Raw genomic sequence first — 72089 nt, 5'->3', positions numbered from 1 at the left:
CATGGTGGACCGTGTTCTAACTTGTTCCAACTGTCACCAGCGGGGCCACTTGTCGGTCTCTTGTCCTGTTTGCCTGGCTTGCTCACGTTATGGTCATCGTCGTCGGGATTGCATTAATTGGGCCCAGGATAATGGTTATGTTTGGAGAGTTAAACACACGAAACAAAATCTAGAAAAATCTCCACTGTTGATTCCCATGCCCGCCACGAGTCAGCCTCCTACTCCATCGCCTAGGGACTCCTCGGGTATAGAGATGACCCACGCGCCGGTGCAGATGAGTCCCATCATGTCTTCACCCCTTCCCGTGCACCACCAACCTACTCCACCTCCACCAGAGCAAGACATGGCAAACTTTCCCCTGGATCCTCTTGAGTTCCTTCCATCGGGGTTCGAGTTCATCGATGGAGGGCCAACCTACATGCCTCGGACTTTCTACTCTCCAGCCATTGCGCTGGACCATCGCCATGAGCAGTTTGCCATTGGCTTTGTTGAGCCTCCACCGCCACCTGGACAGATTCATCACTTCCGGCAACTGGTTAGTGATTTTGTGATGACTCAGCTTCACCGTGACGTTCTTAGTGATCAGCAATGGATTGAGGGTGTTGGTTTGTTTGAGTTCCGATCTCCTGCATCTAGGCATGCCATTATAAATCATCCTCCTTATGATCTTGGCAATGGTCACTTTGTTCGGTTTGTTCCTCATGATCAAGGCATCAATCACAGAGCTATTCAGGGTTTTCGTAGGGGCTGGATTATGATGTTAGGTGTTCCTTTGGATTACCGCACAACACAGCATATTTCTGAGGCAGTTAGCACCTTTGGTCGTTTTCATATCTGGCATCAGGATGATCCGTGGCTAGTCAGGACTCTTGTTTATGTTTCTTTCCCAAGCCCTCAGCAAGTACCTAGGGATGTTGTCTATCGTGAGTATGCAGACTTTGAAGCTACGCGTCTTTCTTGGACAGCACCTATCTATGTGCTCTCTGCAGAATTTGCTGACATTATGCCAGCTGATGAAGATCCGATGCCTTTCAATGGAAACCCTCATCCGCTGCCCGGGAACATACCTTTTGATGATGTTAACTTTGTCATGCCTGAGTTTCCAGAGCTGGGCTGGAATGAGGCCCCTCATGCTCACAATGATGATCCGCAGCCTCATAACCAGCATGACAATGTCATTATTGAGGAGATTCATGAGGATGAATCACTACCTGCTTCTCAAGAGTCAGTGGTTTTAGAGAACTCGGGGCCTGTTGATTCTGCTGAGGGATCTGTCAATAATCAGCAAGGTGTTGTGGCAGCCTATGTGCCTCCTCTGATCCAGCCTCATGTTGTTATTGGTCAAGTTCTGACAGTTTTCAGACCAGAGCTTCCTCCGGTAATGAAATGGACAAGATCTTTTCAGCGTATGATGCTAGTCTTTGATACAATGCACATTCCTCGAGGGTTACAGTTCTACAGTCCTTTTAAACCAGTTCTACTGTCTAAGCGCTCTTGGGAGGTATCTTTCTCTTACTCTGCTATGAAGAACAAGCGGGTTTTTCATCCTTCACCTGTTCGTCGGATGGTGAATATTCCAAGGAAGCCTCCTGTTGCTCGTGCACTTTGTTTTGACAATGTTGTTGAGGATTGTGCCATGGTTGATCCAGCTTTGTCTGCTATTGAGATGTATGCCTTCAATTTCTCTACAGCCCCAAGTCAGCGTCCAGCTCCTGCTCGTAAACCTAAGTCTGTGATTGTTGAGTCTGAGGTTAGGCGCAGTGCCAGGCTCTCAGCCCTATGTGATGGCTTCAGGCATTCTACTCCAGCCAAGTTTCCTATGAAGAAACCTGCAGCAAAGCTCAGAAGAAGCGCAAGGTTACTATGGATGGCGAACTACCACGGGCTCCTCCTCATGATGCAGATCAACCTACTATGCCGCCACCCACGCCAATCAATGTGTTGCAGCAGGTTGGCCTTTGCCTCGGCATTGGGCCGGAGAAGCTCACTAAGGAGAATCTTGAGGCTTCTTCTTGCAAGTCTTCTGCTCCTCCTAGTTCCAATGATAGCTGACCGTTTCATTTGGTGGGGTTTATGGTTAACCCTTGTGAAAACCATTTATCTGCACTTATCTTTTAGGCTTTGTCTGAACTTTTATGCTATCCCTTGGCTGAACTGGTACTGTCATTATGTGACAGTCTTTTGCTGTTACTTTATTATGGTATGTAATGAATCAGAATGATGTTAGAGATTGGAAAGTTCTTTGTTGGAATGTGCGAGGTCTGAATTCAGATGACAGAAAGCGTGCAGTTCATCAGAAAATCGATGAAAGTGCTTGTTCCATTGCTTGCCTCCAAGAAACAAAATGTGAGGTCATTGATCAGCGTTTCATCCGTAAGTGTTGTCCACGACGTTTTGATCAGTTTATCCATGTGCCTTCGTCTGGAGCTTCGGGTGGGTTGTTAGTCGTATGGAATACTGTTTTGTTTGCTGGAAATCTAATTGAGTCCAATAGTTTTGGTATTATGGTGGAGTTCAAGTCTATTCATAACTCCCAAACCTGGACTCTAGTTTCAGTCTATGGACCCTGTCAAAACCCAGCTAGAGATAATTTTATTAATTGGTTGCATGATATAATTATCCCTGATGATGCTAACTGGCTGTTACTGGGTGATTTCAATTTCATGCGATCAATGGAAAATAGGAATAAACCAGGTGGTGATATTAATGACATGTTCATCTTTAATGAGGTTATTGGGCATCTGGGCTTAATTGAATTACCTATCAATGGCAGGAAGTACACTTGGACAAATATGCAAACTGCTCCTTTGCTTGAACAGATTGATTGGTTTTTTACAACCCCTTCATGGACATGTTCTTATCCTAACACTATGGTCCTACCTCTGGCTAGAACCACTTCAGATCATGTGCCATGTGTGGTGCAAATCAAAACCACTATTCCCAAGGCCAAAGTGTTTAGATTTGAAAATTACTGGACTAATTTGCCTGGTTTTCTTGATTGTGTCAGTGAATCTTGGAGTAGGCCAGTTCATAAGAGATCTTCTGCTGCTATAATATCTGCAAAGTTCAAAGCTCTCAGGCAGGCACTCAAACATTGGCACATTAGCCTTTCTACCGTCAAGGCTCTAATTTCCAACTGCAATAAAGTAATTCTTTGTCTGGATGGTCTTGAGGAGTTAAGGCCTTTGTCTGGGCCTGAGGAAAATTTCAGGAAAATTGTAAAGTTGCATTTGGAGGAAACTCTAAGGTTGCAATTTATCTACTGGAAGCAGAGATGTACCATTAGAAACATTAAAGTGGGAGAGGAAAACACCAAATTTTTCCATGCCATGGCCACAGAGAGATACAGGAATAACTCTATTTCTAGTATAACTTCTGATGATGGTCAAGTGACCTCTGATCGTGCGTCAATTGCTGGACTATTTTTGCAGGAGTTCAAGCAGAGGATGGGATGCACAAATAATACACAAATGGGTTTTGATATGCCAAATATTATCAAGAAGGTTCAGGGACTAGATGACTTGACCAAGCCCTTTTCTGAGCAGGAAATTGATTGTGTTATTAAGGAAATGCCTCCTGACAGAGCACCTGGGCCAGATGGTTTCACTGGCCTTTTTCTTAAGAAGTGTTGGCACATAATTAAAGATGACTTTCATCAACTAGTCAAAGAGTTGTCTGAGGGGCACCTTGATTTGGAGTGTATCAACAGTTCTCTCATAACCTTGATTCCAAAAAAGCTTTCACCTGAGGGTTTGAATGATTACAGGCCAATATCTTTGACAAATACCTGTTTGAAATTCCTCACTAAACTTTTGGCAAACAGGTTCCAGAAGGTCATCCTTTCCTGTATTCATAAAAACCAATATGGGTTTATTAAATCTAGGTCTATTCAGGATTGTCTAGCTTGGTGCTTTGAGTATATCCACCAGTGTAATGCTTCAAAGAGACCAATAGTGCTGCTGAAATTGGATTTTACTAAAGCCTTTGACACTATTGAGCATGATGCCATTCTTAGAATCTTAAGATACAAGGGTTTTAATGACAAATGGATTTCCTGGATGCAAACTATTTTGTCTTCTGGTTCTTCTTCTGTGCTTCTTAATGGTGTTCCTGGTAACCATTTTAAATGTAAGAGAGGAGTCAGGCAAGGAGACCCAATGTCACCTCTTCTTTTTGTCCTTGCTGCTGACCTGCTTCAGTCTGTTGTCAATGACATGTGCAGTAAAGGAATTCTGACTTTGCCAATCCCTTCCAACAGCCAGGATTACCCCATTGTTCAGTATGCTGATGATACACTAATTGTGTTGCCTGCTATTGATCACCAACTGCTTGCTCTTAAAGACATGCTTGATGTCTTTGCTGCCACAATAGGATTATCTGTGAATTTTACAAAATCCCTTATGGTGCCTATGAACATGTCATCTGATGAAGCTAACAGGTTGGCCTCAATTCTTGGATGTAGTATAGGAACCATGCCTTTTACTTACTTGGGTCTACCCATGGGGACTACAAGGCCCTCAATCCAAGACCTCATGCCCCTTGTGCATAGGATTGAAAGAAGATTGTCTGCCACTTCATGTTTTCTGAATCAAGGTAGCAGGTTGCAGTTGCTCCAGTCTATTTTAACATCAATGCCCATATACTTCCTATGCACACTAGTCATCCCAACTGGAATTTTGAAGCAAATTGAAAGGATTCAGAGACAATGTCTATGGAGAGGGAACTCTGATACTCCAAGACAATCTCTGGCTGCTTGGGACTTGGTATGCTTACCAAAAAACAAAGGGGGTCTTGGTGTGCTTAATCTCAGGGTGCAGAATGAGGCCTTGCTTATGAAGTTCTTGCACAAATTTTATAATCATCATGACATCCCCTGGGTTGGCCTTATTTGGAATGCCTACTATGCCAACTCTGTGCCTCATACTACCACACTTTGTGGATCTTTTTGGTGGCGTGATGTGTTTAAATTGGCTGACAAATATTGTCAGATGGCTACTGCAACGTTGGGTGATGGCAGGTCCATTCTCTTTTCGTCTGACAGATGGATGGTTGAGCTTAAGGGTTCCTGTCTCAGTGAAAAATTTCCCAGGCTCTTCTCCTTTGTTATTGATGAGCAGCTTTCAGTGTCTGATGTGCTTTCCCAGGAATTTTTGTCAAATTTGCATTTGCCCCTCTCTACACAAGCCTTTGCTGAGCTTGAATGTCTTCAACAGCTGACTCATGCTTATTCTTGCTCTGCAACTCATGACGCATGGATTTGGCCTTTTCATAAGGGTTATTTCAGACCCAAATCCTTCTATGTGTATGAGCATCAGCACATTGTTGTTGATCCAATCTTCTAATGGATTTGGAAATCTTCATGTACATTGAAAATCAAAATGTTTGGTTGGTTACTGCTGAGAGATCGTTTAAACACCAGAGACATGCTACTCAGAAGGCATTGGCATGTGGAAGATCATACTTGTGTCCTATGTCCATATCTGATCCATGAAGATCGTGCACATCTGTTCTTCTCTTGTAATTTTAGCATTAGAGTCTGGAATTACTTGCAGATTATCTGGGACCCACAGCCTGGGATGACAACATACAACATGGCAGTAAATGCTAGGAAGGATTTTGGGCATTCTTTCTTCACTGAAGTGGTCTTTACAGCAGCTTGGAACATTTGGATCTTAAGGAATGGCAAGGTTTTCAGGAATGAGACACCTTCTTTCAGCGCATGGAGGCATAACTTCATCCATGACATAACCCTTCTTTCTCATAGGATAAAATGTAAATACAAGGATAGCCTTCTAACTTGGATCTCTAACCTTCCTTAGGTAGTGTTTTTCTTTGCCCTGCTTGGGTTGTAAGTTTGTAAGTATTTCTGTCTTCCTCTTTTCTTTACTTGTATGGACTTGTAATAGGACTTTGTTCTTTGTTGTTTTCAATAAAGAGCTGTGAGGCTGTTGCCTTGCAGTACATATTCAAAAAAAACTAGTTGGGCACTTGTCTGATAAAGCACTAATGACCCCTACGCCTGGTCTCCACGCATACCATGGTTCTTATATAACCGCTATGGTATTCGGACACACTCCGGACCATCAGGTCCCGAGGTTGAAGCGAAAAGGTTGGCAACGACAAACGATCTACAATCCGGCTAGAAGGCATTACACATGTCAATTCAAAACTACATAGTCATTCTGACTGATTGTATTCCTCTTCTATACCATCTAACAGGCTGTCTAATTTACAGTCCTGCTGGGAATACTTTGCGGCCAACTCTACTTGGCCGTATACTAAGCTCACAGGGATCTCCTTCCCGTCAGGCCCCACTGAGCCGACCTCGGCCATGTGGTTTGGGTCAGACTTCGTAAAACGGGTCTTCACCATGGACCAGGCTTCCCTAGCGCCTTGTCGGCAGGCCGATATCTTCCACAACCGGAAGCGCCGCCGAGCTCCCTTTAGCTTCTCCGCAAGCTCTCCAAGGCCCTCGGGCATGGAGTGGGCAGGCAATCAGGCTTGGGCAACACCTCGCATCGCCTGCCGAATTCGCTCGTGCAGTTGCATGAGTTCAGGAAGAAGGTCACCCGTAGAACCGGGCATCTCCTCTGCAGGACGACCTGTGAGCATACCTACAGACATTACTCTGTTAGTCGACTTCCTCGCTGAACTCTTTTTTCAAAGTTCATTCAAGCACTTACTAAATATGCCGCATCGAAGCCGCTGATTCTCCTTCGTGGAGTCCGACAGCTGGCCACGAACATCTTTAAGTTCGACGTCCAGCCTGGTGTTGGCATCCTGAAGATCATTCTTCTCTCGCCTCACCTTTGTCAACGTACTCTCACCGGCCTTTAGCCGGCGTAAGAGTTGTTGCTTTTTCCGGATCGAGTCTGGTGCCATCTGCAACATGATTTGCCAGATTTGCACCCACACCGCACAATACTAATCTTTCGAAGTGTATCTTACCTGAGGGGGTCTCTTTGGACTCCCCTGCTGCGGCTAGTGCAGCCTCTAATTAGGCCTTGCACTTTTCCATCTCCTGGGACAGTACAGTATTCTTCTCTGTAAGAACCTGAATATTAAATGATCCTTAAATCAGTTGCTCTAACTGTTTCAAGTCTCGGGGGCTATGGGCATATATATATTTGACCAAAATTTTCTTACCCGTATGTCTTTTACATACTGCTCTGTGGCTCTGGCTAAACCATTTTGAGCGGCACGGAGGTACGCATCTCCCGAATTAAAGGCATCTAAAGCCTCTTGGGAGAAACAAGCGTCGCGTAGAACTGTCCGGCAACGCTTGTGGTTCATGGCACTCTCCACTTCAGAATTTGTGGCAGACAACATGTCCGCATCCTCTGTCGGAGGAGCGTCCGATGCGCGCATTGTGCTCGCCTCCGCTTCCTGGCCAGACATTGGATCCTGACTGGTGGAGGCGCGATTGGCAACCTCTCCGGATATAGTCTGGCGAGGTCTCTTCATTCTGAAGATAGCACGAACGTTAATATGCCCGGACAGAATAACACTAGGGAAGCAGAGGGTGCGCTATACCTTTGTGCCGGCATCTCAGTCCGGACTACATTCCTTTTTGCCCCACGGGGCCCTGCGGCCCCTCATTGGCTAGCCGCCGTAGGTTCGGCCTCCTGCCTCGGAAAACTCCCTTGCAAAACACGGTTGTCGTCAGAAACACCGGAATACGTGAGAGTGGAATCTCTCTCAAGGGAATGAGACTCCGGTTTCTGTCACCTGGGAGGCCGGGATTAACCCTGGGTAATCAGCCGTGATGGCTACCAAGGTATTGTCCTTGCTTAGCTGATGGAACACCCCGTCGATAAGCTCCACCGATATGTCCGGATCCTCTTCGGAGTCCGGATCGAGGGACCGTTCTGGGTTGTGGAGGGCGGCTGTTTATATCCTTTACCACCTGTCGCAGTTCCTGCATTGAAGTAGTTAGACTACATATCTAACCGTGGGAGTACAAAACAAACGGGCAAGCGCAGTTGTTCACTTACCCAACTTGGAGGATCGTACATAGTAAATCCGGCCTGCGGGTTGACGTGGAGGAATTCCTCCTTTTCTCCCTTGTACAAAGAGGATAAGATCTTTACTAGAGCGGCAACTGAAGCCGGCCCCTTACGACCGTAACGGGTGGCGTCATCCTCCCCGTTGAAATCCCACATGGGGTGGCCTCTATATTGAAGTGGCTGCACCCCCGCATAATGCATGTGGCCATGACTCCAATCATGGTTAGTCCGGAATGAGCCAATAGTCTTATCCGGCCCATCAGGTAAAGGACGTCTCTGTCGCTTTCTCTCTGAGAGCTCCGCGGACGCTAGCTCAAGTGTTTCTTCAATGGAGCACTATTGAACTCAGGGAGACCGACCCGAATAGGGTCCGGTAGTGGGACGTCATCTATATAAAACCATTCCGAAGGCCAGTCCTCGGACGCCTTCTTCGGGGTTCCGGATAGGTATCCGGTCCTGACGATGCGCCATACTTCGGCTCCGCCCACTTGGTATATAGACCCCTCTTTAGAACGGGGCACCGGGCAGAATAACCTCTTCCACGGTGCGAAATGAGCCTCAACGCCTAAAAATAGCTCGCAAAGGGCGACGAAACCCGCAATATGCAATACGGAGGCGGGCATGAGGTTGTGCAGCTGGAGGCCATAGAACTCTAGAAGCCCACGGAGAAATGGGTGAATTGGAAATCCCAGTCCCCTTATTAGATAGGGGACGAGGCACACCCGCTCTCCTTTAGAAGGATTGGGGGTGCTCTCCGCTTGTTTTCCGCCATTATAGGTGGCGAGACCGGCTCGTACCGGGACCATGTATGCCTGAGGGAGAAATCCCTTGGCCTGAAGTGACGCTAACTCGCTATGCGGGATGGTGCAACTCTCCCAGTCCCCGGGTTTGGGACCGGAGGGGCGAGGGGAGGAGCTGCGACGGCTGGTCATGTTGGAATGGACCTTTGCTGGAAGCGCTCTGATGATAACTTGCGGAAAGGAGAAGATGTGGTTTGGACCTAAATCCCCATCCCGTTAAATAGGCGGCTCGTTTATACAGCTAGGGGTGTGGATGTAAAAACACCCCGGCTTTTTGCATTCGTTTGAACACGTGGAAGACGGCCATTATTAGGCGTGGAAGCCGAGGAGCACTACATTACAAAATCGGACATTATTCCTACAGGTACACAAGATTTGGAGAGTAACCCGCCTTGCAATGCCGAACAATCTGCGCGCCGGACTTATCGTCATTGAAGCCTGGTTCGGGGGCTACTGAGGGAGTCCTGGATTAGGGGGTGTTTGGGTAGCCGGACTATACCTTCAGCCGGACTATGGAGATACAAGATTGAAGACTTCGTCCCGTGTCCGGATGGGACTTTCCTTGGCGTGGAAGGCAAGCTTGGTGATGCGGATATTCAAGATCTCCTACCATTGTAACCGACTCTATGTAACCCTAACCCTCTCCGGTGTCTATATAAACTGGAGGGTTGTAGTCCGTAGTCAATCAACTCCATACACAACAATCATACCATAGGCTAGCTTCTAGGGTTTAGCCTCCTTGATCTCGTGGTAGATCTACTCTTGTACTACCCATATCATCAATATTAATCAAGCAGGAGTAGGGTATTACCTCCATCGAGAGGGCCCGAACCTGGGTAAAAAACATCATGTCCCTTGTCTCCTATTACCATCCGGCCTTGACGCACAGTTTGGGACCCCCTACCCGAGATCCGCCGGTTTTGACACTGACAAGGGGTCTGGCGTACTGCAAAACGGAGGAAACGGACCTCCTACGGTCGAAACAGGGGTCCTGTTGATCGGGATGGGTGTGGCGTACCGCAAAACGGAGGAAACGGACTTGTGTTCGAGCGCTACGGTCGAAACGGGGGTCCTGTTCATCGGGAGGGGTGTGGCGTACTGCAAAACGGGACTCCATGGGATAATGTTCATCTCCACCGTCGATCCCCTCCAGCCTCCACGGGCTACTGTTCATCCACCGTCGACCTCCTCCAGCCTCCAACTGCGACTGTTCATCCATGGGCTCCTGTTCATCCAGCCTCCACCGCACGCTACTCCACCAGCTACTGTTCAACCAGCCCTCTCCACGGGCTCCTATTCAACCACCCCTCCACGGGCTACTGTTCATCCAGCCCTCCACCGTCTATTGTTCATCCTGCCCTCCACGGGGTGGTCCTGTTCATCCAGCCCTCCACGGGGTCCTGTTCATCCAGCCCCAACCGGCTCGATCGATCGGGGTCCTGTTCATCCAGAGGCAACACCACGGGGTCATGTTCATCCACCCCCACTGGGAACTGTTCATCCAAACCCCCCCGCCCCCAGCAATGCTCACTGTTCATCCAGAGGAAGCATCGATCAGCTTCAGTTAGCAGAAGTAGCGAAGGAATCGCTCGACCAGGTTCAGTTAACACCCATCAATCGATCACTCGGATTTAGTAATGCGTAGCCTGTAGTGCAATCGCTCAGGTTTAGTTAGAGCCCAACGCCTCGCTCGGGTTCAGTTAGAGGCCAACGCCTCGCACCCACGTGCGTGCGTGTATGAGAGAAACGCACATCGCTCGGCCCCGACCACCCACCGTAACCGGGAACACCCCGATATTTTCCTCGCCCTCGCTTCTACCACGGTTTTTTCCGTCATGGATGGCCCAAAGAATGTCATGCAGCTGCGTCTCCGGCCCGCCCGGGACAAAAAGCCCATTTTCTGTCATGATTTTTTGTCATAGAAGTAGAACCCCACCACATATATGATGATACTGTGTTTTGTCACAATTATTGTCTTAGAAGTGTCATAAGTATGATAGAAAAAAAATTCGTTCGGCCCAAAATGTCACAGATGTGTCTTTTTTTGTAGTGAAGATAAACTACTCATACAAATGCATCTTGATGTTCCGTGCAACGCATGGGCATCTTGCTAGTAGGGAGAAGGAGTTTGTGTGACACATATCTAGCTATATTAAGGGATAGGTAGATCGCATTTGTGCGAGGCATACTTAAAGCATCATGAAGATAAACAAAATTGTGTGTGCTACCTCTTGAGCACTTGCGTTGGTTTTCCCTTGAAGAGGAAAGGGTGATGCAGCAGAGTAGCGTAAGTATTTCCCTCAGTTTTTGAGAACCAAGGTGTCAATCCAGTAGGAGGCTCCACACGAGTCCCTCGTACCTACACAAAACAAATAAATCCTCGCAACCAACGCGATAAGGGGTTGTCAATCCCTACACGGCCACTTACGAGAGTGAGATCTGATAGATATGATAAGATAATATTTTTGGTATTTTATGATAAAGATGCAAAGTAAAATAAAAAGCAAAGTATTGGAAGATTAATATGATGAATATTGACCCAGGGGCCATAGGTTTCACTAGTGGCTTCTCTCGAGAGCATAGATATTTTATGGTGGGTGAACGAATCACTGTTGAGCAATTAACAGAGTTGAGCATAGTTATGAGAATATCTAGGTATGATCATGTATATAGGCATCACGTCCAAGACAAGTAGACTGACTCCTGCCTGCATCTACTACTATTACTCCACACATCGACCGCTATCCAGCATGCATCTAGAGTATTAAGTTCAAGAGAACATAGTAACGCCTTAAGCAAGATGACATAATGTAGAGGGATAAATTCATGCAATATGATTAAAAAAACCATCTTGTTATCCTCGATGGCAACAATACAATACGTGCCTTGCTGCCCCTACTGTCACTGGGAAAGGAAACCGCAAGATTGAACCCAAAGCTAAGCACTTCTCCCATTGCAAGAAAGATCAATCTAGTAGGCCAAACCAAACTGATAATTCGAAGAGACTTGCAAAGATAACCAATCATACATAAAGGAATTCAGAGAAGATTCAATTATTATTCATAGATAAACTTGATCATAAACCCACAATTCATCAGTCTCAACAAACACACCGCAAAAAGAAGATTACATCGAATAGATCTCCACAAGAGAGGGGAGAACTTTGTATTGAGATCCAAAAAGAGAGAAGAAGCCATCTAGCTAATAACTATGGACCCAAAGGTCTGAGGTAAACTACTCACACTTCATCGGAGAGGCTATGGTGTTGATGTAGAAGCCCTCCGTGATCGATGCCCCCTTCGGTGGAGCTCCGGAACAGGCCCCAAGATGGGATCTCATGGATACATAAAGTTGCGGCAGTGAAATTAGGGTTTTGGCTTTGTATCTGATCGTTTGGGGGTACGTAGGTATATATAGGAGGAAGAAGTACATTGGTGGAGCAACAGGGGAGCCCACGAGGGTGGAGGGCACGCTTGGGGGGGGGGGGTAGGCGCGCCCCCCTACCTTGTGGCTTCCCTGTTGGTTTCTTGACGTAGGGTCCAAGTATCCTGGATCATGTTCGGTGAGAAAATCACGTTCCCGAAGGTTTCATTCCGTTTGATATTCCTTTTCTTCGAAACCCTAAAATAGGCAAAAAAACAGCAATTCTGGGCTGGGCCTCCGGTTAATAGGTTAGTCTCAAAAATAATATAAAAGTGGATAATAAAGCCCAATAATGTCCAAAACAGTAGATAATATAGCATGGAGCAATCAAAAATTATAGATACGTTGGAGACGTATCAAGCATCCCTAAGCTTAATTCCTGCTCGTCCTCGAGTAGGTAAATGATAAAAACAGAATTTTTGATGTGGAATGCTACTAGGCATAATTTCAATGTAATTCTTATTAATTGTGGCATGAATATTCAGATCCGAAAGATTCAAGATAAAAGTTTAATATTGACATAGAAATAATAATACTTCAAGCATACTAACTAAGCAATTATGTCTTCTCAAAATAACATGGTCAAAGAAAGTTATCCCTACAAAATCATATAGTCTGGCTATGCTCCATCTTCACCACACAAAGTAATTAATTCATGCACAACCCCGATGACAAGACAAGCAATTGTTTCATACTTTTAATGTTCTGAAACTTTTTCAATCTTCACGCAATACATGAGCGTGAGCCATGGACATAGCACTATAGGTGGAATAGAATGGTGCTTCTGGAGAAGACAAAAAGGGATAAGATAGTCTCACATCAACTAGGTGTATCAATTGGCTATGGAGATGCCATCAATAGATATCAATGTGAGTGAGTAGGGATTGCCATGCAACGGATGCACTAGAGCTATAAGTGTATGAAAGCTCAAAAAGAAACTAAGTGGGTGTGCATCCAACTCGCTTGATCACGAAGACCTAGGGCATTTTGAGGAAGCCCATCATTGGAATATACAAGCCAAGTTCTATAATGAAAGACTCCCACTAGTATATGAAAGTGACAACATAGGAGACTCTCTATCATGAAGATCATGGTGCTACTTTGAAGCACAAGTGTGGTAAAAGGATAGTAGCATTGTCCCTTCTCTCTTTTTCTCTCATATTTTTTGGGCCTTTTCTCTTTATTTTTATGGCCTCTTTTTTTAGTCCGGGTCCCATCCCGACTTATGGGGGAATCATAGTCTCCATCATGCTTTCCTCACTAGGACAATGCTCTAATAATGATGATCATCACACTTTTATTTACTTACAACTCAACAATTAAAACTCGATTCTTAGAACAAAATATGACTCTATATGAATGCCTCTGGCGGTGTATCGGGATATGCAATGATTCATGAGTGACATGTATGAAAGAATTATGAACGGTGGCTTTGCCACAAATACCATGTCAACTACATGATCATGCAAAGCAATATGACAATGATGGAGTGTGTCATGATAAACGGAATGGTAGAAAGTTGCATGGCAATATATCTCGGAATGGCTATGGAAATGCCATGATAGGTAGGTATGGTGGCTGTTTTGAGGAAGGTATATGGTGGGTGTAGGATACCGGCGAAAGGTGCGCGGTATTAGAGAGGCTAGGAATGGTGGAAGGGTGAGAGTGTGTATGATCCATGGACTCAACATTAGTCATAAAGAACTCATATACTTATTGCAAAAATATACAAGTTATCAAAGAAAAGTATTACACGCATGCTCCTAGGGGGGTAGATTGGTAGGAAAAGACCATCGCTCGTCCCCGACCGCCACTCATAAGGAAGACAATCAATAAATACATCATGATCCAACTTCATAACATAACGGTTCACCATACGTGCATGCTACGAGAATCACAAACTTCAACACAAGAATTTCTAAAATTCACAACTACTCAACTAGCACAACTCTAATATCACCATCTCCATATCTCAAAACAATTATCAAGTTTCAAACTTCTCATAGTATTCAACACACTCATAAGAAACTTTTATTAATCTTGAATACCTACATATTAGGATTATTTAAGAAAATTACCATGCTATTTAAGACTCTCAAAATAATCTAAGTTAAGCATGAGAGATCAATAGTTTCCATAAAACAAATCCACGACCGTGCTCTTAAAAGATATAAGTGAAGTACTAGAGCAAAATTATACAACTCAAAAAGTATAAGTGAAGCACATAGAGTATTCTAATAATTTCCGAATTATGTGTGTCTCTCTCAAAAGGTGTGTACAGAAAATATGATTGTGGTAAACTAATAAATAAAGACTCAATTAATACAAGACGCTCCAAGCAAAACACATATCATGTGGTGAATAAAAATATAGCTCCAAGTAAAGTTACCGATAGAAGTAGACGAAAGAGGGGATGCCTTCCGGGGCATCCCCAAGCTTTGGCTTTTAGGTATCCTTAGATTATCTTGGGGGTGCCATGGGAATCCCCAAGCTTAGGCTCTTGCCACTCCTTGTTCCATAATCCATCAAATCTTTATCCAAAACTTGAAAACTTCACAACACAAAACTTAAAGAAGAAAATCTCGTGAGCTCCGTTAGCGAAAGAAAACAAAAGACCACTTCAAGGTACTGTAATGAACTCATTCTTTATTTATATTTGTGTTAAACCTACTGTATTCCAACTTCTCTATGGTTTATAAACTATTTTACTAGCCATAGATTCATCAAAATAAGCAAACAACACACGAAAAACAGAATCTGTCAAAAACAGAACAGTCTGTAGTAATATGTAGCTAGCGCAAGATCTGGAACCCCAAAAATTCTAAAATAAATTTCTGGAAGTGAGGGATTTATCTATTAATCATGTGAAAAAATAATTAACTAAATAGCACTTTCCAAATAAAAATTACAGCAGTTCTCGTGAGCGCTAAAGTTTCTATTTTTTACAACAAGATTAACAAGACTTTCCCCAAGTCTTCCCAACGGTTCTACTTGGCACAAACACTAATTAAACACAAAAAACATAACCAAAACAGAGGCTAGATAAATTATTTATTAAATAACAGTAAGGAAAAATATTGGCTTGACTCACAACAAGCGCTTTTCTTTAAAGCCTTATAGTTAGGCATACGATTTTAACGATGCTCACAAGAAAGACAAGAATTGAAGCACAAAGAGAGCATCATAAAACATGTGACAATCACATATAAGTCTAACATACTTCCTATGCATAGGCATCTTATAGGCAAACAAATTATCAAGCAAGCAAAAACTAGCATATGCAAGGAAGCGGAAAGAAACAATAGCAATCTCAACATAACGAGAGGTAATTTAGTAACATGAAAGTTTCTACAACCATATTTTCCTCTCTCATAATAATTACATGTGGGATCATAAGAAAATTAAACAAAATAGATATCACATAAAATATTTTCAACATGATCCACATGCATGCAAAGTTGACACTCTTCCAAAATAGTGGGGTTAACATTAACTAAAGTCATGACCTTTCCAAACGCACTTTTATCAAAAACTTCATAAGATTTAACATTCTCCAAATATGTGGGATCTAAAGTTGACATTCTTCCAAACCCACTTTCAATATTATTGCAAACATTATAATCAATCTCATATTCATCATGGGGCTTAAATAAATTTTCAAGATCATAAGAAGAATCACCCTAGTCATGATCATTGCAACAAGTAGAGGACATAGCAAAACTAGCATCCCCAAGCTTAGGGTTTTGCATATTATTAGCACAATTTACATTAATAGAATTTATACTATCATCATTGCAATCATGCTTTTTATTCAAAGATCTATCATGAATCACTTCCTAAAGTACTTCATCGCAATTTTCAAATTCACAAATTTCAAAAAAAAATCATAAAGATAATCTAGTGCACAAATCTCACTAGCAATTGGTTCCTCATAATTGGATCTCTTAAAAAGATTAGCAAGCGGATGAGGATCCATAGATCTTAGGTTCTCTGTTTAGTAATAAATAAACAACTATTCCAACCATACGAGAAAACAAGAAATGGGCAAATAAAATGGCAAATAGAGAAAGAGAGGGAGGATAGAGAGAGAGGGCGAATAAAACGGCAAGGGTGAAGTGGGGGAGAGGAAAACGAGAGGCAAATGGCAAATAATGTAATGCGGGAGGTAAGGGTATGTGATGGGTACTCGGTATGTTGACTTTTGCGTAGACCTCCCCGGCAACGGCGCCAGAAATAGCTCGTTGTCGGGAGTCAAATCTTGACTTGCGCGAACCTCCCCGGCAATAGCGCCAGAAATCCTTCTTGCTACCTCTTGAGCACTTGCGTTGGTTTTCCCTTGAAGAGGAAAGGGTGATGCAGCAGAGTAGCGTAAGTATTTCCCTTGGTTTTTGAGAACCAAGGTATCAATCCAGTAGGAGGCTACGTGCGAGTCCCTCGTACCTACACAAAACAAATAAATCCTCGCAACCAACACGATAAGGGGTTGTCAATCCCTACACGGCCACTTACGAGAGTGAGATCTGATAGATATGAAAAGATAATATTTTTGGTATTTTTATGATAAAGATGCAAAGTAAAATAAAAGCAAAGTAAAAAAGCAAAGTATTGGAAGATTAATATGATGAAGATTGACCCGGGGGCCATAGGTTTCACTAGTGGCTTCTCTCGAGAGCATAGATATTTTACGGTGGGTGAACGAATTACTGTTGAGCAGGTATGATCATGTACATAGGCATCACGTCCAAGACAAGTAGACCGACTCATGCCTGCATCTACTACTATTACTCCACACATCGACCGCTATCCAGCATGCATCTAGAGTATTAAGTTCAAGAGAACAGAGTAACGCCTTAAGCAAGATGACATGATGTAGAGGGATAAATTCATGCAATATGATAAAAAAAACATCTTGTTATCCTCGATGGCAACAATACAATACATGCCTTGCTGCCCCTACTGTCACTGGGAAAGGACACCGCAAGATTGAACCCAAAGCTAAGCACTTCTCCCATTGCAAGTGAGGGAGACCTGGATTAGGGGGTCTCTGGACAGCCGGACTATCTCCATTGGCCGGACTGTTAGACTATGAAGATACAAGATTGAAGACTTCGTCTCGTGTCCGGATGGGACTCTACTTGGCGTGGAAGGCAAGCTAGGCAATACGTATATGGATATCTCCTCTTTTGTAACTGACCTTGTGTAACCCTAACCCTCTCCGGTGTCTATATAAACCGGAGGGCTTTAGTCCGTAGGATAACAATCACAACATACAATCATAGCATAGGATAGCTTCTAGGGTTTAGCCTCTCTGATCTCGTGGTAGATCTACTCTTGTAACACCCATATCATCAATATCAATCAAGCAGGACGTAGGGTTTTACCTCCATCAAGAGGGCCCGAACCTGGGTAAAACTTCGTGTCCCTTGCCTCCTGTTACCATCCGGCCTAGACGCACAGTTCGGGACCCCCTACCCGAGATCCGCCGGTTTTGACACCGACATTGGTGCTTTCATTGAGAGTTCCTCTGTGTCGTCGCCGTTAGGCTTGATGGCTCCTACTATCATCGGTAGCGATGCGGTCCAGGGTGAGACTTTTCTCCCCGGACAGATCTTCGTATTTGGCGGCTTTGCACTGCGGGCTAATTCGCTTGGCCATCTGGAGCAGATTGAAAGCTACGCCCCTGGCCATCAGGTCAGATTTGGAAGTTTGAACTACACGGCGAACATCCGTGGAGACTTGATCTTCGACGGATTCGAGCCACAGCCGGGCGCGCCGCACTGTCTCGATGGGCATGACCTAGCTCTGCCACCGGACGGTACTCCAGAGGCCGCGCCCACACCAGCTCCGACCCTTAGCTCGGAGCCAACTGCGCCAATCGAGGACGGGTGGCTAGACACCGCCTCAGGGGCTGCAGTCTCGACGGCGATCGAGCCAAACACCAGCATAATCCTCTGCGCAACCCGTGACTCCAAGGTGCCGGACTCTCTTCCGGACCCCGAACCATCCGCGCCCCTGCCAATCGAATCCGAGTGGGCGCCGATCATGGAATTCACCGCCGCGGATATCTTTCAGCACTCGCCCTTCGGCGACATTCTGAATTCACTAAGGTCTCTCTCTTTGTCAGGAGAGCCCTGGCCGGATTATGGCCAACAGGACTGGGATGCGGACGACGAAGAAATTCGACGCCCACCCACCACCCACTTTGTAGCCACTGTCGATGATTTAACCGACATGCTCGACTTCGACTCCGAAGACATCGACGATATGGACGACGATGTAGGAGACGAACATGAACCAGCACCTATAGGGCACTGGAAAGCCACCTCGTCGTATGACATATACATGGTGGATACACCCAATGAAGGCAACGGCGACGAGATAGCGGAGGATGACCCCTCCAAGAAGCAACCCAAGTGCCGACGTCACCAGCGCCGCTCTAAGTCCTGCCAAAGCAAAAGTGGTGATACCGGCGCAGGAGATAATAACACTCCGGATAGCGCCGAAGACAACGAAAACCCCCTCCAGCAAGAGTTAGATCAGGAGGATGAAGGTGCCAGCTCTCCTGAGAGAGCGGCTGGCGGAGAGGAGGAGGATGACAATTACATGCCCCCCTCCGAAGACGAGGCAAGCCTCGGCGACGATGAATTCGCCGTACCAGAGGATCCCGTCGAACAAGAGCGCTTCAAGCGCAGGCTTATGGCCACGGCAAATAGCCTGAAGAAAAAGCAGCAGCAGCTTCAAGCTGATCAAGATCTGCTAGCTGACAAATGGACTGAAGTCCTCGCAGCCGAGGAATATAAACTCGAGCGTCCCTCCAAGAGTTACCCAAGGCGCAGGTTACTACCCCGACTGGAGGAAGAAGCGTATGATACGGCTGACCGGCCACCTCGTGGCCGCGATAGAGAGGCATTCCTGCCGAAAGCTCAGCCTCCACCCCAACGCCATCCAAATAAAAAGGCATGGGGAGATACGCCAGACCTGCGAGACATATTGGAGGACAAAGCAAAGCACTCAAGATCGATCTACGGATCACGAGGGCGCACCACTCTACGAGACGGTAAACGTCACGCCGGATACAGTAAAAGCAAATCCGGCCGGGCCGAACACAGCGGGCAGGACCCATACGAGCTGCGTCGCGATATAGCCCAATACAGAGGCGCCGCACACCCCTTATGCTTCACAGACGAAGTAATGGAACATCAATTCCCAGAAGGTTTCAAACCTGTAAACATTGAATCATACGACGGCACAACAGATCCCGCGGTATGGATTGAGGACTTCCTCCTCCACATCCACATGGCCCGCGGTGATGACTTACATGCCATCAAGTACCTCCCACTAAAACTCAAAGGACCAGCACGGCATTGGCTTAATAGCTTGCCAGCGGACTCCATTAGCTGTTGGGAAGATCTGGAAGCCGCATTCCTCGACAACTTTCAGGGCACTTATGTGCGACCACCAGACGCCGATGACTTGAGCCACATAATTCAGCAGCCAGAAGAGTCGGCCAGGCAATTCTGGACTCGGTTCCTTACAAAGAAAAACCAAATCGTCGACTGTCCGGATGCAGAGGCCTTAGCGGCTTTCAAGCACAACATCCGAGACGAGTGGCTAGCCCGGCACCTTGGTCAGGAAAAGCCGAAATCTATGGCAGCCCTCACGACGCTCATGACCCGCTTTTGTGCGGGAGAAGACAGCTGGTTGGCTCGCAGTAACAACATATCAAAGAACCATGGTACCTCAGATACCAAGGACGGCAACAGCAGGTCACGTCGCAACAGGCATAAGCGCCGCATTAACGGCGAAAGTACTGAGGATACGGCAGTCAATGCTGGATTCAAAGGATCTAAACCCGGTCAGCGGAAAAGCCATTCAAACAAAGTATGTCGGGTCCGTCCAGCTTGGATCGTATACTCGATCGCTCGTGTCAAATACACGGCACCCCAGACAAGCCAGCCAATCACACCAACAGGGATTGTTGGGTGTTCAAGCAGGCCGGCAAGTTAATCGCCGAAAACAAGGACAAGGGGCCGCATAGCGATGACGAGGAAGAACCCCGGCAGCCGCACACCGGAGGACAGAAGAGGTTTCCCCCGCAAGTGCGGACGGTGAACATGATATACGCAACCCACATCCCCAAGAGGGAGCGGAAGCGTGCGCTCAGGGACGTATATGCGCTGGAGCCAGTCGCCCCGAAGTTCAACCCTTGGTCCTCCTGTCCGATCACCTTCGATCGCAGGGACCACCCCACTAGTATCCGTCACGGCGGATTCGCCGCACTGGTCCTAGACCCAATCATCGACGGATTTCACCTCACTCGAGTCCTCATGGACGGCGGCAGCAGCCTGAACCTGCTTTATCAGGACACAGTGCGCAAAATGGGTATAGACCCCTCAAGGATCAAACCCACAAAGACGACCTTTAAAGGCGTCATTCCAGGCGTAGAGGCCCACTGCACAGGCTCAATTACACTGGAAGTGGTCTTCGGATCCCCGGATAACTTCCGAAGCGAAGAGTTAATCTTCGATATAGTCCCGTTCCGCAGTGGTTATCACGCACTGCTCGGACGAACCGCATTCGCTAGATTCAATGCGGTACCACATTATGCATACCTCAAGCTCAAGATGCCAGGACCTCGCGGAGTTATTACAGTCAATGGAAACACAGAGCGCTCTCTCCGAACAGAGGAGCACACCGCGGCCCTCGCAGCAGAAGCGCAAAGCAGCCTCTCAAGGCAATCTACCAGTTCGGCGTTTCAAAGCCCGGACACCTTCAAGCGCGCTCGGGGCAATCGGCAAATAGACCGCCTGGCGCGATCTGAGCTTGCGTAGCAATACGACGGCCACCCCAATCCCAGCCCAACGACGTTGTTCGTGTCGCGCGTACATCATTACGCATTAAAAATACCATGGGCACAGATGGGGAGGGGGAGGCACAACTACGGCACGTCCCAAAACGTGGCCTAAACCGCACCAGGGGCTTCCCGTTTGGTTATTTTTCTTTTTTCTTTCAGGACTTCAATCTCTGGAAACTCTGTCCGGCAGCTCTATTGCCGAACACATGATACAGCAACCAAGGAGGCCGACGACTACGGAATTCCCAGGTGGATTACAGATTTCACATAATTCCTCAGCTCGCCCTTGGAAGGGACATAGTCCTACTCTTTTGCTCATTACACTATCTGTATCACTCTGCTTTAATGCAATTTTCTAATATACAATGCATGACATTACGATTATTATCGCATTTTTGTTATATGTATACATATCTATGTGTTCATTAATGACGCCTAGCAACCGTACACTCTGGTACGGCCAATGCACCAGGGGCTTACGTACCCACAATATGGTGTGAAAAGTCCGAACACTTTCACAAGTGCGGCACCCCGAACTTATAGCATTATATGCATCAGCTCCGAATCATGTCTTTGGTCAAATGTTGGGTTTGCCCGGCTCCTATGTTTTGGTACCTTACGTTCCGCTCTATCGACTAAGGTAGCGCTAGGAGAACTACTGCGATTGTGCCCCGGTTCTGCCGGGCCGAGCACCTCAGTAGAGAAAGCTAAAACTGACTGTCATGATAAGGCGAGAGACTGGTCGCTGTTCGGCGAGGTTTTTCGAGTCCCTAAAGACTTATGCCGCTTAGGGCGAGGGGCCGGCTCCGTCCGGCTTACAGGCGTGTATCGCGCCCCGAATTCGGCCTTCCGAATACCAGGGGCTTCGCCGAAATTTAAAATTATAGAATTCTATGGCTAAGTGAGAGTGATAAAGCATTATTAGTCCGGTTGCCTTGTTCGTTGTGCTGAGCACCTCCCTCGAAGGACCCAAACATGGGAACAAGAGTGCTCAGGTTTATCCCGAACACCCCGGCACTCGTGGCATGGGGGCAGAAGCCGAGGACTAGCCATCTCTCAGATTGGATAAACAGCCAAACAGAAGGTAATATTTTAAATTCACACAAGCGTTGCATAGCGCATATGAAACAAGTTTTCATTACACAGGATAAAAACGAGCAAGTCTCATTCAAATATTACATTTTGTGAACACTCATCCGCGATAAGACGGGCGCCCGGCAGAACACCCTCGTAGTACATCTCGGGGTGGCGGTGCTCCTTGCCCTCCGGCGGCCCCTCCTTGATAAGCTTCACGGCGTCTAGCTTGACCCACTGCGTTTTCACATGGGCGAAGGCCCGGCGTGCACCTTCAATGCAGACGGATCGCTTGACGACCTCCAGCCGTGGGCAGGCATCCACAAGCCGCCTCACCAGGCCGAAGAAGCTGTTCGGAAGGGCGTCGCCAGGCCACAACCGGACTATGAAGCCCTTCATGGCCTGATCGGCCGCCTTATGTAGCTCGGCCATCTGCTTCAGCTGGTCGCTCATTGGCACCGGATGTTCGGCCTCAGCATACTGAGACCAGAACAGCTTCTCCGTCGAGCTTCCGTCCTCGGCCTGGTAGAATAGTGCGGCATCGGACACACTATGGGGCAAATCTGTGAATGCTCCTGGAGAGCTCCGGATTCGGGTAAGTAATCGGTAATTCACCGTTGCATGCTTGCTTTGCATATAGAAAGCCTTACCCGCTGCTATCTTCTTCATCACGTCGATCTCCTGAAGGACCTTCTGGGCCTCGGCCTTGGCACTCTTCGCGCTCTCACGGGCCACGACAAGCTCAGATTCTCTCGTCTTCAAGTCAAGCTCCAACGCCTCATGCTTTGTCACGAGAGCCTGGAGCTCTTGCTGCACCTCGCCCACTCAAGCCTCGTGCCTCTCTCGCTCGATGCGCTCCTGGGCCACCTTTTCTTCGGCCTGGGACCGCGCTTGCTTCAGGGTCGCCACCTCGGTCGTGGCCCCTGGCAAACATACAGTAATCCAATCATTTAGCAATCGCGTCCTTTTTTCTCATCTACAGATGGGGTATTACTTACCCTTGTTGTCCTCGAGCTGCCTCTTAGCAAGGCCGAGCTCTTTCTGAGACCCCTCGAGGGCCTCCTTCAGTACGGCGACCTCCGTAGTTAGTGCGGCGGACGCCAGCAGTGAAGCCTGCACATGCATATTGACATACTTATATTAGACTCCTGCGATATTATTTGATCCTCTGTTCGGCTTTTCTTTGTGAACACCGAACAAAGCATCAGGGGCTACTGTCTATGCGGTAACACTTCTACTACATTTTAAAATACTTACCTCGAAGCCTGTTAGAAGGCTAGTACAGGCTTCAGTCAATCCGCTCTTGGCGGACTGAACCTTCTGGATCACCGCACTCATGATAGTGCGGTGCTCCTCCTCGATGGAAGCGCTGCGAAGTGCTTCCAACATAGTGTCCGGCGCCTCTGGGTGGACAGAGGTCACCGGCACTGGCGTCTCACCCTCCTTAGAAGGGGACCGCCTGCCCGAGCTCGGATCCGTTGGAGGGTCCGGCGCGGTGTTCGGCTGAGGGCCGAACTCGGAGCTTCCGGGACCCCGTCCCCTCGGCTCCCGGAGTCCGGAAGGTCGCCTTGAGGCGCCTCCGGGACTGTCCCCCTGATCCGGTGCCTCTTGAGACAGCACCTCGGTGTCGTCGGCCGGATGAGGGGAGGTGGCCGTCGGGACTGGATCGCTATCCATGTCCGACGCGCCCAGGGAGCCGTCCGAGGATACCTCGATATTGGCTCGGGGCGGCCTGCACAATTGAGTTCGGCGTTAGGGAAAGCAATGCGACAAAGGAATCCTATGGGTTACTTTGGTATCCGAATACTTACGATCTCCCCTGGGGCTTGCCCCTGGGCAACCACTCGTCTTCACTTTCGTCGGCGGCGGTGGAGCTGTCCGGAAGGAGCGTCCTTCCCTTCTTGGACCCTTCGGCCTCCCCAGTTGGGGCGGCCTTCCTTTTCTTGTCTCCCCCAGTCGGTGGGGGAGCCTCCTCTTCCTCTTCCTCGTCTTCGGGGGAAGAGTGCACCGCAGAGTCATCGGACGGTGAGTCCGACGACGCCTGGCGTCGGGAACTCTTTCGAGCTCCCTTGGCCTTCTTGGTCTTCTCCGGCACCTTATAAGGGGCCGGAGTCAGCATCTTCGTCAGAAGAGCGTCTGCGGGGCCTTCGGGCAAGGGAGCCAGACAGTCGATCTATCCGGCCATCTTCTACCAGTCCTGTCAAAATTACGGGAGTTTAGATCCCGCATAGAGCCAATCTATATATATATATATATAACAAATATCTTGTAAGAGGTAAAACAACTTACCGCACTGGCGTGGCGCTTCGCGCTGAATCCACGATCCTCAGTAATGGGGAGAGGGACCGTGGCGCCCTTGAACAGCACCCTCCAGGCATCTTCATGAGTCGTGTCGAAGAGCCTGTTCAAAGTTCGGTGCTATGCCGGATTGAACTCCCACAAGGTAAACTCCCGTTGTTTTGGCACGGGAGTATCCGGCGGACGAGCATAACCTAGACTATGTTGACAAGCTTGAGCTTCTTATCCACCATTTTATCTGAATACATGACTGGAGTCCGGTCAGCTCTTTTGAATTACCCTAGGACAGGCCCTTCTCTTTCTAGGAGGTGAGCTGCATGGGGATGCCAGATGGGAACTCGGGGGCCACTACCCATGCGGGGTCGCACGGCTCAGTGATATAGAACCACCCCGATTGCCACCCCTTTATGGTGTCCACGAAGGTGCCCTCGAGCCATGTGATGTTGGGAATCTTGCCCACCATGGCGACTCCGCACTCCGCCTGGCGGCCGCTCACTACCTTCGGCTTGACATTGAAGGTCTTCAGCCATAAGCCGAAGTGGGGCTTGATGCGGAGGAAGGCCTCGCACACGACGATAAACACCGAGATGTTGAGGATGAAGTTCGGGGCCAGATCGTGGAAATCCAAGCCGTAATTAAACATGAGCCCTCGGGCGAAGGGATGGAGAGGAAATCCCAGTCCGCGGAGGAAATGAGTGAGGAATACCACCCTCTCATGGGGCTCGGGGGTGGGGATGAGCTGTCCCTCATCTGGGAGCCGGTGCGCGATGTCGTCGTGCAGGTATCCGGCTCTCCTCAGTTTCTTGACGTCTCCCTCCGTGACGGAGGAGACCATCCACTTGCCTCCCGCTTCGGACATGGTTGGAGAAGGTTGAGGTGGAAGTGAGAGCTTGGGCACTAGAGCTCGAGTATGTGGGAGCGGATGAGCAGAGGAGGAAGAAGGCATGGATAGAAAGGTGAATCCTTATCCCTTTATATGGGCGGACAAAATTAAACGTCCCCACTTGCCTAGTAAAACTCGCTTATCCCCCAAGCGCCGCAATTGATGGCAAGGTTGGGTTACCCACGCCCATATTGATGAGAATCCTGTAATAGGGGGACACGATCTCTGCTTTCACAAGACATGTCGAAAAACTGCCTCGCATTATGTGCGGGGCTGGTTAAAAGAAACGGTTCGAATAATCACCGAGCCATGATGTAACGTCATGTTGCCAAAGCAAGCTAGCATATTAGATCTGCGAAAGCATTATTCTCTATGGCGAAATGTGGAACTTATTTTGCAGGGTTAGACACTATCCTCGTATTCAAATTCTTCTATGATGTATTCGGCGAAGGAACCCGCCTTGCAATGCCGAAGACAACTGCGCACCGGACTCATCGTCATTGAAGCCTGGTTCAGGGGCTACTGAGGGAGTCCTGGATTAGGGGGTCTCCGGACAGCCGGACTATCTCCATTGGTCGGACTGTTAGACTTTGAAGATACAAGATTGAAGACTTCGTCTCGTGTCCGGATGGGACTCTACTTGGCGTGGAAGGCAAGCTAGGCAATACGTATATGGATATCTCCTCTTTTGTAACCGACCTTGTGTAACCCTAACCCTATCCGGTGTCTATATAAACCGGAGGGCTTTAGTCCGTAGGACAACAATCACAACATACAATCATACCATAGGCTAGCTTCCAGGGTTTAGCCTCTCTGATCTCGTTGTAGATCTACTCTTGTAACACCCATATCATCAATATCAATCAAGCAGGACGTAGGGTTTTACCTCCATCAAGAGGGCCCGAACCTGGGTAAAACTTCGTGTCCCCTGCCTCCTGTTACCATCCGGCCTAGACGCACAGTTCGGGACCCCCTACCCGAGATCCGCCGGTTTTGACACCGACAGCAAGAAAGATCAATCTAGTAGGCCAAACCAAACTGATAATTCAAAGAGACCTGCAAAGATAACCAATCATACATAAAAGAATTCAGAGAAGATTCAATTATTATTCATAGATAAACTTGATCATAAACCCACAATTCATCGGTCTCAACAAACACACCGCAAAAAGAAGATTACATTGAATAGATCTCCACAAGAGAGGGGGAGAACTTTGTATTGAGATCCAAAAAGAGAGAAGAAGCCATCTAGCTAATAACTATGGACCCGAAGGTCTGAGGTAAATTACTCACACTTCATCGGAGAGGCTATGGTGTTGATGTAGAAGCCCTCCGTGACCGATGCCCCCTTCGGCGGAGCTCCGGAACAGGCCCCGAGATGGGATCTCGTGGATACAGAAAGTTGCAGCGGTGGAATTAGGGTTTTGGCTCTGTATCTGATCGTTTGGGGGTACATAGGTATATATAGGAGGAAGAAGTACGTCGGTGGAGCAACAGGGGGCCCACGAGGGTGGAGGGCGCGCCTTGGGGGGGGGGGGGTAGGCGCACGCCCCTACCTCGTGGCTTCCCTGTTGGTTGCTTGACGTAGGGTCCAAGTCTCCTGGATCATGTTCAGTGAGAAAATCACGTTCCCGAAGGTTTCATTCCGTTTGGACTCCGTTTGATATTCCTTTTCTTCGAAACCCTAAAATAGGCAAAAAAACAGCAATTCTGGGTTGGGTTTCCGGTTAATAGGTTAGTCCCAAAAATAATATAAAAGTGGATAATGTAGCCCAATAATGTCCAAAACTATAGATAATATAGCATGGAGCAATCAAAAATTATAGATACGTTGGAGATGTATCAGTGTGCATGCAAATGCAAGCACGTGCGTATGTGTGTGTCTAGTAGAGAGAGAGAGAGCGAAATCTCAAAACAAAAGGTGCTCTGCTGGAATCCCATTGTATGTATTCATATGGTTCCGAAACTCGAGTTAACCTTAGGCATATGTCTGAGAGACATTATTATACTTTGAGACATTAGTGGCAGTGGGTGGGCGGAATTAAAGGTGTGGGTGTGTTCGATAGAGGGAGTGTGTGTGTTTCTGTGTGAGAGACTTGTAGGAAAGGGTAGAAAGACAAATTCTAACCTTGACGGAGGGAGAGAAATACACGAAGTGCGCGTGTGTGATTCGATGCCCACAGGGAAATGAGATATGTAAGCATGTGAGAGAGATTGCACAATTCATTCACGTATCACTATCTAGCGATCGTGGACGTGCATCGCTTGAACATAAATCAATATCTACTCCGTATCGTGGCCAAAGGTACAATATCGATTCAACTCTATAAAGATTGGACACTCACGTATCACATTTTTTTCTATTTAAATAAACCTTTTCAGTTGCGCATGCCAAAGTTACAATGATGTTTCTTCAAACAACCAATATAGCTATCATGTACATGCACCATTGTTACTCTTGCATTCAAAATCATTAGTCTTGGATGATTTAAGGTTCTATTATGAAGTAATATATGTAATATTCATATATGAATTCAACGGGTACGCAATTTATGAAATGGAGGCTATGTAATCATATGAGGTAACACTTTTAAGTAGCGGACTACAATATCCATTTCTTTTTGTGCGCCTCTACACTAACATGTCAATGCATTATGTTTAAAGTAAATAACCAATTGTACTAAATTATCTATTTACACGAGAAATACATAGGATGAGTGTTTGATCCCTTTTTTGTGAACGCACCACTACACCCGTACGATTGGTCACGCCCGTGTGAACGTCCAAGTTATCGGCGCATCATCCCGAGTTATTGTCTTTTTTCTGGGGTGGACTTGACACTAGTTATTAACTGCTGACGCGTGCCCCGTGTACACAGTCTCGCATGACCTTCCCGCTAGCACGGTCCAAAATTAGTTGAAACTGGATACGAACAATCCCGCGGGCGGCAAAATCTCCCGCCTCCTTCTAAAATTTCCGCCACCTTAGTCTTTAGCATGTGAAATTCCCCTTTTGTCCTTGGTGCACGGAGACCAACAGTTACAATACGGCCATCATCTACATAATAGGTCGGGGCTGCTTTGGTAACTTCCGGTTCCTCCCACTACACGGCACCCCCATTTCTTCCCCCCCCCTCCCGCAGAAACGACTAACTCCATAGCACCAGAGCATCTTACATCACGCCGTCCGTACTTCATCGGCCTTTCTCCCCTTCCCTCTCGAAACCCTAGTCTGCTCATCCACCGGCGTACCAGCACCCATTCACTGCCAACGGCGTCCACCTTGTCGGATCTGCTTCTGCGGTCGCATCTACCCCTCCCACCTCCCCTAGAAACAAGTAGACTGCTCATCCACCACTGTACCACAGCCCATTCAGTGCCGGCCTTGTCCACGGCGTCGGATCTGCTTCGCCAGTACTCTCGCCAACCGCTGCGCATCTGCAGCAACTCATTCGTACTCCCCACCGGAGACGCTTCGTCCACACCCCCCTCCCCCCCCCCGGAGCCACCCCACCGACTCCCCCGTCGACAGCCTCTGATCCTCTTCGCCGACACCTTCCTCAACCCTACTGGAGTCGCTTCACCGACACCATCATCAACCCCACCGGAGTAGCTTCGCCTATACCATTCTCAACCCTATCGGGGCCGCTTTGCCAACTCACAAGTCCACGGCCTCATATCTGCTTCCTCGCACCCTCATCCAACCTATCGGAGCAGCTTCTGACGCCCCGTCCACGGCCGCAGATCCGCATCATCGACACCATCCTTAACCCAACCACCAGAGCAGCTTCACCTATGCCCTCGTCCACGGCCATAGATTCGCTTCTCCCACACCGTAGTCCACCCTACCGGAGCCGCTCCACAAACACCCTACTCGATGGTTCTAGATCTCCTTACCGGACCCCGACAGCCAGCGCAGCGTCATCACCCTTGACGTTTCTAACCTGATTCCCACCGTCTAGAAAATGCCAAGCACCCGCCACGGCCTAGGTACTTGTCACCTTTAAACCCGTCCATCATCACCTGCCCGATGTACTTCAAATATACTAACAGGTCGCTGTTACCTATTATGCAGCTGGCAAAAACTACAAGGACGATGTTTCTTCTAGATCTAACAGCTTGGCTAACCAAGATCCTGAACTGAGGCATTGCTATGATCTTGTAAGTGCGTCTCTCTCTCTCTTGTATTGTTCTATGCCTGCCAGCGTGCTTTGCTAGGATTTTTGACCAGTAATCCCTTTGTGCAGACAATGATTTCTACTACTGGCTGCTAAATTAGATATGTAGATGTCATACATGATACTACCTCGTACCTCCATTCCTAAATATAAGTCTTTCTACAGATTCCACTATAGGCTACATATGGAGAAAAATGAGTGAATCTACACTAGAAAATGCATCTATATACATCTATATGTGGTCCATACTGGAATCTCTACAAAGACATATATTTAGGAACAGAGGCGGTACATTACACAAAATCGTAGGGGGCATGTAGGAATTCCAGTGCACTACATTAGGCTCCCATAGAGTGCCTGCTAGTCCAGCACACAGAGTCATGGCTAGTTCATGCTACGCACACAATCATTAATTGGTAGTTTAAATATGCACGAGGGATATGCAATGTATTATCATGTAGAGATGTCTGAAATTAGCTGTGTCAACTTGTAGATAGGGTTACACAATGAGAAAGTACAAGATGTATGTGGCAATTTCATGGAACATCGCAAAAAAGAAGAGGCAGCGGTGAGCCTATACAGTGTGCTATGGTACGTCACTCCTCCATTGTAATCATCGTGACATGTTATTTGTATGTCAGTTCTATTGGCCAAGTTTTTTAGGACAGTTATTACGAGTTATCCTAAGAAAATAAGCACCTGTGAATATAAGCTCCATGTAATAAGCCAACCAGTTTTTTTCATTGCGTTTTCAGCTTATCTTTGGTATGATCAGTGAAAAGTCTAGATTGCATTATATTTTTTCATTTTGCTGCCCATATGAAAATTAATTTGACTTGCAAACATCAGAAATTGAACCCAGTGCAGTAATTAATATGATAGGAAAACAGACCAGCAGCAGCTCATAGAAATTCATCATATAGCAGCAACAGGAGCAGCTCATAGCAATTCATCATATAGCAGGAGCAGGAGAAGCTCATAGTAATTCATCATATAGCAGCAGCAGGAGCAGCTCATAGCAATTCATCATATAGCAGCAGCAGGAGCAGCTCATAGCAATTCATCATATAGCATCAGCAGGAGCACCTCATAGCAATTCATCATACAGCGGCAGTAGGAGCAGCTTATAGCAACTCATCATATAGCAGCAGTAGCTCATAGCAATTCATCATATAGCAGCAGCAGCTCATAGCAATTCATCATATAGTAGCAGCAGCTCATAGCAATTCATCATATAACAACAGTAGGCGCAACTCATAGCAATGCATCATATAGTAGCAGCAGAAGCAGCTCATAGCAATTCATCATATAGTGGATTAGAATGAAAATTTGGCAAAAAAGTCAGAGGAGATCCTCACCTTGTTGGGTGAGCTCATCCTTCAACATAACCTCAAGGCCACGGCCTGGGAGGTGGGGAGGGGGAATAAGGTGCCTTCTGCCACAGTGTGGCATCAGCCGTAGTTGTGCAGCGCCTGCCGGAGTAGTGCGTTGGACGAACCACAGTGGAGCAGCAGCTGGAGACCATGAGAATGAGGGGCGGCGCTAGAGGGAGGAGCAGCCAGGGAGATTTTCCCCTACCCGCCGGCCATGTAGCCCAGCTGGACAGAGCATCGTTGAGGACCAGACAAGATGGGACCAGTGGCGACGGCTCGCTGGAGGAACCCTAGTGCTGCAGGCAGGGGATCGAGGTAGAGGGAAAGGGGAGAGGAGATGCAAGCGGGCAGGGCAATGAACGCTTGCGTGTTTGTTTTTACTTGAGGGTGAGGTGTGACGCGGGTGTCAACAGTTGCATTTTGAGTGTAATATAGGCAGACAATAGAGTCATTTCACTATTCCCCTTCCCTTCAATTTTTAGTGAGGTTCTACCCGAAACATCACCCTCCAAGGCAAAATTAGTTAAGCCCAAGCCCATAACTCAAAAATGACTTCTTGACATCTTTTATGGCTTATTTTGACAATAAGCCCTGAAAAGGTGGAATAGAACTGGCCCTTAACCTGCAATTCAGTTGTGCGTGCAATGATGAATCACTCCTGCCTGCTATAGTGTACATTTAGGCATCATTATACATGGCATAACCTAATACATGTGCATTCCATTGTAGAATCTGGAATATGCAATGTTTATGTTAGTTCATACGTTGCACATGATGTTTAAATGCCCCTTAAATCTGGTCAGTCAAGTGATGGTCTTTAAGCCTCCTTCTTTGCTTCTTTTCTTGATATGTAAGATTTGCTCACACATCTGTTCAATTGCTTGTTTGCATCAGCCAGCCATACTAGGACTGTTTGCTTTGATTACTTGTTGTTCTTGACCTAACACTCTAACAGAGCTTGTCAACGATTTAAACACTAAGGGCTGTTGTAATGGGGCCTTTTCTAACTCATAGGTGACATAAAGGTTTGGCTGTACACTAAAGTAGGCTCTCCAAGAGTACCTGGAGATCTAGTTCAAAGGTATGCCTAGTTTTTACATAGTGCAGACATAGTAAATGCTCATTTCATTGTGTGCAAGTGCAAGAGATGTGGCATGTTTCATTATGTGGTGTTGTTTTGTTATAATCTCATCCTTTTGTGTTCACAGACTGGAAAGTATGCATATTTATCTTCCAAGGAGACGAGTAACTAGTTTGTGTCACCTTGTAGAGGGGGTGCAATGAAGATAAGATTGAGGATTTCCAAGTAAAAGATGTTAGGAAGGAGCCTTGCAAGAGAAGTAGGAGCTGCGCTGAGCCTCTTCAACCTGTTAAGGTAAGTCACTGTATCCAACTCAACAGCTCAATTCCTTGTTTGTTTCAGGCATAGTTAATTTGCTCTTTTCAATTGCTTTATTTGTCCTCAGTTAATGAGATGCCCAAAGAATGATGCATGATGTTGGGTATTTGTATAGCTATTAGTTGGCATAATTAAAGGCCTTACCATTTAATTACTCTGTCGAAGTGTGCCTGAAGCTTTGAAGTCTATTAACCAACTATTATTGCATGAGGCTCACAATCTAGTTTATACTAGGCTAATGACTGCATAGTTTTGCTTGCTGTAGTATGTTTGTATGAAACCCTCTGATGTTCATTATGCTCCCTAAGACTTTAATTGAGCTATAGAATGGCCAACTACTTGCCTACTTCTACGCAACTTGATGTCTAAATTTGTAACTTATTTGTGTTTTGGATTGGGCCCCAACATCATGCTCCTCTGGTGAGCTAAGAGAGATTTCTGTATGCAGGCTGCATAGACTACCTTTTTTATAATTTTTAAAATATCACCTGCTTATGCTTCATGACGTGTAACATTATTGTTAGTCCTGTTTTGCCATGTATAAAATAGTCTGTCTTGGTCGCTTCACTGTTGTAACTATATTTTTGCCCTAGTCATGTGTACTTACAGAAACATTTCTGGATGAAGTGACATCAACACAAAGATCTGCGAGCAGTGTGGCATGGTCCTTACTGAATGATTATGGATTGGAATTGGAATGTGCTGATGTTCTCGAGCATCAACTAGAGGTGGCAAGACAACGTGTAAATGATTCTCAACGTACAATCAACAAGTTGAGACTGGACACACGGGTATTAGATGCAGGAGTCAAAAAATGAAACAAGACACTGAGGTAACAACGAAGGAATTGGAGATTTTGTAGACTAGAATTTGTGCTATCTAAATCCGGCCAATCCTATTTTTTGAAGAGATTATAGTTCAAATGGTAAGTTATGTTGATGTGTGTCCATGATGTAGGAGCTATATTTGCCCAGTGTATGTAATTTGGTGTTTGTGTATGCTTTATTATCACTGGTGCCGAACCATAATGCCTAGTGGGTATAATCAGCTATAATTTCTTTATTGTATAGTGTAGGATTATTCTACGTTTCTATGCCTTAGTCTCTTTATTGTATAGTGTATGTTTTTTAGAGGTGATAGTATAGAGTAGGACAATTCTTTGAATATGCTATATCATTCAAACGGGGGCCAACTCGCCCAAACGTTGTAGTGACCATGGCCCTCCACAAGTCGTACGATACATGGGCCATCTACGGGACGGACGATCCATGGCCTTCTATGGCCGTCAGATCCGTGGGCCTTCTATGGGCTGTCGGATCTATGGGCCTTATATCGGCTGTCGGATCCATGGGCCGTCGGATCAATGGGCCTTCTATGGGTCATCGGATCAATGGGTCTTCTACAAGCCGTCTCATCTATGGGCCTTGTACGGGCCATATAAGGGGCTGTAAACGGGCTAGAGTGAAAAACGTACGTTTTATGGGCTGACCATAATGGGCCGTTAATAGGCCGATTTGATGATGCTGTGAAAATGGCCCAACAGATTAACGGTCCACAAACGGGCCGACTGTATCCATGGGCTGAATTTGGCCCACAAGCAGAAAAGGCCAGTAACGGGCCGCAAGTAACCGAATGCTAGAAATGAGCCCAAGAATGCCCTGAGAAGGCTAAAAGGTAACATGGGCTGGAAATGGCCCAATTGAATAATGGGCCACTAATGGGTATAAAGAGATACATTGTTCATTACGGGCCGTTAATGGGCCAAGAGTTACAAAGGGACTCATATGGGCGGAAATACATCATGGGCCGGAAGTTACAACGGGCTGGAATTATATTGGATGGCCTAGATGACGCTATTGGGCCTAATTCCGGTAGGCCGTAACGGGTCGTGAGTTAGCAGGCTGTAAATGGGCTATATGCGAACATGCCGTTAACAGGCTTTCTGTGGGCCGGCCCGCCACCTTTTGACCAAGTCAAACGGGCCGGCCTTTTCATAGGAATGGGCCTCTGTTGGGCCGTGCCACATGTCGACGTATCATAGGCGTCTTGGGTCCAATGAGTGGATGACATCTGTCCCAACGGTGAGCCGACATGTGTTTCCTCCAGCCAATGATGATTTTACACGTAGAAAATCCCCATTGGTCGGGGCTGTTAATGGGTTATCGGATCCAAAACCGGACCCGATAGCTTAACGGTGTTCCGTTACGGTGGATGCCACGTGTCGGTCACCCTTGACGAAAGCACTTCTATGACACGCGATTTATCGTCATGGAAGTGGACACTTCCGTGATGATAATTTTGGTAATGTCATGGAACACTTCTACGATAGCACAGGTATGACTATCTTGATTCTGTCATAAAATCGTCATGGATGTACATGCATGACAAAAAACGCGACCTACTGTGACAAACACGTATCATCAAGGAAGTGTATTTTTTTATAGTGCTTGTCGTTCAAACTAACAGATTTAGATGTATCCCAGACCTCAATCTGATTTTTAATGTTTGTGGTGCCAATGTTGAAACAAGACTCCGTGTTGCACACAGATGTATGTTCGTGAGAGCCCTTTGGCATGAGTTGAAGGACATGTGGAACCTCCCTTCTGAGCATGAAATAAGCTACGCGGGAAGGGATTGTGTTCTTATCCTACTAGATAAAGTGACTCAAGACCTAAGACAAAAACTTATGCTATTTTGGTGGCATATTTGGCATCACAGAAATGATACGATGTTTGCAAAAGGTAAAGAAAAAATTCCCACTCTGCTTGGTTTTTGCAAAACTACCTTGAAAACATCCGCATGATTGAGAACGAAAATTCAGAGATCGGTCCTAAAGGGAAAAGCCCTATGATCACATTGCCAAGAGTGAAAGAACATGTTAATATTACGATCAATGGTAGGGTGCGTCGACTACAAATTAAATTTCCTACCCGCAGAACATCCAAGACATGCTAACACTAGTGCAGAACCGGGCAATAGCACCGGTTCGGAAGGCCCTTTAGTGCCGGTTCGGTAATCGGCACTAAATTGTGGGCACTAAAGCCCCCCCCCCTTTAGTACCGGTTCAGCACGAACCGGTGCTAAAGGGAAACCACGTGGCACGAGCCAGCTCCGTGGGTGCGTAGGTCATTAGTACCGGTTGGTAACACCAACCGGTACTAAATGTTTGGGTGTGTTTTGGTTTTATTTTTTATTTTTACTTTAATTTTGTGTTTTCAATTTAATTTAGTGATTGTTTTACATTATAATGAGTTGTTAAATCATTAGGTGAAGTACCGCAGATTAGTTTGACTGGATGCATGTGGATCCTAGCTAAGTCATCAAGTATATGCCATATCCATATTATATATACTTGATCACCTAATTAAGTGATCGAGGTAATATGGATATGGCATATACTTGATCACTTAGCTAGAATCCATCCAGTTGAAACTAATCTGCGGTTTCTTTCATAAATGATATAATAACTCATCATCATCATCATATTAATATAAAAACTCTTGCATCATATATATCATCACCAACAACAGTTTTCATAGCTAGCTAAAAATCATCATATAATAGTCGTCTCATTACCACTACTTAATCATCATATAGTCATTACCGCTATCTAATCACCACCAACACTAGCTTAAAGAAGAAACATTCACTTGTACCAGAAGCAAAGATATCATCGAGTTCAACATGGTAATGATATTATAAGCGTTCATAACACCACAAAAGCAAATCACTCTTTGAGATTAAGTTCAGGACGAAGAACACGGACATGAGAGGACAAGTACTAAGAGCATGAACTAGCTAATCACTCCTGCTGCTCTCTCTCAGGTAAAATAGCATAGAACATGTATAGCTTTCCTGATTCATCATATTGGAGCATGCAGATGAACCTGTCTCCTAATCGTGGGTTGCGCTTCTGATTGCTGCCCCCTAGTACTTCTCTGCGATCGTTCACAATTTTGCTCCAGTCTTTTACTATTAAGCATTCCTCGCTATTAGAAATCCTGAATGCACTAAAGTGCATTGTAGGATATCTTGGCCGTAAGCTAACAATATTCATGGTACCTTTAGTCTCGATCCAATCAGGCACAACATTCATCGGGAGTCCCTGTTGAAGAACATCGTATAGTAACATACTTAGCAATGAAGTTTAGCTTAAAAAATAATGTATGCAAAAGATGCACTGAGGAGAAATAGTAGAAATCTTACCATCTTTCCTAAATATATGTGACCGTAGTTCAGTACGAACACTATTGGTCGCACGTTTTGAGTACTAACATTTCTAAGTGCAGGAAAAAAATTGTCTTGACAACATCAAGATCCTCAAGCCATGAAACATAATGACTTGTCTCCTCGCAGTTTAGTTCAGCCCCGGGACAGTGGACGGTCCTGCCTACCAAGCGCCGGACATGTTTGCTTGATTGGAAGTAAGCTGCCAATATAAATTGAGATCTATTAATTATTCAGCTGGTTCAAATAATCTCATATCGAAGACATAAATATGATTGAGAAACTCACATAATGGTAGAACTGGAGGCGTCTGCACATCGACCCAGATGTCTCTATTACCTTCAATATCATCTTCCGGACGAATATCAAAGGTGATAACCATATCAGGCTCAAATGCATAAGCCTTGCATAGTGCTTGCCAAGTTTTGCATTCAAAATAGGTGTATGTGTCTGCATTGTATAATTTGATGTTGAAGGTATAACCATGCTCGGTCTTCAAGTAAACTCTTTTTACCTCCATAGTTTCGTTAGGACTGAAACCTATCTTATCCAAGACAAAAATTCTTGCATGGCAGGGGATACGCTAGTAGAATAGTGAAAAATTAAAATTAAAAGTTGAAGCAAATGAAGCATAAGTCATGCTTAATTACGAAAAAAGACTTGTCGTTGTGACTTACTGTATCCACTTCGAAGTTCTCATCCAGCTTGATGCTGAAGCGTCTATCATCAACTAGAAAATTTCTGCCGCACAGGCCGCGCTGGTCTTCGCAGTATTCGCACATAATGAAATCGTGTTCGTCGTCAGACGACATTCCTATGTTCATAGGTGAAACATTAAACACTTATTAGTTCTATTAATTCAACTAATTCTGTTAATTCAACTAGTTCAACTAATTAATTGAACTAATTCAACTAAGCACTTACGAAAAATATACCTAATTAATTGAACTAATTCAACTAACTAGTTCAACTAATTAATTCAACTAATTCAACTAAACTAGTTCTATTAATTTTCTTACTAAAAATAAGGTAGCTAGTTCTATATAATAAAATGTTAATTAGATAATGAAATCTCATATAACTAAATTAAATATATATCTAACATATAATTTATATCTAATTCATCTAACATTTGACATTAATATCTAACATATGTTCATATATAGGTGAAACATTAAACACTTACTAGTTCTATTAATTCAACTAAATAAACTAGTTCTATTAATTCAACTAAGCATTTACTAAAATAAACTAGTTCTATTAATTTCTTACTAAAATAAAGTAGGTAGTTCTATATAGTAATATTTTGATTCGATCACCAAATCTCATATACCTAAATTTTCTTACTAAAAATAAACTTGTTCTATTAAATTTCATACTAAAAATAAACTAGTTATATTAATTCAACTAGTTCAAATCTCATATATATACCTAATTAATATCTAGCTAATTCATCTAAAATTGACATTAATATTTAACATCTTTTCCATATAATTCATCTAACATTAACATTCTAACATTATTATCTACGTAATTTTTCTAACATTAATCTAAACAACAGAAAATAGAAAATAAGTAAAAACAATGTGTGTGTGTGTGTGTGTTTGTCTGTGTGTGTATGTGTGTGTGTATGTGTGTGTGTGTGTGTGTGTGTGTGTGTGTGTGTACGAGCGGGGACGGGCGATGCGACGGGGACGGGCAGCGGGCGAGGCGGCGGCGGTGACGGCGACGACAGGTGGCGGGGCGACGGCGGTGACGGCGACGACGGCGGCGAGGGTGGCGGGGCCTGCGAGGGCGGCGCACAATGGGCGACGGCGCGGCGACGGCGGCGATGTCGCGCGAAGAAGTTGGATCGAGAAGAAGTGGTGGTCGATGAAACTGAATTTTTCGTAAGTGCCATATATATAGGAGGGCTCTTTAGTACCGGTTGGAGCCACCAACCGGTACTAAAGGCCAATTTTCGCCAGGCCAAGGGGCGGGAAACGGCCCCTTTAGTACCGGTTCGTGCCACGAACCGGTACTAAAGGCCCAATCATTAGTACCGGTTGGAGCCACCAACCGGTACTAATGGGTGTGCACTGCCACCGGCGGTGCACAATATTTAGTCCCACCTCACCGAGCGAAGGGCAGCCGCACTGGTTTATAAACCCAGCCGCGGCTGCTCCTTTGAACTACTCTATATAGCAGGCTTCTCGGCCTAACTATGGCACGCTGCCCTGTGAGCCTGCTGGCCCTTCTGGCCTGCATTTGCACACCCTAGGTCTGGCAGGCCCACTGGGCAGCGCCCCAACAAATTTTTTATATAGTTTTTTCTTTTCTGCATTATTTATTTTCTTCTATTTATTTTTGAGTAATTTTTTATATAGTTTTTTCTTTTCTGCATTATTTATTTTCTTCTATTTATTTTTGAGTAATTTTTTTATGTAGTTTTTTCTTTTCTGCTTTATTTATTTCTGAGTAGTTTTTTTCTGTATTTAGTTTCTTTGTGACCCTCTCTACTCTTTCGCACATGCTATGAGGGTGAAATGATGATACCGTGCCAAGTTTCAACATTTTCAGAGTTCATTTTGTAGTGATTTTCAATTTCACGGTCATTTAGCTCTCTAACAATTAGGTAAATGACTAAAAACAACAAAAGATGTCAGAACATGTTGGAAATTGATGACGTCGCTTTGAATGCTGCATATTGAACACAAAAGAAGTTCGGAGTTCAAATAAGTTTAAAAAACATTGAAGTGCCTGTGTAACAGATGAGTTCTCGTCCGAAACCCTGATACTCCGAAAGAGTTTGTCCAGTTTGTACACGAAGTGCGTCCAGTTTTTGCCGTGACCCTCTCTACTCTTTCGCACATGCTATGCGGGTGAAATGATGATACCATGCCAAGTTTCAACATTTTCAGAGTTCATTTTGTAATGATTTTCAATTTCACGGTCATTTAGCTCTCTAAACAATTAGGTAAATGACTGAAAAACAACAAATGATGTCAGAACATGTTGGAAATTGATGACGTCGCTTTGAATGCTGCATACTGAACACAAAAGAAGTCCGGAGTTCAAATAAGTTTAAAAAACATTGAAGTGCCCGTGTAACAGATGAGTTCTCGTCCGAAACCCTGATACTCCGAAAGAGTTTGTCCAGTTTGTACACGAAGTGCGTCCAGTTTTTGCCGTGACCCTCTCTACTCTTTCGCACATGCTATGCGGGTGAAATGATGATACCATGCCAAGTTTCAACATTTTCAGAGTTCATTTTGTAGTGATTTTCAATTTCACGGTCATTTAGCTCTCTAAACAATTAGGTAAATGACCGAAAAACAACAAATGATGTCAGAACATGTTGGAAATTGATGACGTCTCTTTGAATGCTGCATACTGAACACAAAAGAAGTCCGGAGTTCAAATAAGTTTAAAAAACATTGAAGTGCCCGTGTAACAGATGAGTTCTCGTCCGAAACCCTGATACTCCGAAAGAGATTGTCCAGTTTGTACACGAAGTGCGTCCAGTTTTTGCCGTGACCCTCTCTACTCTTTCGCACATGCTATGCGGGTGAAATGATGATACCATGCCAAGTTTCAACATTTTCACAGTTCATTTTGTAGTGATTTTCAATTTCACGGTCATTTAGCTCTTTAAACAATTCGGTAAATGACTAAAAAACAAATGATGTCAGAACATGTTGGAAATTGATGACGTCGCTTTGAATGCTGCATACTGAACACAAAAGAAGTCCGGAGTTCAAATAAGTTTAAAAAACATTGAAGTGCCCGTGTAACAGATGAGTTCTCGTCCGAAACCCTGATACTCCGAAAGAGATTGTCCAGTTTGTACACGAAGTGCGTCCAGTTTTTGCCGTGACCCTCTCTACTCTTTCGCACATGCTATGCGGGTGAAATGATGATACCATGCTAAATTTCAACATTTTCATAGTTTATTTTGTAGAGATTTTCAGTTTCACGGTCATTTAGCTCTTTAAACAATTCGGTAAATGACTGAAAAACATCAAATGATGTCAGAACATGTTGGAAGTTGATGACGTCGCTTTGAATGCTGCATACGGAACACAAGAAGTCCGGAGTTCAAATAAGTTATTAAAAATAAAAAAGAGGTGCAATGCTGGTTAATTTGCTTCAAGCCTTTCGGAATAGTGTAGACTACACTGCACATAGCTCAGTGCAATCTATGCTATTACGAAAGACTTGAATCTAATCAATGTGCAGGTGAGCATTGCGCCTCTTCGTCATTGTCTCTGCACTCACGGCTTATAAACCGCTCATACTGCCTCTCTCTTGGCGAGGTGGGACTAAAAATAAGCTTACTAAGAAACTCTAGTGCCGGTTCATGCCATGAACCGGTACTAAAGGTCTTCGTGGGGGCCCCAGCCTAACCATAGCCGCACTGGCCTCATTAGTACCGGTTCGTGGCATGAACCGGTACTAAAGGTTGCCCACGAACCGGTACTAATGATGTCCGCCCGCCTAGCCGTTGGAACCGGCACTAATGGTCACATTAGTGCCGGCTCAAATTCAAACCGGCACTAATGTGCTTCACATTTGACCCTTTTTCTACTAGTGTAACAGAGATGGATCACAGATCATTACCACCAGATGCGTAGTGCCGTGTAGCGAAAGTAGAGTCGGGGCAGCGCGTCTCATTAGTCGTACACTCCTCGATCTCCCACATAGCCGATTGAATCCCACGAATAGGTTCGCCAGAGCGGCGCAAGTGCACCACCTCTAACGGTATATGCGCGTGCAAGAGAAACACCGTGTGGTGGACTGCTATGTCCGGTCACACAGTCGGCGGCGAGTCGAGGTGACTAGTTGCGACACAGGCAAAGCCCTAGTGACGGCACCAAAGCGATCAACTGAATGAGTGTCCCGCACCTCCACTATATATAGACATATGTCGTGGGCTGAACACTTGGACCTCGCACAGATCCTAGAGCCTAAATTATGTTTGGCCTGGATCTGAGTTCGAGTAGGATCACGTGTGACACATGGAGTCGGATCCGGCCTCACGTGTTCCTTTCCTTAAGCGTGCGACCCCTTAGGTTCAAGTCGGCTTGGTAGCAGGTCGGATCACCTTCAACCTGCTCGGCTGGTAGCGGCCTCTAGCAAGGCGTGCCAACCACCAAGTAGACAAAGAAGCCGATTAGTGAACATGTACAACTATCACACTTATGTTCCCTTTGCCACACGATATATGTTGTCGGGTTCAAGGCGAGTCTATCATCTTCCTTGTGCTAGTCCGACATCTCTCTTGTTCCAGTGATGCCGACCACAAACCGGATTATTCCATAATCCTTGTCGCATGGCCATGCTTATCTTGGTTGGATCATACAAGGATGTCAGAGTATATCTCTCCTGATCTGAGGGGCAAATCCCACCTTGCTTGACCATGTCTCGCAACATGGGTCTGGACAAGCCCGAAACCTACCTTTATAACTACCCAGTTACCGAGTAGCGCTTGGTCAGCCCAAAGCAGGTCTGTCACCATTCCGAGTACATGCGTCGGCTCAAGTCTTAGGACACAGAACATATGTTGTACTAGGACTCACATATGACCTATCATTGTGTCTTATAGTCGGGTCTGTCCGACTCGGACCTTAAATGAACTCGGATCCGACTATGTCGAATCTGACCAGATCCTTCCAAGTCCATATTATCCGGGCAGCATCCAATGCTTCATGGCCAGTGAGACCGGGCTATCCACCGTGTCATATGCTAGTCTAGTCGGATGCACGTTCACACAACCCTTTCAACTAGGGACTTTTTAGGACATTCATCATACAATGCATAGTCCCACAAACAAGTCATGTACTTGCTGATACACATCATTGATAATGACTAAGGACTGTCTTTATTCATAAACACACAGAAAATATCATCATACATGATTTTCTCTAGGGCATATCTCCAACAGTTAATATTAATTGTGTACGAACCTACCTTTAGTTATTGGGATGGACAAGAGCGTGGTGGCAAAGGCACTCGACCCCTCATGTGTGGATAGATCGGGAAATCGGAATGATTGCGAGGGAATTTCAAGCCATCAAGCAAGAAAGCAAAGAAGTTAAACTTCGTAAAGTAGATAGAAAAGTCAATAGTTTAGCCCATAGTCTTGCTCAGTTTGGGCGTAGAGAGTTACATAGTGGTGTTATGCAAGGGACAATGCCAACCTGCGTGTTGAGCGTGGCCTTGAACGATTATAAAAACAATGTTTTCTCTTTTAATTAATACAACTCTCTATCTTCAAAGAAAAAAGACCCAACTATAATTCTACAGAATCATAGCCTAAATCCTTTGTTCCGTCACTAAAATGGCTTCAAGTAACAGCAAAGAACATCTTAGCCACTGGCGTCATCACTGACTTATCTTCTATGCTCTGGAAACCACCCCGAATGCCAGCTTGAACCAAGCACCACCACCCAAAGAAACATAACGTTAAGCTAGCCCACAGACTAACCATCTACTGTGCGCTAGTACTGTTCGACCCCGCCCAAAATGGGCTGGTTAGTACTAAACACACTTCCTGAAACGGTAAAAGGTTGCCGCCCAGTAGGAGTAGGTGGGTTGGAGAGAGTGAACCAAGCACCTGGCCACCTGTGCGCAGCAGGTTGGGGCCGTCTCATCATGGGATTTCGTAGGATTCGGCCGGTTCGACGGTGGTGGGATCGCAACGCAAGTGTCAAAGGCAGCCATCAACCCATCAACAGCACAGCAGCGTGCAGCGTGGTGGCCATGTCTCCGTGCCTTTCCTCAGAGTCTAGCTAGCGGCCAGCGCTGTGACCACTGATGAGACGCGAGGACTGCACCTGACACGACCTACCTGAGCTGCTCCTTGTGGACGGCTCGGCCTCATTGGGCCAACTGCTACTACGTGGGGGTAGTGCTGGTACACATGTGTAGTAGTACTGTGGAGTAGAGTGTGGACATGTTGGCAAAATTGACAAATTTAACCTATGAACGAAATCAAATCACAGAATGAACTGCCCGTGAAACTATTTCACGCGGCTGACCTTTTTGTGTGACGCCCGACACGAAGGCGTCACGCTACACTGTGCAACGCCTCGCAGATAGGCGTTACACGCCTGGCCAGCGTTGCACCCATGTGATCCGAAAATTACTAAGTCAGTGTGCAGCGCCTGAGAGATAGGCGCCACACTATACAGTGTAGCGTCTAGCTTCTAGGCGTTGCACTAGTGGTTGCTTCATTTTGTAGTGCAACCACTAGTGCAGCGCCTGAGAGCTAGGCGCCACACTATACAGTGCAGCGCCTAGCTCGTAGGCTCTGCACAATGACTTAGAAATTTTTAGGCAGTTTGGGGTGCAACGTTGGCCAGGCGTGTAGCGCCTATCTGTGAGGCGTTGCACAATGTAGTGTGACGCCTTCGTGTCGAGCGTCACACAAAAAGTCAGCCGCGTGAAATAGTTTCACGAGCAGTTCATTCTGTGATTTAATTTCATTCACATGTCAAATTTGCCGGACATGTTACCAGCTAGCAACCTAGTACGTAGCACTGCATGCTATGCAGGTTTAATAATTGAGTTATTTTCTCGTACGCCACTGCGGATCCAGTACGGGCGCCAATGCTTTACTCGCCACAGTGCTCGTGAGCGGTGGAGCACAAGAACATAGCAGGTTGCTGGTGCTGGAAATGATGAAAGACGTCAATAAAGTGGCCCGATGTTACACATGGATTAGATTTTTTAAATGTTCTGTTATTTTGACAAACAATTATTTCTTAAAAACTCTCCAATGCGAGTACATATGCACAAACACAAGTTTAGTTAATACTCATTAATGCCGATTGGCAAAGCAATATTTCTAGGTCAAGAATAAATATGAATTCATGTTAGTGTGAACACTAGGCATGTTAGTGAGAACCAGAGTAATTTACAGGAGACATTCTCGTCGATTATGGAAACGTCTATGGTGACTTTGTCAATTTTAAGATATTGTGCCGACTAGTATCTCAGACAGGGATATAGTGTATGTGCATTAATAGGGATGAGTGTATGTGCGTGTACATAAGCATGTACTTGTTTCTTTGTTCCGCTATCTGATATGGTAGAACCCGATCCATATTTGGATCGTGTGGAAAGAAATGTGAGCATCTATATTGTACTGTGTTAAAAAACACATGAGTAATTTCGAAAAACTTATCACAAGGAAAAGTAATTTCAGAAAACAAAGAAAACATCAAGAGAGCTCCTAATCTGTGCTTATAACGGAGATTGAAGATGCAACGTTCGTGGGGAGCCTATGTGGGCCGCGGCCCAATAAGCTGGCTCGCTTGCTTGCTTGGCCCAGTATGCTAAGGGCTGGTTATTTGTCATGAACGATGTTTCTTTGGTGTGAAGGTGGATGTGACAAAACCCCTCAAGAACGCTATTTCTTTGGTGGTGAAGAAGAAGGATACCATCCATAGGGAGATTTACAGGGTGAAGTATGAACGTCTCCCTGACTGGTGTGCCGTCTGTGGTTACATTGGTCACCTGTTCAAAGAGTGTGGAGATGGAGTCCATGATCCAAAAGCATTGGTCTTTAAAGATCTGAAAGCATCATGGTTTAAAGGCCCGGGGAGTGGCCCAGGTGAAGGAAGAGGAAATTATGAAAGCAATGGCGCGAGGGGTGGCCGAGGAGGAGGCCGTGGCCCAGGTCGAGCAGGCAGAGGACGTGGTCGAGCAAACAATCATTGCATGACAACCCCTCGAGAGAATGATGGATCGCATGTGGATATAACCATGAAGGAGGGAGACAGAAACAGGAAGAGAGGTGCTGTATCGGCGGAACCAAAGGCACTACTAATGCTGCCATCACCTTCGGACAGCTCAAACATCCCTGTACCGCAACCGGCCACGGAACTCCCACCTAGCCCGCAGTCAAAGCAGGAGGCAAAAAGGAACAAGACCGGCACAGTAACTAGCGAGAAGAACAACGGGAAGAACACAACTCTGTTAAAGAACAATGATGCGCATTTGGCGGGCCTCCCAGGGGGGTCGCGCCTAGCGCAATGAGTCTTCTCTGTTGGAAATGCCGTGGGGCTGGCAAACCTGCGGCGGTTCGAGAGCTTCGTGAGCTAACAAAGCAATATGCCCCCTCTGTAGTATGCATTCTTGAGACTCAGATAGAGGGTACTAGAGTTGAGAATATGGCTGGTTCTTTAGGTTTCAATAAAAGTTTTGCTGTTAGTAGCTCGGGAAGAAGTGGTGGTCTAGGTATTTTCTGGAATGAAGAAATAAAGCTTGAGATTGTTGGCTATTCCCAGTATCATATTGATGCAGTTATCGATGAACTTGTAGATGTTAAAACAAGAGTAACGTTTGTCTATGGGGAAGCACAGGTCAATGAAAGATATAAAACATGGGATATGCTTAGGGGAATTGTTGGCTCAAACGACATACCCTGGCTAGCCCTAGGTGACTTCAACGAGGTGCTGCATTCTCACGAACATGTTGGAGTAGGGGCAAGAAGCCAAGCACAAATGGAAGCTTTTAGAGACGCTCTCGACACATGTGGTTTATCCGATATTGGATACACTAGTACGGATTGGACTTTTGAGAAGAAGGTGTCAGGCGGGACTTACACACGGGTGAGATTGGATCGAGGTGTTGCTAACCCAGCTTGGTCAATAGCCTTCCCATCAGCTAGGTTGGAGCATGGTACAGCGGCGTCTAGCGATCACGCCCCGCTCTTTGTAAGTTACGTGCATGAAGCATGCATACGGGCCTCGTGTTCCTTTAAATATGAAGTAGCATGGGAGCGGGACCCGGAGCTGTCGCCGATGGTCCAGCAGGCTTGGCAGAGGAGCTCTGGAGATTCAGTTTCGAGCATATGTGACAAACTTCAATCACTATCGCATGATTTGGGCCAGTGGGACCGAAACCATTTTAGAAATGTGCGCTGCGACATTCAGCGCTTGAAGACAGAGCTACAGGAGCTTCGCGTGATCCCAAGCAGATCCGGTCCAAGTCATTTGGAGATTAAAATAATTGATAGGCTAACTGAGCTTTATCAGAGAGAAGAGATCTTATGGAGACAACGCGCCAGACTGGAGTGGTTGATGCACGGCGACAAGAACACGTATTTTTCCACCTTAGGGAAAGTCGAAGAAGAAGGAAAAACCAAATAAAATCACTCTAGAGACCGGATGGCCAGATTACAGAGAACGTCATAGAGATGAAGAACATGATCATAGCTTTTTATCAAAATCTCTATACATCTCAGGGGGTACATGATATGGAGCAGGTGCTTGACACAGTTCCAACAAAAGTAACACCGGCCATGAATGACATGTTAAATGCTCCATACACACAACAGGAGGTGAAAACGGCCTTGTTTCAGATGTACCCAATGAAAGCACCCGGTCCTGATGGATATCCAGCGCACTTTTTTCAGCACCACTGGGACACATGCGGTGACGAGGTTACGGAGGCAGTTTTGAGGATAGTTGAGGGCACGGGGTCGGCCGAATGCATAAATGACACAATTTTTGGTACTCATACCAAAGGTAAAAAAACCTACCCTACTGTCCCAATTTTACCCAATCAGCTTGTGTAATGTCTTGTACAAGATTGCCTCTAAGGTGATATCTAACAAACTTAAGGTAGTTTTACCTGACATAATCTCAGAGGAGCAATCAGCTTTTGTTTTGTCCCAGGCAAGTTGATTTTAGACAACATTATCACAGCCTATGAGTGTCTACACTTTATGAAAAGGAACAAGGCCAAGAAAAATCAGTCGTGTGCACTCAAACTTGACATGATGAAAGCATATGATAGGGTTGAATGTGAAGGAAATATGCCCTAGAGGCAATAATAAAGTTATTATTTATTTCCTTATATCATGATAAATGTTTATTATTCATGCTAGAATTGTATTAACCGGAAACATAATACATGTGTGAATACATAGACAAACAAAGTGTCACTAGTATGCCTCTACTTGACTAGCTCATTAATCAAAGATGGTTATGTTTCCTAACCATAAACAAGTAGTTGTTATTTGATTAACGGGATCACATCATTAAGTGAATGATCTGATTGACATGACCCATTCCACTAGCTTAGCACCCGATCGTTTAGTATGTTGCTATTGCTTTCTTCATGACTTATACATGTTCCTATGACTATGAGATTATGCAACTCCCGTTTACCAGAGGAACACTTTGTGTGCTACCAAACGTCACAACGTAACTGGGTGATTATAAAGGAGCTCTACAGGTGTCTCCAAAGGTACATGTTGGGTTGGCGTATTTCGAGATTAGGATTTGTCACTCCGATTGTCGGAGAGGTATCTCTGGGCCCTCTCGGTAATGCACATCACTTAAGCCTTGCAAGCACTGCAACCAATGAGTTAGTTGCGGGATGATGTATTACAGAACGAGTAAAGAGACTTGCCGGTAACGAGATTGAACTAGGTATTTGGAATACCGACGATCGAATCTCGGGCAAGTAACATACCGATGACAAAGGGAACAACGTATGTTGTTATGCGGTCTGACCGATAAAGATCTTCGTAGAATATGTAGGAGCCAATATGAGCATCCAGGTTCCGCTATTGGTTATTGACCGGAGACATGTCTCGGTCATGTCTACATTGTTCTCGAACCCGTAGGGTCCGCACGCTTAAGGTTACGATGACAGTTATATTATGAGTTTATACATTTTGATGTACCGAAGTTTGTTCGGAGTCCCGGATGTGATCACGGACATGACGAGGAGTCTCGAAATGGTCGAGACATAAAGATTGATATATTGGAAGCCTATGTTTGGATACCGGAAGTGTTCCGGGTGAAATCGGGATTTTACCGGAGTACCGGGAGGTTACCGGAACCCCCCGGGAGCTAAATGGGCCATGATGGGCCTTAGTGGAAAAGAGAAGAGGCAGCCCTACATGGGCCGCGCGCCCCTCCCCTCCCTTGGTCCGAATAGGACAAGGAGAGGGGGCCGGCCCCTCTCTCTCTTTTCCCCCCTCCGCGAATCCTATTCCAACTAGGATTGGGGGGGGGAATCCTACTCCCAGAGGGAGTAGGACTCTCCTAGCGCACCCTCCTTGGCCAGCCGCCTCCCCCCTTTAGTCCTTTATATACGGAGGCAGGGGCACCCCAGAGACACACAAGTTGATCCACGTGATCTATTCCTTAGCCGTGTGCGGCGCCCCCAGCCACCATAGTCCTCGATAATATTGTAGCGGTGCTTAGGCGAAGCCCTGCAGCAGTAGTACGTCAAGATCGTCACCACGCCGTCGTGCTGACGGAACTCTTCCCCGACACTTTGCTGGATCGGAGTTCGGGGATCGTCATTGAGCTGAACGTGTGCTAGAACTCGGAGGTGCCGTAGTTTCGGTGCTTGATCGGTCGGATCGTGGAGACGTACGACTACATCAACCAAACGCTTCCGTTGTCGATCTACTAGGTATGTAGATCATACTCCCCCTCTCGTTGCTATGCATCACCATGATCTTGCGTGTGCGTAGGAAATTTTTTGAAATTACTACGAAACCCAACAGTGGCATCCGAGCCTAGGTTTTATATGTTGATGTTATATGCACGAGTAGAACACAAGTGAGTTGTGGGCGATATAAGTCATACTGCTTACCAGCATGTCATACTTTGGTTCGGCGGTATTGTTGGACGAAGCGGCCCGGACCGACATTACGCGTACGCTTACGCGAGACCGGTTCTCCCGACGTGCTTTGCACATAGGTGGCTTGCGGGTGACAGTTTCTCCAACTTTAGTTGAATCGAGTGTGGCTACGCCCGGTCCTTGCGAAGGTTAAAACAGCACCAACTTGACAAACTATCGTTGTGGTTTTGATGCGTAGGTAAGATTGGTTCTTGCTTAAGCCCGTAGCAGCCACGTAAAAACTTGCAACAACAAAGTAGAGGACGTCTAACTTGTTTTTGCAGGGCATGTTGTGATGTGATATGGTCAAGACATGATGCTAAATTTTATTGTATGAGATGATCATGTTTTGTAACCGAGTTATCGGCAACTGGCAGGAGCCATATGGTTGTCGCTTTATTGTATGCAATGCAATCGCGCTGTAATGCTTTACTTTATCACTAAACGGTAGCGATAGTCGTGGAAGCACAAGCTCGGCGAGACGACAACGATGCTACGATGGAGATCAAGGTGTCGCGCCGGTGACGATGGTGATCACGACGGTGCTTCGGAGATGGAGATCACAAGCACAAGATGATGATGGCCATATCATATCACTTATATTGATTGCATGTGATGTTTATCTTTTATGCATCTTATCTTGCTTTGATTGACGGTAGCATTATAAGATGATCTCTCACTAAATTATCAAGTAGTGTTCTCCCTGAGTATGCACCGTTGCGAAAGTTCTTCGTGCTGAGACACCACGTGATGATCGGGTGTGATAGGCTCTACGTTCAAATACAACGGGTGCAAAACAGTTGCACACGCGGAATACTCAGGTTAAACTTGACGAGCCAAGCATATACAGATATGGCCTCGGAACACGGAGACCGAAAGGTCGAGCGTGAATCATATAGTAGATATGATCAACATAAAGATGTTCACCAATGAAACTACTCCATCTCACGTGATGATCGGACATGGTTTAGTTGATTTGGATCACGTAATCACTTAGAGGATTAGAGGGATGTCTATCTAAGTGGGAGTTCTTTAAGTAAATTAACTGAACTTAAATTTATCATGAAACTTAGTACCTGATTAGTATCTTGCTTGTTTATGTTTGATTGTAGATAGATGGCTCGTGCTGTTGTTCCGTTGAATTTTAATGCGTTCCTTGAGAAAGCAAAGTTGAAAGATGATGGTAGCAATTACACGGACTGGGTCCGTAACTTGAGGATTATCCTCATTGCTGCACAGAAGAATTACGTCCTGGAAGCACCGCTGGGTGCCAGGCCTGCTGCAGGAGCAACGCCGGATGTTATGAACGTCTGGCAGAGCAAAGCTGATGACTACTCAATAGTTCAGTGTGCCATGCTTTACGGCTTAGAATCGGGACTTCAACGACGTTTTGAACGTCATGGAGCATATGAGATGTTCCAGGAGTTGAAGTTAATATTTCAAGCAAATGCCCGGATTGAGAGATACGAAGTCTCCAATAAGTTCTATAGCTGCAAGATGGAGGAGAACAGTTCTGTCAGTGAGCATATACTCAAAATGTCTGGGTATAATAATCACTTGATTCAGTTGGGAGTTAATCTTCCAGATGACTGCGTCATTGACAGAATTCTCCAATCACTGCCACCAAGCTACAAGAGCTTCGTGATGAACTATAATATGCAAGGGATGAATAAGACTATTCCCGAGCTCTTCGCGATGCTGAAAGCTGCGGAGGTAGAAATCAAGAAGGAGCATCAAGTGTTGATGGTCAACAAGACCACTAGTTTCAAGAAAAAGGGCAAAGGGAAGAAGAAGGGGAACTTCAAAAAGAACGGCAAGCAAGTTGCTACTCAAGAGAAGAAACCCAAACCTGGACCTAAGCCTGAAACTGAGTGCTTCTATTGCAAGCAGACTGGTCACTGGAAGCGGAACTGCCCCAAGTATTTGGCGGATAAGAAGGATGGCAAGGTGAACAAAGGTATATGTGATATACATGTTATTGATGTGTACCTTACTAATGCTCGCAGTAGCACCTGGGTATTTGATACTGGTTCTGTTGCTAATATTTGCAACTCGAAACAGGGACTACGGATTAAGCGAAGATTGGCTAAGGACGAGGTGACGATGCGCGTGGGAAACGGTTCCAAAGTCGATGTGATCGCAGTCGGCACGCTACCTCTACATCTACCTTCGGGATTAATATTAGACCTAAATAATTGTTATTTGGTGCCAGCGTTAAGCATGAACATTATATCTGGATCTTGTTTGATGCGAGACGGTTATTCATTTAAATCAGAGAATAATGGTTGTTCTATTTATATGAGTAATATCTTTTATGGTCATGCACCCTTGAAGAGTGGTCTATTCTTGTTAAATCTCGATAGTAGTAATACACATATTCATAATGTTGAAGCCAAAAGATGCAGAGTTGATAATGATAGTGCAACTTATTTGTGGCACTGCCGTTTAGGTCATATCGGTGTAAAGCGCATGAAGAAACTCCATACTGATGGACTTTTGGAACCACTTGATTATGAATCACTTGGTACTTGCGAACCGTGCCTCATGGGCAAGATGACTAAAACGCCGTTCTCCGGTACTATGGAGAGAGCAACAGATTTGTTGGAAATCATACATACAGATGTATGTGGTCCGATGAATATTGAGGCTCGTGGCGGATATCGTTATTTTCTCACCTTCACAGATGATTTAAGCAGATATGGGTATATCTACTTAATGAAACATAAGTCTGAAACGTTTGAAAAGTTCAAGGAATTTCAGAGTGAAGTTGAAAATCATCGTAACAAGAAAATAAAGTTTCTACGATCTGATCGTGGAGGAGAATATTTGAGTTACGAGTTTGGTGTACATTTGAAAAATTGTGGAATAGTTTCGCAACTCACGCCACCCGGAACACCACAGCGTAATGGTGTGTCCGAACGTCGTAATCGTACTTTACTGGATATGGTGCGATCTATGATGTCTCTTACTGATTTACCGCTATCGTTTTGGGGATACGCTCTAGAGACGGCCGCATTCACGTTAAATAGGGCACCATCAAAATCCGTTGAGACGACGCCTTATGAACTGTGGTTTGGCAAGAAACCAAAGTTGTCGTTTCTGAAAGTTTGGGGCTGCGATGCTTATGTGAAAAAGCTTCAACCTGATAAGCTCGAACCCAAATCGGAGAAATGTGTCTTCATAGGATATCCAAAGGAGACTATTGGATACACCTTCTATCACAGATCCGAAGGCAAGACTTTTGTTGCTAAATTCGGAAACTTTCTGGAGAAGGAGTTTCTCTCGAAAGAAGTGAGTGGGAGGAAAGTAGAACTTGACGAGGTAACTGTACCTGCTCCCTTATTGGAAAGTAGTGCATCACAGAAAACTGTTTCTGTGACACCTACACCAGTTAGTGAGGAAGCTAATGATGATGATCATGAAACTTCAGAACAAGATACTACTGAACCTCGTAGATCAACCAGAGTAAGATCCGCACCAGAGTGGTACGGTAATCCCGTTCTGGAAGTCATGCTACTAGATCATGATGAACCTACGAACTATGAAGAAGCGATGGTGAGCCCAGATTCCGCAAAGTGGCTTGAAGCCATGAAATCTGAGATGGGATCCATGTATGAGAACAAAGTATGGACTTTGGTTGACTTGCCCGATGATCGGCAAGCAATTGAGAATAAATGGATCTTCAAGAAGAAGACTGACGCTGACGGTAATATTACTGTCTACAAAGCTCGACTTGTCGCAAAAGGTTTTCGGCAAGTTCAAGGGATTGACTACGATGAGACCTTCTCACCCGTAGCGATGCTTAAGTCTGTCCGAATCATGTTAGCAATTGCCGCATTTTATGATTATGAAATTTGGCAGATGGATGTCAAAACTGCATTCCTGAATGGATTTCTGGAAGAAGAGTTGTATATGATGCAACCAGAAGGTTTTGTCGATCCAAAGGGAGCTAACAAAGTGTGCAAGCTCCAGCGATCCATTTATGGACTGGTGCAAGCCTCTCGGAGTTGGAATAAACGCTTTGATAGTGTGATCAAAGCATTTGGTTTTATACAGACTTTTGGAGAAGCCTGTATTTACAAGAAAGTGAGTGGGAGCTCTGTAGCATTTCTGATATTATATGTAGATGACATATTACTAATTGGAAATGATATAGAATTTCTGGATAGCATAAAGGGATACTTGAATAAGAGTTTTTCAATGAAAGACCTCGGTGAAGCTGCTTACATATTAGGCATTAAGATCTATAGAGATAGATCAAAACGCTTAATTGGACTTTCACAAACCACATACCTTGACAAAGTTTTGAAGAAGTTCAAAATGGATCAAGCAAAGAAAGGGTTCTTGCCTGTGTTACAAGGTGTGAAGTTGAGTAAGACTCAATGCCCGACCACTGCAGAAGATAGAGAGAATATGAAAGATGTTCCCTATGCATCAGCCATAGGATCTATCATGTATGCAATGCTGTGTACCAGACCTGATGTGTGCCTTGCTATAAGTCTAGCAGGGAGGTACCAAAGTAATCCAGGAGTGGATCACTGGACAGCGGTCAAGAACATCCTGAAATACCTGAAAAGGACTAAGGATATGTTTCTCATATATGGAGGTGACAAAGAGCTCATCGTAAAAGGTTACGTTGATGCAAGCTTTGACACTGATCCGGACGATTCTAAATCGCAAACCGGATACGTGTTTACATTAAACGGTGGAGCTGTCAGTTGGTGCAGTTCTAAACAAAGCGTTGTAGCGGGATCTACATGTGAAGCGGAGTACATAGCTGCTTCGGAAGCAGCAAATGAAGGAGTCTGGATGAAGGAGTTCATATCCGATCTAGGTGTCATACCTAGTGCATCGGGTCCAATGAAAATCTTTTGTGACAATACTGGTGCAATTGCCTTGGCAAAGGAATCCAGATTTCACAAGAGAACCAAGCACATCAAGAGACGCTTCAATTCCATCCGGGATCTAGTCCAGGTGGGAGACATAGAGATTTGCAAGATACATACGGATCTGAATGTTGCAGACCCGTTGACTAAGCCTCTTCCACGAGCAAAACATGATCAGCACCAAGGCTCCATGGGTGTTAGAATCATTACTGTGTAATCTAGATTATTGACTCTAGTGCAAGTGGGAGACTGAAGGAAATATGCCCTAGAGGCAATAATAAAGTTATTATTTATTTCCTTATATCATGATAAATGTTTATTATTCATGCTAGAATTGTATTAACCGGAAACATAATACATGTGTGAATACATAGACAAACAAAGTGTCACTAGTATGCCTCTACTTGACTAGCTCGTTAATCAAAGATGGTTATGTTTCCTAACCATAAACAAGTAGTTGTTATTTGATTAACGGGATCACATCATTAAGTGAATGATCTGATTGACATGACCCATTCCACTAGCTTAGCACCCGATCGTTTAGTATGTTGCTATTGCTTTCTTCATGACTTATACATGTTCCTATGACTATGAGATTATGCAACTCCCGTTTACCAGAGGAACACTTTGTGTGCTACCAAACGTCACAACGTAACTGGGTGATTATAAAGGAGCTCTACAGGTGTCTCCAAAGGTACATGTTGGGTTGGCGTATTTCGAGATTAGGATTTGTCACTCCGATTGTCGGAGAGGTATCTCTGGGCCCTCTCGGTAATGCACATCACTTAAGCCTTGCAAGCACTGCAACCAATGAGTTAGTTGCGGGATGATGTATTACAGAACGAGTAAAGAGACTTGCCGGTAACGAGATTGAACTAGGTATTTGGAATACCGACGATCGAATCTCGGGCAAGTAACATACCGATGACAAAGGGAACAACGTATGTTGTTATGCGGTCTGACCGATAAAGATCTTCGTAGAATATGTAGGAGCCAATATGAGCATCCAGGTTCCGCTATTGGTTATTGACCGGAGACATGTCTCGGTCATGTCTACATTGTTCTCGAACCCGTAGGGTCCGCACGCTTAAGGTTACGATGACAGTTATATTATGAGTTTATACATTTTGATGTACCGAAGTTTGTTCGGAGTCCCGGATGTGATCACGGACATGACGAGGAGTCTCGAAATGGTCGAGACATAAAGATTGATATATTGGAAGCCTATGTTTGGATACCGGAAGTGTTCCGGGTGAAATCGGGATTTTACCGGAGTACCGGGAGGTTACCGGAACCCCCCGGGAGCTAAATGGGCCATGATGGGCCTTAGTGGAAAAGAGAAGAGGCAGCCCTACATGGGCCGCGCGCCCCTGCCCTCCCTTGGTCCAAATAGGACAAGGAGAGGGGGCCGGCCCCTCTCTCTCTTTTCCCCCCTCCGCGAATCCTATTCCAACTAGGATTGGGGGGGGGATCCTACTCCCAGAGGGAGTAGGACTCTCCTGGCGCGCCCTCCTTGGCCGGCCGCCTCCCCCCCTTTAGTCCTTTATATACGGAGGCAGGGGCACCCCAGAGACACACAAGTTGATCCACGTGATCTATTCCTTAGCCGTGTGCGGTGCCCCCAGCCACCATACTCCTCGATAATATTGTAGCAGTGCTTAGGCGAAGCCTTGTAGCAGTAGTACGTCAAGATCGTCACCACGCCGTCGTGCTGACGGAACTCTTCCCCGACACTTTGCTGGATCGGAGTCCGGGGATCGTCATCGAGCTGAACGTGTGCTAGAACTCGGAGGTGTCGTAGTTTCGGTGCTTGATCGGTCGGATCGTGGAGACGTACGACTACATCAACCAAACGCTTCCGTTGTCGATCTACTAGATATGTAGATCATACTCCCCCTCTCGTTGCTATGCATCACCATGATCTTGCGTGTGCGTAGGAATTTTTTTGAAATTACTACGAAACCCAACAATGGCATCCGAGCCTAGGTTTTATATGTTGATGTTATATGCACGAGTAGAACACAAGTGAGTTATGGGCGATATAAGTCATACTGCTTACCAGCATGTCATACTTTGGTTCGGCGGTATTGTTGGACGAAGCGGCCCAGACCGACATTACGCGTACGCTTACGCGAGACCGGTTCTCCCGACGTGCTTTGCACATAGGTGGCTTGCGGGTGACAGTTTCTCCAACTTTAGTTGAATCGAGTGTGGCTACGCCCGGTCCTTGCGAAGGTTAAAACAACACCAACTTGACAAACTATCGTTGTGGTTTTGATGCGTAGGTAAGATTGGTTCTTGCTTAAGCCCGTAGCAGCCACGTAAAAACTTGCAACAACAAAGTAGAGGACGTCTAACTTGTTTTTGCAGGGCATGTTGTGATGTGATATGGTCAAGACATGATGCTAAATTTTATTGTATGAGATGATCATGTTTTGTAACCGAGTTATCAGCAACTGGCAGGAGCCATATGGTTGTCGCTTTATTGTATGCAATGCAATCGCGCTGTAATGCTTTACTTTATCACTAAACGGTAGCGATAGTCGTGGAAGCACAAGCTCGGCGAGACGACAACGATGCTACGATGGAGATCAAGGTGTCGCGCCGGTGACGATGGTGATCACGATGGTGCTTCGGAGATGGAGATCACAAGCACAAGATGATGATGGCCATATCATATCACTTATATTGATTGCATGTGATGTTTATCTTTTATGCATCTTATCTTGCTTTGATTGACGGTAGCATTATAAGATGATCTCTCACTAAATTATCAAGTAGTGTTCTCCCTGAGTATGCACCGTTGCGAAAGTTCTTCGTGCTGAGACACCACGTGATGATCGGGTGTGATAGGCTCTACGTTCAAATACAACGGGTGCAAAACAGTTGCACACACGGAATACTCAGGTTAAACTTGACGAGCCAAGCATATACAGATATGGCCTCGGAACATGGAGACCGAAAGGTCGAGCGTGAATCATATAGTAGATATGATCAACATAAAGATGTTCACCAATGAAACTACTCCATCTCACGTGATGATCGGACATGGTTTAGTTGATTTGGATCACGTAATCACTTAGAGGATTAGAGGGATGTCTATCTAAGTGGGAGTTCTTTAAGTAAATTAACTGAACTTAAATTTATCATGAAACTTAGTACCTGATTGGTCCGCGCGCCCCTCCCCTCCCTTGGTCCAAATAGGACAAGGAGAGGGGGCCAGCCCCTCTCTCTCTTTTTCCCCCGCCGCGAATCCTATTCCAACTAGGATTGGGGGGGGGGGGAATCCTACTCCCAGAGGGAGTAGGACTCTCCTGGCGCGCCCTCCTTGGCCGGCCGCCTCCCCCCTTTAGTCCTTTATATGCGGAGGCAGGGGCACCCCAGAGACACACAAGTTGATCCACGTGATCTATTCCTTAGCCGTGTGCGGCGCCCCCAGCCACCATAGTCCTCGATAATATTGTAGTGGTGCTTAGGAAGCCCTGCAGCAGTAGTACGTCAAGATCGTCACCACGCCGTCGTGCTGACGGAACTCTTCCCCGACACTTTGCTGGATCGGAGTCCGGGGATCGTCATCGAGCTGAACGTGTGATAGAACTCGGAGGTGCCGTAGTTTCGGTGCTTGATCGGTCGGATCGTGGAGACGTACGACTACATCAACCAAACGCTTCCGTTGTCGATCTACTAGGTATGTAGATCATACTCCCCCTCTCGTTGCTATGCATCACCATGATCTTGCATGTGCGTAGGAATTTTTTTGAAATTACTACGAAACCCAACAGAATGGTCTTACCTAAGGGCAATAATGATAAAGCTGGGTTTCACAAACCGTTGGGTTGATACTATGATGAGCTTGGTAACCACAGTTATGTTTTCTGTTTTGTTGAATGGGAAGAAACTACAACAATTTATTCCTTCAAGATGCATCAGACAAGGGGACCCGATCTCTCCATACTTGTTCTTGCTGGCAGCAGAGGGCCTTTTGTGCCTGTTAAAATCAAAAAGTGAGTCATCCAACCTGCATGGACTACAGGTAGCTCCTTCGGCGCCACCGGTAAGCCATCTCCTATTTGCCGATGACAGCTTGCTGTTCTTCAAGGCTAACAGTGTGGGAGCAACCGAGGTGCACCATGTATTGGACACTTACTGTCGAGCGACGGGGCAGCGTATCAACTACTCCAAATCTTCAATCTATTTTCGTAAGGGGTGCCTAAGTCGGTTAGACAAGAAATCAAGGAAACACTTAACGTTCCCAACGAAACTCTTAACGAGAAGTATCTGGGAATGCCGTCAGACATAGGGAGCTCAAAGAATGGAGCTTTCAAATATCTCAAGGATCGCCTCTGGAGCAAAGTACAAGGATGGATTGAGCGAACAATGTCACCGGTGGGTAAAGAAGTCCTTGTCAAATCTGTAGCGCAGGTAGTCCTAGTGTTCTCCATGTCATGTTTTAAACTTCCCAGAGGCTTGTGTGAACATTTGAACATGCTTATTCGGAAGTTTTGGTGGGGTGCGAAAGATGGAAAGAGGAAACCACATTGGGTTTCTTGGAAGACGATGACACAACCTAAGGGCATGGGAGGGCTCGGCTTCAAAGACTTTGAGCTTTTCAATCTTTCCATGCTTGCTAGGCAGGCATGGCGCTTGCTGCAAGACTCGGAGTCATTGAGTGCTCGAGTCCTGAAAAGTGTTTACTATCCAACCTCTGATATACTCCATGCCGATTTGGGGAATCACCCGAGCCAAGTCTGGCGGGCCATCATAGAGGGAAGAGATGTTTTGAAGCAAGGCTTGATAAAGAGGATTGGAAACGGAGAAAACACAAACATTTGGACGAAAAACTGGTTACCCAGGGAGGAGATGAAACGGCCCTATGGGAGTATCTCGCCAAACCCACCAGCCATGGTTTCCGACCTTATAACTAGATCGACAACCTCTTGGGATAGACAGCTTGTCCAAGCTACATTCATGCCAATGGATGCTCAGGTCATATTGGGAATACCTGTATGCACTCAAAATATCACTGATTTTTGGGCATGGTTTCATGAGAAACACGACACTTTCACTATAAAATCGGCATATGATATGCTAGTAGCGACAAGAAACAGAAGAGAAGCATGGTTGGAGGAAGCACCGGGTTCTTCGAGTTCTAGGGCCGAGGAAGGGGCTTGGAAAACACTGTGGTTGGAGGAAGCACCGGGTTCTGCACACTCTTTTTGCAACTTCAACAGCCGACCCAAAAGAACGCTCAATTTGTTTGATTTTTGTCCGTTTGAGTTGGTTGAGCGGACGCCTGTGTTCGGTTTTAGGTTTAGGTTGGCACATGCACCCGACAGGCCTGGCACATTTTTTTGCGCGCGGACTTAAAAAGTAACCCAACATTTAGAAGTTCAAACAACCATAATTAAACATTAAAACTTCGGCCAAGGTCCATTGAAACTTAATTTAACATAAAAAACTTTACCTCCCCGCGCACTATCCTAGGCGTCATCATCCTCTGCCGGGCCGGTGAGGCCGATGAGCTCCGGCACCGGACCAGCCCAGGGGAATGCCACCTCCCAGGCCCGGGCCATGTGGCCCTGAAGTGCCGGCTGCACCGCCGGCTAGTCTGTTCCGCCGCGGGCACGACACTCCTCCTCCTCCTTGCGGCGCTCCTCCTCCTCCTCCTCACGCTCCATCTGCATGAGCTGCTCGTCGTCGGCGCGCTTGTCTACCAGCGCGCGCTGCCTCCACTACTCGCGGTAAGCAGCCTCCTGCGCTGACGTCACACCGAGCCAGACCAAGGGGCGGACCCACTCGCGCAGCTCCCCGGTCCAGGCGTAGCGCTCGCTCAACTCCGTCAGCGGCGGTTCGGCCTTGGACGTTGGGGGAGGAAGCCTCGACGGGGACGGTGGCACCACGCAGTCGCCTGCCGCAGAGAGGGCAAGGGCCTCCGCCAGCCTCACCTGGTAGTCCGCCTCCTCCGCCTCGGCCTTGCGCCGCTCCTCCTCGAAGGAGGTCTGCATGGCCGCCGCCAACACCGCCAAGTAGGCAGCCTCCTCCTCCTCCAGCGTTGTTGCTCCTCGTGTTCGAGCGCAAACCAGACTTCCCAATCAAGAGAGTCTGGCACGTACTCTGGCATCTGACACTGCTCCGACGTGAGCAGTTCCCGCCACCTGTGCACCTCCTCGGCATGCGGCCGCTGCGACTACGGCACCGCCGGCAATGGGATCCGTTGCGGATACAGATGCCAGTCGTGCGGCAGCATCACGTATGGGAACAACTGCCTGTAGTGCCAATGCCACGGCGTCTGGTGCACCAGAATGTGTAGTCCCTGCCTGGCGGGGCGAGCAGGCGGCGGCGGCGGCAGAGGAAGCGCACGAGAGGAGGAAGCGCCGGGGGTGAGCTTCCCCTTGTTCTTGCCGGAACCACCGAAGAAGCCCATGGCTAGGGTTTGCTTTGTCGCTGGCAAGGGAGCACGCGGCTAGATGTGGACAGGAAGCGGAAGTGAAAGTGGACGAGGTTGGCCCCCCACACGCGTGGATTAAAAAAGGACGGCCTCCCGTAGCTTTCGGTCGCTAACACGTGGGCTCGCGGTAGGTGGCCGCGCTAAATACGACCGCGTGTGTTGGTTGGCCGGCCGACATGTGGGACCACGGCGGACACCGAGAGGACGCGGGGCGCGTCCACTTCGTGTCCGCGACGACGCATTTCAGGCCCAACGTGAGCGTGGACACGAAGCGGATACATTTTGGGTTTGGGGTGGCGCGTTGGACTGGCGATTTTGTCCGTTTACGACCCAAACGAATATGGACGGACCAAATGGGTCCCCGGTTGGCTCTTACATATGGATTAAATTTTAAAAATGTTCTACTATTTTGACAAACAATTATTTCTGTGTCCACCTTAAAAACTCTCCTGTGCGAGTACATATGCACAACACAAGTTTAGTCAATACTCACTCATTAATGCCGATTGGCAAAGCAATATTTCTATGTCAAGAATAAATATGAATTCATGTTAGTGAGAACAAGAGTAATTTAGAGGAGACGTTCTCTGTCGATTATGAAGATGTCTATGATGACTTCATCAATCTTAAGATGTTGTGTCGATTAGTATCTCAGAAAAAGGTAAGGTGTACATAAGCATCTAGTTGTTTCTTTGTTCCGCTGTCTGATATAGTAGAACCCTATCCATATTTCGATCGTATGGAAACAAATGTAAGCATCTACATTGTACTGTGTTAAAAAACACACAAGTAATTTCAAAAAACTTTTTGCAAGAAACTAATTTCAAAACAAAGACAAGATCAGGAGAGCTCCTAATCTCCACTTTTTTTTTGAGGTTTTCCTAATCTCCACTTATAGCGGGGATTGGAGATGCAATGTTAGTGGGGAGCCTATGTGGGCCGCGACCCAGTAAGCTGGCTCGCTTGCTCGCTTGGCCCAGTATGCTAAGGGCTGGTTATTTGCCATGAGTGATTCTCTAACACAGCAGGAGTTTGCCATGTTGATTACCACTCTCTGGGCCATCTATTTGCACGCCAGAATGTTTTTCACGAAGGAATTCTGCCGACTCCTTTTGCAACACATGCATTCATAAACAGGTTCCTTGCTGATCTTCACTGCCTAGCTAAACCGGCTCCCAGAGTACACGGACCAGCCCCGCCTTGACCAAATGGCTGGATACCATCGCATGAGGGCCACGCGAAGATGAATGTTCATGTCACGGTAGCAAGATCGGGATGCTTTTGTGTTGTTGGACCAATCTGTTGCGACGAATCAGGTAACTTTCAAGGAGCATCAATAGTCGTAGTCAGAAATATTGGAGATCCAGAGGTACTTGAGGTATTGGCGATCAGAGAAGCTCTTGCACTAACAAATGATCTATATGTTCACAAAGTGTTGGTTGCATCTGACTGTATAGCGGCGGTGGAGGCGATAAGAAAGGGGTCCTCATCTTCATACGGGGAAGTGGTGCTCGAAATTAATCCGTCATCTAGGGCTTTTATTTTTTGTATTTTCTTACATGAGTTTAGAACCTCGAATATCAAGGCCCACAAACTTACAAAGCATGCTTTAACGCTAGGGACCGGTCGTCATGTTTAGTTAGGCCACCCTCGAGATCTTTGTTTCGTCCCTGAAACCATCTGACGGATGAATAAAAGATGTGCAAGTTTGCCTCAAATTTTTTTTGCTCTCTCGGAAGTGCTCGCTCGGGCTCGACCCTGCACCGTTTTTTAGCTCATCTGCTATCTAACACAAAAAACGGCTAACCGTTGACTTAAAAGTCATGAATTTGAAAAAACAATGTTGGTTTAAGAAAATGTTCATAAATTTAAAAGAAAGTTCATGAATTTAAAATTTTCCCATGTGTTCATTAAAGTTGGCAAACACACAAAAAAGTTTTTGAATTTGAAAAAAGTTCACGCATCAGAAAAAATTGCGGATTTGAAAAATGTTCACGAATTTGAAAACAAATTGTGCATCTAGAAAATGTTCATAGATTTGGAAAAATTTTGTGCATCTGAAAAAGTTAGCGCACCTAAAAAAGTTTGTTGTTCTAAAAAAGTTTCCGGACTTAACAAAAGTTCATGAATTTCTTTTAAAAAAAGTTGCGGATATGAAAATTGTTCACACCTCTAAAAAATGTTCGTGAATATGAAAACATTGCACGGATCTGAAAAAAGTTCACAATTTGAAAATGTGCTAATCCGAATAAAGTTCATGGATTTGAAAAAAAGTTCATGAATTTGAAAAATGTGCATGAATTTGGAAAAAGTTTGCACATCTAAAAAAAGTTTTTGAGTTTGAAAAATATTTCGCATTTGAAAACAGTTCATGGATTTGAAAGATGTTTATGGATTTATAAAAAGTTCATGGATTTTGAAAATAAAATCCTGGTTATAAAAAAATCACAATTTTGATAAATTTGTCATGGGTTTTGAAAACGAGTCGCATAATTGAACAAAAAGTTTGTGAATTCGGAAAAAGTTCACGGGTTTGAAAAATAATTTAATGAACTTGAATAAAAGTTCACAAATTTGAAAAAGTTAAGGTCATATTTTTAATGGAAACAAATTAAAAAATGAGATGAAAGAAACAAGAAAAAGAGAAAGGAAGAATGGAAAAAAAGGAAACAAAACCCAGGTTAAAACAGCAGGAAATGGAAAAATAACGGTCTGAAAGATTCTAGAAGCTTCCTAAAATCAAGCTTGGAAGCCTTCGGAAGATTTTCAAAATCACAGGCTAGGCTACCGATGGGATCGACATAATTGCACGCTAAGCTCACGCTAGGTGGGCCAGTTTGTTAATAAACGAAGCCATGGAGGGGGTGTGTGTGTGAAATCACTAATTAAGGAGTACTCATTGCAAAGATCACTCTAATTCCTCTAGTTGCGACAAGTGGCGTACATGCATCGTGTCACTTGTCGCAACGTGAGAGTTTTTTTTTCATAGATCTGTTTATTCAAAATGTTTTATCTCTTAAACCATGTGTCCAAATCTCGAACCGTTTTCACTGTTGGATTCCTCGCGTCGATATCTTCAAAACTAGATCTCATGTTCATAGGTTTTGACAAACTATTTTTTCATGAAAAAAACAGGACGAAAAAACCGAAACGGGAGCACAGATTTTTTTCCCTTTTCGAAAGAGGCACGCCCGTGCCTCTCACGAAATCACAATTGTGCCTCTCGCGGAAGCAAAACCGTGACTCTCGTGAAAGAAAAAAAACAAAAAATATGTTTTTTTCCGTTTCTGAGAGGCACGGCCGTGACTCTCGCGAAAACACATCTTAGCCTTTCGCGGAAGCAAAACCTTGACACTCGCGAAAGGAAAAAAACAAAAAAAAACGCGTTTTTTTCATTTTCGAGAAGCACGTTCGTGACTCTCGCGAAAGCAAAACCGTGAATCTCATGAAAGAAAAAAAACACGTTTTTTCGCGTAAACTATTTTTTTCAAAAAACATTTATGATTGAAAGGCTAAGAAAGATCGGTGGAAACCAAAACGTCGAAAAAAATCAAAAAAAACCGTTTAAAAAGCTGAAAACGCGTACGGAAAAATTAAAAAAATTCGAAGATAGCGCCCAGAGCACGACACGTGGCGAATGACTGAGAGCGCGCCAAGTGACGCTGATCATTGTGAGGCTCCCGAAGAAGCGCTCGTAACTAATTACTCCCTTGTGTGTGCCGAGTAGGAAAATGCACTATATATTCGGTGCTATAAACACCGAATAGAATTCAGGGTGGACGCTCGTGGGCGTCAAAACGTCGTGTCTTCGCTGAAGGCCCTCACAGTTGGGCCGTCCACGTAGGCGTTATAGTTTTCCTGTTTCGTTTTTTCCTGTTTTCTTTTTCGTTTCTTTTCTTTTTTCCTTTTTCTTTTTATTTTCTTTTATATTTTTTAAAATATTTGTTCTAAAAGTTCAAATACTGTACGGAATACCAAAAAATGGTCTCATTTTTAAAATTTGTTCACAATTTTTGTGTATTATACAAAAAGTTCAACGTGTATTGCAAAAGTGGGCATCGTACAAATGTAAACTTATCATAATAAAATGTTCATTATGTATTATAAAATGTTCAGCGTATATCACAAAAATGTTCAACATGTATTTAAAATTTTTTCAGTGTATATCACAAAAATAAATAATTTGTATTTAAAAATTGTTCAGAGTATATTACAAAATTGTTCAATCTATATTTAAAAATTGTTCAGCGTATATGAAAATTTGTTCATGTTTTTCAATTTTTGTTCACCTTTTCAAAATTTGTTCGTGTTTTAAAGGTTTTGTTGAAAGATTGAAACTGTGCACATTTTCAAACATTATTCGCATTTTCCAAGAAATGTTGCAAAAAAAAAACGGATTTGCCACTGTGGCTGGATACTTAAAAGTTAGCGCTGCTGTTTAGATTGCAGCAGTTGCTAGCTCGAGTGGCCAAGAACCGTAGTTTTGTGGTAGGTGGTTAGTTCGTGTCTGCACTACGGCTTAGTTTTTTTGTGTGGGGTTTTTCATTCGTTGCCTGCGAATGGCCGGCCCGTTTGCGCGAACTTAGCAAACCCTACGCGGAAGCTGCCCCGTTTGACACGAACGAGCGTCAAACAGGAGCTCTCAGAATTCAGCAACATCAGCTCTCCCTAAAAAACAGCATCTGTGTTTGGTTGGCCCAAATCATATATTTTTGTTTCCTTGCATGGTGCCAAGAGCGAGAAAGTAGCCCATGTTGGTTGGGCCGACGAGAGACTCCCCAATCGACGTGTCATCCTAATGATATGTATCTTTGCTATTTTTTTTTGCAAATGATATGTATCGATCTATGAAATAACGAAATCACTAGTTAAAGATTACCCCTTCTAAAGGTACTCCATCTTATCAGGCGCTGACAAGTGACGCATCTTGTCGCAACCTACGAGTTTTTCCTTTTTCACAGATCCATTTTTTTCAAAATATTTTATCTCATAAGCCGTTCGTCCAAATCTCAAACCAATTTCACCGTTAAATTTCTTAGATCAAGATTTGTATCCCATGTTAATAGGTTTCGACGAACTTTTTCATGAAAAAACCCAAAAAAACAATACAATAAAAATAAAAGCGAAAACTAAAAAATGGAGCCAGAAGCACGTTTTTTATTTCACGTGGAAAAGCAAAATTTTCCCCTTTCCAAGAAGCACAACTATGCTGCTCGCGGAAGCAAACCTATGCTTCTTCTTGAAGCATATTTTTTTCCCGAGAAGCATTGTGCTTCTCGGAAAGGTAAAAAGTTTGTGCATCCACAAAAAGCAGATTTGCTTCTCATGGGTGCACGGACTTTTTACTTTTCTGAAAGTTGTGTTTCTCGCGGAAGTAAATCTGTGCTTTTTTGAGGGGCAGAATGTGCTTCTCATGGAAGTACATATTTTTTCTCTTTCTGAGAAGCACAACAGCGCATCTCGTTGAAGCAAATCTGTCTTTCTCGTGGAAGTACATATTTTTCCTTTTTTGAGAAGCATAGAAAAATCAACTTTGTTTTTAAAAACCTAGGAAAAATCAGATGAAAACCGAAAAGCCTTACCTTTTTTGAGAAAAACTTAGCTGCTCTCATGCAGTACATATCATGTCGACCGCTTGCTACGATCTGTTATTAGGGCCAGCCCATTAACAAATGAAAGCGAACCGTCCCAGCAAAGCAAACGCTATGACCGATATAAGTCCGTGGCCAATTTGGGAACTGTCCAGAAGGCGTTTGCACTGTTTTTATTCTACTAGATTTTTTGTTTCTTTATTATTTTTGTTCTTTCTCAAAATTTTGCACAGTAGAATTTTAAAATCATGTTAACTTTGTCGAAAATGATGAAATTTTAAAATATGTGAGTTCTTTTAAAGTTTAGAATTTAGAAAAGAAAAAAAAATTCAAAACCTAATAGAATTTAGAAAAGTTTGGATTTTTTAAATGGGAACATTTTTTGAAATTCCAAGACAGAATCTGAAAACGCGAATATATTTTGAGAAATGTGAAAACTAGAACATTTTTTGAAATTTGTGAACAAAAAATTGAAACTGAGACTTTCGAAACTCCTGAAAAAAATGAAAACATGCACATTTTTAAAATTTGCGAACAATTTTAGGAAACGGGAACATGTTTTGAACTACCCGAACATTTTTTGAAATTTGTGAACAAAAAATTGAAACTGGACAATTTCGAAACTCCTAAAAATGAAAATGTGCACATTTTTTAAATTTGCAATTAATTTTTGAAAGGGGAACATGTTTCGAACTGCCCGAACAATTTTGAAATTTGTGAACAAAACTTTGAGACTAAACAATTTCAAAACTAAAAAAAATGAAAATGTGCACATTTTTTGAAACATATTTGAACAATTTTAAAAAAATGGGAAGCATTTTCTAATTCATGAACAAAAATTTACAACATGAACACTTGTTGAATTTTTGAACAAATTTTGAAAACGGGAACAGATTTCTTAAACCCAACATTTTTTAGTTTGTGAACGAAATTTAAAAAGACAAACACTTTTTGAAAATAATGGAACAATTTTTGAAATTCAAAACTTTTATGAAATTTCTGAACAAAAATTTGGAAAATGGAACATTTTCTGAAGAAAAAAAGAACGGAATCTGAAATTTTCACTTCTAAAACATTCGTTCAAAATTGAAAAAAAAAGAGCAAGAAGAAAGAAAAAAGACAGAAAAAAGAAAGAGAAAAAAGGGAAAAGGAAAGGAAAATAAAAAATAAATATAAAAAGAAAATTCAATTCAGGAACTTTCTAGAAGGTTCCCAAAACCGGAAAAAACCGGTTAGGAACAAAGCGATCTATGGGGTAAAAAACGCAAAAACAATGCTTTGCGCGAGCCAGGATTCGAACTTCACACATAATGTTTGTGAATGAATCCTGCTAACTAGTCCCCCCTCTTTCCTTCCCCCTTGGGAATACATGGTAGGGGGCGCGGCCAGGGCAGGAGCCCTAGGGCTGGCCTTCCACCTATGTGGTGTGCCAGGCTGTGTCCCCTCCCCCTCCCACCTATACATATGTGGGAGGGGCGCCTAGCACACACCAAATCGATTGATAGCCGTGTGCTGCGCCCCCCCCTCCAGCATTTACACCCCAGTCATATTTTCATAGTGCTTAGACGAAGCCCTGCGGAGATCACTTCACCATCACCGCCACCACGCCTTTGTGCTGACGGAACTCATCTACTACCTCGACGTCTTGCTGGATCGAGAAGACGAGGGACGTCACGTTTGCAGAACGCGGAAGTGTTGTACGTTCGGTACTAGATCGGTTCGATCGTGAAGAAAGTTCGACTACATCAACCGCGTTATGAAACGCTTCCGATTACAGTCTACGAGGGTACGTAGACACACTCTCCCCCTCGCTGCTATGCATCTCCATGGATAGATCATCGCGTGTGCGTAGTATTTTTTGTTTTCCATGCATCGTTTCCCAACAATGGGATCAGAGTCAGGTCTATGTGTAGATGATATGCACGAATAGAACATAAAGAGTTATGGGTGGTGATAGTCATACTGCTTACCACCAACGTATTATTTTGATTCAGCGGTGTTGTGGGATGAAGCGGCCCAGACCAACCTTACATGTCCATGCACATGAGACTGGTTCCACCGACTGACATGCAACTAGTTTTGCATAAAGGTGGCTGGCGGGTGTCTGTTTCTCCTACTTTAGTTGAATCAAATTTGACTATGGACGGTCCTTAAAGAAGGTTAAAACAACAAACTTGATGAGTCACCGTTGTGGTTTTATGCGTAGGTACGTAAAACTTGCAACAACAAAGTAGATGATGTCTAACTTGTTTTTGCAGAGTATGGTGTGATGTGATATGGTCAAGACATGATGTGATATACATTATTGTATGAGATGATCATATTTTGTAAGATATCAGGTAACCGACATGAGCCTTATGGTTGACTCTTTATTGTATGAAATGCAAACACCAAATAATTGATTTACTTTATTGCTATGACTTAGCAATAGTTGTAGAAGCAATAGTTGGCGAGATGATCACGGCACTACAATGGAGATCAAGGTGTCGAGCCGGTGATGATGGAGATCATGATGATACTTTGGAGATGGAGATTAAAAGCACAAAATGATGATGGCCATATCATGTCACATATTTTGATTGCATGTGATGTTTATCTTTTATGCATCTTATTTTTCTTAGAACGATAGTAGCATTATATGATGATCCCTTCACTAAATTTCAAGGTTAAAGTGTTCTCCGTGAGTATGCACCGTTGCTACAGTTCATCGTTTCGAGACACCACGTGATGATCGGGTGTGATAGGCTCTACGTTCACATACAACAGGTGTATGACAGTTCTACACATGCGGAATACTTGGGTTAAACTTGACGAGCCTGGCATGTACAAACATGGTCTCGGAACACTGGAGACTGAAAGGTCGAATGTGAATCATATAGTAGATATGATCAACATAGAGATGTTCACCATTGATGACTACCCCATCTCACGTGATGATCGGACATGGGTTAGTTGATTTGGATCACGTATCACTTAGATGACTTAAGGGATGTCTATTTAAGTGGGAGTTATTTAGTAATATGATTACTTGAACTTAATTTATCATGAACTTAGTCTTATAGTTTTGCATATCTATGTTGTAGATCAATGGCCCGAGCTACTGTTCCCCTGAATTTTAATGTGTTCCTAGAGAAAGCTAAGTTTAAATATGATGGTAGCAACTACACGGACTGGGTCCGTAACTTGAGCATTATCCTCATTGCTAAATAGAAGAATTATGTCCTTGATGCACCGCTAGGTGAAAGGCCTGCTGTAGGAGCAGAAGCCAATGTTTCGAACGTCTGGCAAGCTTGATCTGATGACTACTCGATAGTTCAGTGTGCCATGATTTACGGCTTAGAACCGGGACTTCAAAGACGTTTTGAATGTCATGGAGCATATGAGATGTTCCAAGAGTTGAAGATAATATTTGAAGCAAATGCCCGGGTTGGGAGATATGAAGACTCCAACAAGTTCTATAGCTGCAAGATGGACGAGAACAGTTATATCAGTGAACACATACTCAAAATGTCCGGGTATTATAATCACTTGACTCAGCTGGGAGTTGATCTTCCAATTGATTGTTTTATTGATAGAGTTCTTCAATCACTGCCACCAAGATACAAAGGCTTCGTGATGAACTATAATATGCAAGGGATGAACAAAACAATTCCCGAGCTCTTCGCAATGCTTAAGGCCGCGGAGGTAGAAATCAGTAAGGATCATCAAGTGTTGATGGTTAACAAGATCACTAGTTTCAAGAAAAAGGGCAAGGGAAAAAAGGGAACTTCAAGAAGAATGGCAAGCAAGTTGCCACTCCCGGGAAGAAGCCCACAGCTGGACCTAAGCCTGAAACTTAGTGCTTCTACTGAAAAGGGACTGGCCACTAGACGCGGAATTGCCCCCAAATACTTGGAAGATAAGAAGGATGGCAAAGTGAACAAAGGTATATTTGATATACATGTTATTTATGTGCACCTTACTAATGCTCATAGTAGCGCATGGGAATTTGATACTAGTTCGGTTGCTCATATTTGTAACTTGAAACATGAGCTACGGATTGAACGAAGATTGGCTAAGGACGAGGTGACGCTGGCATCGGAAATTGTTCCAAGGTCAATGTGATCACCGTCGGCACGCTGCCTCCACATCTACCTTTGGGATTAGTTTTAGACCTAAATAATTGTTATTTTGTGCCACCGTTGAGCATGAACATTATACCTGGATCTTGTTTAGTGAGAGACAGTTATTCATTTAAATCAGAGAATAATGGTTGTTCTATTTATATGAGTAATATCTTTTATGGTCATGCACCCTAGAAGAGTGGTCTATTCTTGTTGAATCTCGATAGTAGTGATACACATATTCATAATATTGATGCCAAAAGATGCAAAGTTGATAATGATGGTGCAACATACTTGTGGTACTGCCGTTTAGATCATATTGGTATAAAGCGCATGAAGAAACTCCATGCTTATGGACTTTTGGAATCACTTGATACTTGCGAACCATGACTCATGGGCAAGATGACTAAAACTTCGTTTTCCGGAACAATGGAGCGAGCCAATGACTTATTGGAAATAATACATACTGATGTACACGGTCCAATGAGTGTTGAGGCACGCGGCAGGTATCGTTATTTTCTAACTTTAACAAATGATTTGAGCAGATATGGGTATATCTACTTAATGAAACACAAGTCTCAGAATGAAGTAGAGAATCATCGTAACAAGAAAATAAAGTTTCTACGATCTGATCACGGAGGCGAATATTTGAGTTACGAGTTTGGCCTTCATTTAATTTTTTTTGGAATTGTTTCACAACTCACGCCACCTGGAACACCATAGCGTAATGGTGTGTCCGAATGTCGTAACCGTACTTTATTAGATATGGTGCGATCTATGATGTCTCTTACCGGTTTACCACTATCATTTTGGGGTTATGCATTAGAGACAACTGCATTCACATTAGATAGGGCACCGTCTAAATCTGTTGAGACGACACCCTATGAACTATGGTTTGGCAAGAAACCTAAACTATCATTTCTTAAAGTTTTGGGTTGCGACACTTATGTCAAAAGGCTTCAGCCTGATAAGGTTGAACCCAAATCGGAGAAGTGTGTCTACATAGGATACCCTAAGGAAAAAATGGGTACACCTTCTACCACAGATCCGAAGGCAACATTTTTGTTGCCAAGAATGGAACATTTCTAGAGAAGGAATTTCTCTCGGAAGAAGAGAGTGGGAGGAAAGTGGAACTTGATGAGGTAATTGTACCTTCTCTCAAATTGGAGAGTAGCACATCAGAGAAATCTGTTCCCGTGATGCCTACACCAACTAGAGAGGAAGCTAATGATGATGATCATAAAACTTTAGAGCAAGTTACTACTGGACCTCGTAGGTCGAACAAAGCACGTTCCGCACTAGAGTGGTACGGTAATCCTGTCCTGGAAGTCATGTTACTAGACCATGGCGAACCTACGAACTATGAAGAAGCTATGTTTGCCCAGATTCCGATAGATGGCTTGAGGCCATGAAATATGAGATAGGATCCATGTATGAGAACAAAATGTGGACTTTGGTGGACTTGCCCGATGATCGGCAAGCCATTCAGAATAAATAGATCTTCAAGAAGAAGACATATGCCGATGGTAATGTATGTTAGGGACAACAGTAATTTCAAAAAAAATCCTACGCACACGCAAGATCTATCATGGTGATGCATAGCAATGATAGGGGAAGAGTGTTGTCCATGTACCCTCATAGACCGTAAGTGGAAGCGTGATGACAAAGCGGTTGATGTAGTCGTACGTCTTCACGATCCGATCGATCCTAGTACCGAAAGTACGGCACCTTCATGATCTACACACGTTTAGCTCGGTGACGTCCCACAAACTCTTGATCCAGGTGAGTGTCGAGGGAGAGCTTCGTCAGCACAGCGGCGTTATGACGGTGATGATGAAGCTACCGGCACAGGGCTTCAACTAAGCACTACGACGATATGGCCGAGGTGGATTATGGTGGAGGGGGCACCGCACACGG

This window comes from Triticum aestivum, chromosome 3A, assembly GCF_018294505.1.
Source record: "Triticum aestivum cultivar Chinese Spring chromosome 3A, IWGSC CS RefSeq v2.1, whole genome shotgun sequence".
Classification (NCBI taxonomy): Eukaryota; Viridiplantae; Streptophyta; class Magnoliopsida; order Poales; family Poaceae; genus Triticum; species Triticum aestivum.
Note: the sequence above shows the minus strand (reverse complement) of the source record.